General features: G+C 46.6%; 3 protein-coding genes across 3 annotated transcripts; 1 reads left to right on the top strand and 2 right to left on the bottom strand.

Moving 5' to 3' along the window:
- Positions 1–11,193: 11,193 nt before the first annotated feature.
- midn (midnolin) lies at positions 11,194–39,739 on the bottom strand. Its single transcript, XM_012821876.3, has 8 exons — positions 37,538–39,739; positions 35,161–35,389; positions 33,574–33,661; positions 33,379–33,441; positions 24,920–25,468; positions 24,217–24,367; positions 23,544–23,849; positions 11,194–14,898 (listed from the first exon to the last, which is right to left on the bottom strand). The coding sequence occupies exons 1-8, from the start codon at positions 37,611–37,613 to the stop codon at positions 14,636–14,638; spliced, it is 1,725 nt and encodes a 574-aa protein (XP_012677330.1). The 5' UTR covers positions 37,614–39,739; the 3' UTR covers positions 11,194–14,635.
- Positions 39,740–46,557: 6,818 nt separating this feature from the next.
- On the bottom strand, positions 46,558–51,756 carry atp5f1d (ATP synthase F1 subunit delta). The gene is made up of 5 exons (XM_012821864.3): positions 51,516–51,756; positions 49,843–49,996; positions 49,102–49,190; positions 46,837–46,978; positions 46,558–46,707 (listed from the first exon to the last, which is right to left on the bottom strand). The coding sequence occupies exons 1-4, from the start codon at positions 51,633–51,635 to the stop codon at positions 46,856–46,858; spliced, it is 486 nt and encodes a 161-aa protein (XP_012677318.1). The 5' UTR covers positions 51,636–51,756; the 3' UTR covers positions 46,558–46,707; positions 46,837–46,855.
- Positions 51,757–52,287: 531 nt separating this feature from the next.
- Positions 52,288–64,783, top strand: cbarpb (CACN subunit beta associated regulatory protein b). Its single transcript, XM_042708997.1, has 10 exons — positions 52,288–53,979; positions 54,580–54,652; positions 55,871–56,016; positions 57,634–57,695; positions 57,978–58,140; positions 58,572–58,743; positions 59,048–59,200; positions 59,632–59,869; positions 60,888–61,079; positions 61,636–64,783. The coding sequence occupies exons 2-10, from the start codon at positions 54,605–54,607 to the stop codon at positions 63,180–63,182; spliced, it is 2,721 nt and encodes a 906-aa protein (XP_042564931.1). The 5' UTR covers positions 52,288–53,979; positions 54,580–54,604; the 3' UTR covers positions 63,183–64,783.
- The last annotated feature ends 6,748 nt before the right edge of the window (positions 64,784–71,531 follow it).

The following is a 71,531-nucleotide window of genomic DNA, read 5'->3' as shown; positions in this document are numbered from 1 at the left end:
ACCCAAAACACATGTGAAAAGATCAAGCAACGGGGAAACATGAGTCAAAGTACAGGTTTTTACAGTGAGTTTGTTTCCTGTCCCAGCCAGGTGGCCTGTGGCTCCCAGCTGGGGGAGGAAGTGGCGGGCAGGCCCAGGGAATCCCACCTCTGCAGGGACAGCAGCGTCGCCATTAAGATAAGCATGGAAATATTCCCAATGGCCTCTCCGAAGGGATCCCTCTGGCCCCAGGTCTTCTGTAACTCAGCATGTTTGTCTCGCCGCCGCGCCGAGGCCGGCCGGCCTGCCTGTCCTCAACCCAGAGCCCACGCCAGTGGGACTCGAAGAGGAGTCGTGTGTCTTTAGCATCTGGTTTATGGTTTGTGCACCAGGGTTGTTTTGACACAACGTTGGAGATGGTGTTCTCCTTTGGAATTTGGTATTCAAATGGCCGCGTGTGGAAGCGCGTGGCCTGATTTTGTCGGCTCATTGTAATGTAACCCTTGTGCCCATTTGAAAGCAGTGTCAACTGTCTGTCTGTGGCATTGTTCTGTGGCACTTCTCTTTTCAGTTCCTTCTTTGAGGTCCAAAGTCGGTAAAGCCCGTTTGATTTCAGAAGGTCCATACAGACCCGGCTATCTTTGGTGGCAATGTTTAACAGCAGCTTGATTTGGAGTCGCTGAATATTTAATGTTAATGTAATGGAAGAGAGTAATAAAACAACTCCAAATCTCAATTTATCCTGTCAGCGCTTAATTGATCCAACCTTTGGATTTATGGAGCCTTTCCTGTTGCTGGAGGCGACGATAAATGGCTGGACTGTAAATAGTGAATCTAATTCTCAATGAGAAAAATTCCCATTTTACATTTCAAAGGGTCTAACTATCTCATTTGAATTATTTACGTGCTTGCATGATGGAGAGCCTTGGGGGAAACTATTGATTGTGCAGATTTAGGACCTGCTGGCTGGCCAAATGGCATTCTGTGATACTCAAAATGTTAGTGTGGGAGGCCTGCCTATCTCCAACTCCATCATAAAAATGCATTAATCAATGAAACTGTAATAAGGTCAGTCCTTTCAGCTGCAAAACATGTTTTTCTCATTTAGCTGGTGACCAAACAAAAAAAATATCAAACAAATCTGCAAGATCCACTACTATTCCACTGTCATCTGTGCTTTTGATCGTAGCCTTATATGCCCAGAGTACGGGGGCTGTGGCCTCTCGTGATTAAGAGAATAGCACAATCAGGTCAGGGATTGCCCGGACTGACGGAGTCCAGCACGTCCAGATCAATACATAATATCCTACAAATTGAATTCGACCTAGATCGACTTGAAGGGGGTGTGAGGCGCTTGACGATTTGTGGACGGCTGTAGAGTAAATCCTAATGATTAGCATGGGGAGGGCTGAGAGGGGGCATTGTTTGCCCGGAGGCCGTGATGGAGGAGGGGGATGGGAGGAGGGGGATGGGAAGATGGCAGGCAGGCAGGCAGGCAGGCAGGGGTGCTGCAGTTCTAGTTTATCACGTCCAGTCAGGGCGATCACGCCGACTCCCCTATCATTACCTTCGAGAGGTTTCAGCCCCCCCCACGTTTATCTCGGCGGTGCCTCATTCCTTGGGAAATGAGCAGATAGTTCCCTGCTCTTCCTCAGCAAATGTGTCTACTCCTGTGGCTCTTATCTAGGAAGGGCAGTCGAGAGTCAATGCAATGAGAAAATAAGAATAGTCCTCACAGTGTGACATTTGGGTTGTTTGCGGGATATATTACATTTTACAAGTTCCTCACTGCTTCTTTTCCTCGCTTTGTATCTCATAGATATATCCCTGGTCAGTATGACATACTTAATCTAATTTACTAGAAAAAAAATGTTGTTAGTTATTCGTATTATGACTTATTCCAGTATTAAACATATAAAGCTTTGTTTGCGTACTGACTATGTTAAATTATTTATATATTTGAAATGTTTTTTGACTGAAGGGCCTGTACGTACATGTGACATTTGTTTTTAGGTCATCTTGGTCTGTCTTCCTTGTTGAGGCAGCGCTGTGTGTGCTGGAATGACAATACTCTTCTCAGCCCAGGGTTGTGTGTAATTCTGAACAAGGCTGCTTCCCCAGAAAATGATCTTAGAAACTCACGTGGTGGGTCAAACCTGCCTTAACGTGGAACCGAAGCTCACAGAACTGCAAGTCATGACTTTTTTTTCTCTAAGAAGGTACTTTTTCTGTTTTTCTGTTTTGTTTTTGTCAAATTTTTTTTTGCCCAGTCATCTGATAACTGAAGTGTGCCTACGTCTGAGAGACATTTTGCGGTCAGCAGAAAAAAAGAAAGAAAAAGACTCTACCTCAGGGAGGTTGTTGTTGTTTTCTCTGATAGGCAGCACTGGGCTGGTCCAGGAGCGAGCCTCGGCTCAGACTGCAGAGGTTAAGGGCACATTTATTTGAGCCTATCTAATTGATGCCCAGGATCGATTGAGCCGAAAGCTTTGCTGCAGAGCGCGCCAATACACACCGATTCCCCAGGGTCCCCATAGCACCGAGGCTGGCACCTCATCCGTCACTGGAATCATATATATCCATATCCAAAGGACCTGGTCCCTGTTTGTCACCTACCCTCTTCACAAAACCCCTATTGATTCTCACACCCACTTCCAAGGCTCTCTCCATCATTGTTACCAAGACAATGCTCCAGGATTCTTAATTAATTACAACAAAGCTAACTAAAAACAAAGCTGAACACATTTATACAACCTGCAATAAACATTTATGAGTTATGAGCACGAAACGTCTGCAGCCAAAGAACACAAAGCTGGAAGAGGTGTGTTTTACGGCCAGACCACACCGAGAAGACACTACGGAGGGAGCCCCTCGCATGCCATTTTGGGGGAGGGTTCACTCACAGAGCGTCTGGCGGGGTTTGTTTTTGGGGGGGGGGTTGCAGTGCTGGACAAGGGATCATGTCCTCAGGAGACTCTTGTGTCCCCTCAGCACCTGTCCACTGTCTTTCATGTGTGTGATCTCCAGAGGGGGACAGGGGAGGACAGGGAGGGTCGGGGCACTCATCTGGCCTTCTGTCTGCGGAAAAGCACATAAGCAGACATGGAGGTGGCCTGGAGGTGGAGAGGGCCAGTAACCTAAGACCTAAGCTGAGATACAGACAGTACACATGCACACACACGCACACACGCACACACACACACACACACACACACACACACACACACACACACTCTCTCTCTCTCTCTCACACACACACACACACCCACACACACACACTCTCTCTCTCACACACACACCCACACACACACACTCTCTCTCTCACACACACACCCACACACACACACTCTCACTCTCTCTCACACACACACACACACACACACACACACACACACACACACACACATGCACACACACTCTCTCTCTCTCTCTCTCACACACACACACACACACACACACACACACACACACACACACACACATGCACACACGCACACACACATGCACACACACACACATACACACACACTCTCTCACACACACAGTCACAGACACATTTTTAGAAGTAGCTCAGCTTGGCTGGTTTCAACATCAGGCTGGCCCTTTCTCTTGCTGCACCTCCCCCCACCATCATCACCTCCCGCACGTGCCCAGTTTGGCTGTTTAAACCCTCCTCTCCCACACCCCCTCACAGGCCCGCCCGCCCGCCCGCCCGCCTCAGTAGCTTTGTGTGAGAAGTGTTGAGTTGAGTCACCAGTGCACAGTGGTACAGATTAGCCGGCTAATAATTAACCGTCAACGACAACACTGGTTATTGACAATCTGCTGTCCAATATCAGCCGCAGCCAAAGCAAAGTGTGCTTGTCTGAAACTGTTGTTCCGAGTGTGTGCGAACTGGTAGTGTGTATCACAAAACACCACAAAGTGTAACACTCCTCTCTAATGGAAAAATACAAGATGTGTGGTTTTGTATCAACAATCATGACTAACAATATATTATTATTAGGAATCAGGAAATGTTAAAAAAAGGAAACAAAAAGCTAATGAAATTCTCTTGAAATAGCAATAACTATTCACTATGTTTTTAAAGCTTGTAAGTGGAATGCTTGTGCCTGCTTATATTGAGCCATCCCTGCTTCCTACTTCCTATTTCTGCCTGTTTTCTCCTCTGGTTCAAAATGAATTCCACTGGCATTTTGAACACCTATCACATTATTATATTATTATATCACACTATTCCAGGAGTATTAACTGCTTTTTCCAATCATTTCACACTTGTCTCAATACCATGTCCACTTTTTCAAAACTCTTCACACAGTGGGATTTGCAGACACACACCTCAGAAATGTAGGAAAAATCTGTAGCACATCTTATCCACCCCTAAAATTCCCCATATTCCACAAATATTTTTGAAGGCAAGCTGTTGTCATGACACCAAGAACAAATGTGATCTGTTGGTTTGTCAGTCACAATACTGTAGATACCATTTTTGAGTGTGTCAAATTGACCATGTGTGATCAGTGGTACAGTGGTTAGTATTTGATAGGTGAAAATTCACCCTAGTTACCTCAGGACTCCGGAGCTGCATATAAGTATATTTATTAGACAAACAACAATTGCAATCGGGCTCACTCCCAGCACAAGGCTGAAAGTGAAGCAATGATAAACACATCGCACAAGGTTTATATAGACAGAAGTTGAGCGTTCAGCAGGGATAATCACGTGGTGGATTTCTCACGTCCGAGGCAAGGATGGAAGTTTTGCAAGGTCGGAAGAAGCACAGTTCGACCCTTCTTATCACTTCTGGTCTAAACATGCTCTTGTACATATGCAGACTAAGTGGCACCTAATATTCTAAGTTACACACGCACACAGAAACACAGAAAAGCCATGTTTCTGTTTTCATAAGCACATGATTCATACAAGGAATTAATAATACAAGGCACTTGATTATTATATTCTTAAGTCATTAACAGTGTTTGGAAATTATCTCCATCAGTGTTGTTGAATAGCAAGTAGCTGACCTGGGTTTACAGTAATTCCTGAGCAATGTGAGATGGTATTATAAGTCACTTTGGAGAAATGTTGTAGTTGTTGTAGTTGCATTTTTGGGTCACTTTGTCTCATTGATAGCCCATATACAGCAGTAATAGTGGGAAAATGTCAGGCACATTTCAATGCAAATGCTGTACTGCACCACTTTTGTATAGTTGTATAGTATAGTTGGTAACAAGGCTGCAAACAAACAAAACAAAACCGAAAAGTTTCAGCAAAAATCATAATTAACTGTTATATTTCAAGTGTATAATTTCATTTGTCTGTCAAAATACAGCATCTTTCCATCTACAGTGATCTGAAAACTGAAAGTGAACTGTTTTGAACAGAGTATCTAAATGTCTGAAAATGTCCGGTGGTGAACATTGACTGAGACAGGTATCCATGGATTTCCGAAGAAGTGGTCATTGAATGCATTTTGTATCTTAGCAAAGAAAAAGTATCCACAGTTTAGTTCACAGTTTAGTTCACATATATATATGCTGAATGTGTGAAGTGTTTTGAAAAAGTGTACATGGCATTGAAACAAGTGTGAAAATGATTGGAAAAAAACCGTACAGTGCTAATATGCATAAGAGGAAGTCTACTATCTTCAATAAACTGCCTGTATATAGAAATATATATACAAGTAGTCCCAGTTCAGTTTCACTCAAGTGTACCAGTTCTTTTACACTGACAAGGAATTTCATATGCCAGCATGCAATATTGCTCAATGTTTGTTAGCATTTCAGAGGCAGCAGAAGTAAACACTGTGGCATTGAAATTTGATAGATGTGCTTTGCCAAGAAAAAGATTTTCTTAGAAGACTATGCCTCTGAAAACATTTGGCCACGCTCTTATATTTCTCAGCAAAGTATTTGAAAGTTCATCCTCCCCTTTGTTTATTTTTATGTGCTCAGCAGCTGCTCCTCCTCCCTCTCTATTTCTCTCTGTACTCGAAATGACGTCAAAAGAGAGAACCAGAGAGAGAGAGAGAGAGAGAGAGAGAGAGAGAGATAGACAGACAGAGAGAGAGAGAGAGATAGACAGACAGATAGAGAGAGTTGCACTGCCTAGACCAGGGCTTATGGTTTCAGTTTGTTACCATGGCAGCCGTCCCCACTTCCTGCCAGAGTAAGGCTTCCTGTGTTCATTCATTTTTGTGCGCTTCGGCGGGGGTTACAGAGATATGTTTACAATGCCATAAAAGGCTCCCGTGCTCAAAGAGCAGGAGGGTTTTCCCACTGCCAATAGACTCGCTGGTGTGTGTGTGTGTATGTGTGTGTGTGTGGTGTGTGTGTGTGTGTGTGCCAATAGACTCGCTTTGGGCTGGGACTCGAGTCTACGCATGCATGAACAGGCGTTCCTGAGAAAAGACCATGAGGTTACGCGGAACAGACATCCTTTCCCTGATACACTGTTTACTCATCTGGTTCCCTTCACACGCTATCTGTACTATTTGCATACAGGCGCTCTGACACATTTTGTTCAGAAATTACACAATTGCAGACGTGGCTATGTAGTTTTATAAAACTCAGAAACAGCAATGTTGTATGATCAAATGTCAGAGTGGTTTTCACTTCATCGTGCATAGGTGTATGTCTCTCTCTCTGTGTGTGTGTGTGTGTGTGTGTGTCTTGTGAATGCTCTTCTGGCCAAGGGATTCTGTCGTGGAGACAGGGATTGTGTCATTACATGGCTGCATGTGTATTTTTTGCTCTTGAGCTGCGGTTAGTGCAGAAAGATCACTGAGGCACCGAGCAGGCCGAGGGCTGGGTGTGCGTGGGCCCATCACATTTTCCATTGAGACAAACCCTTTGAGTGCTGCAGCCTTTGGGTAGCAGCTATCCTGTCACCACAACGTGCCTCGAGGGTGACACAGAGAACAGTGCGCACACACACTTCCACTAGCAGTTTGAGTTACTCCATTGCCTTGGAGTATAGAGGTATTTTATTATGATTAAAACCTTCTATGGAGAATATGTCTGCAATAAAGATGCAATGAAAATTGAAATTGAAATGAGTTATAGTGATATTAGTGGTGGGCCACTGTATTAGTATAGCACATTAGTTCTTCTTCTAAACTGTTTGGGCAAAGAGGAGCTAAATGGAAGAACTAAATAAATAGTTCTTAGGTCTTCCGTTTAGCTTTTCTTTCTCTGGACAGTTCATCGCATTTGTTGGAGATTGCTGCAGCCCTTCTTTAGTGTCAGATGGGATGGGATGGGAAGGGCACACACACGCACACGCACACACACACACACACACGCACACGTGCACACACACGTGCACACACACACACACACACACACACTCCCTAGTTCCCCATCTGTGCATGGGCACGCTGCCACCTCCTTCACATTTGGCCCCGTGCAGGAGTGTATCAGTGGCCCCAGCTGTCTCCCCCCACAGTAATGGCATGCCATGAGGTGTGGAGGCCCACGGGGCGAGGGAGAGGAGGTCTGGGACAGGAGCCGGCCTTTCATTCCTCCATCACCTGGTATGAGACACAGAGAGTTGAGTAATCCGCTGGCGTTCAGGCATCTTTATCATATATCATTTCTCTCAGAAACATGTTCGGAGCTGTGATACAAAATCAAGGCAACAAGCCAAAGTGGAGTTATTCAGTGTATGTGTGTGTATCTGAGTGCGTGTGTGTATATGAATCTTTAATGTGTGCGTGTGTGTGTGTGTGTGTGTGTGTGTATGTATGTGCGTGTGTGTGTGTGTGTGTGTGTGTGCGTGCGTGCGTGCGTGTGTGCGTGTGTGTGTGTGTGTGTGTGTGCGCATATGTCTGTATGCACACATGCATGTGGGTGTCCATGTCTCTGTGTGCACTCTATATAGTTTGTTGTCATGGCTGGTAAATGAGACGAGCCCGTCCCCCCACACACACACACTGCTGGTTATTAGTTTCTAGGCCAGTATGTGCAGGGCTTGCACATTTGTTGGTCTTGTGAGGTCCTTTAGCAACTGATGCTAAAAGCGTGGGGAGAGGGGGCAAGACCTAAGAGCGCTGAGCGCACATGTAAAAGGTCACTGGCGTGTGGTTAAGCAAATTCATGACAACTTTTTGGCTTTTACTAGACAGACCATGAGTCTGGGAAGAAACACCAGTTAGAGCATGAGTGACCACAATGTGTCACAACTGGCAGCCACAGGTGCCAATGGTGGGGGGCGGGGGGGCGGGGGGGGGGGGGTCACGAGCACGAGTGCAGGCTTCAGCAAACAGAATACACAATAGATAGCAGAAGAAATGCAGAACGTCCTGGTGTTTCACAGGCCGCCGTTGGCTTCGCCTCTAAGTGTCCCTTCCTCATTAGATAGTGGTGCCAGGCCCCATGACCGTCCTTTCTGTCTGCCCTTCTGCCTGTCTGCCTGTCTGCCTGCCTGCCATCCTGTCTTGCTGCTTGGTTCCTTGGCTGCTTCTGCAGGCATGGGGGTCACCCCTCCACTCGGTTCTCAGGGTCTTCCCAGAAGGTCAGTGTCGAGGGTCAGCGCGGAGCTGATGCACACAGACAGCTGCCCCAGCATGGGACACCTCTCTCTCGCACCAGCCTGTGCAGCCAGCGCGGGGCCTGGACGCCATTAGCAGCAGAGTGGAAGAAGGGCCCTGAAATGGCATCGAAGGCTCATTGGGCTCACAGCTGTATAAATAACTGGCCGTGTGATATTTTAAACAGATCGCCATTCTTCTCTTTCTACTGTGCAGGGGAAGAAACAAACAAAACAAAAACCTGGACAGGCAAAGGAACCACACACACACACACACACACACACACACACACACACACACAGACACACACACACACACACACACACACACGCACACACAGACACACGCACAGTCAGTGAATGCACAAAAGCGACAGTTAACAGCTTCCTAAAGCAGTTTCACCGCACAAACAAAGCAGTTTCATTTCTGTTCTTCACAACAGTTCGAAGAGCGCTGAAGAAGACTAAGAGTAAAATATGAATATAGCTAACCCCTTCCGCCACCCCTTACACAATTTCCCACTCTTGCACAAAACAGCATTATTGCTTCCAAAAGCACTTTGTGTGTGTCGTGACAATAAAGTCACTGCTGTGCAAACAGTGTTCTCACATGCAGTCATCTGACTAAGTGTAACGTCTAAGCAGAGTCGGTTGGTTTCGCGTGTGAAGACAGAAAGCCTAACAGAAGTGAGCTCGCCTCGCCTCCCACCAGACTCTCACTGTGTTTCGGAGTTCCGCGAGCCGGAGACCAGGCCTCAGCTCAGTTCCCGTCCTCTGGGTTTCACTTTTGATGCGCTTAATAGAGCAAAAGTGTCATATGCCGATTGTCACCTGCTCGCTGTGGAGGCCAGGCTAGGCCCCTGCATCAACCCCACAACAGGGCTGCCTACACCACTTCTGAGAAACTAATTTCACCGGAGTCGTAGTATTACTGGAAACGTGATCCGAGAAACTCAAAAGGTTAAGATGCTGGAGCCGGGCTGCGTAGAGAGAATGCATCAGTAGTGACAGATGTAGCAGTGTGGGGTGTGGGGTGTACACTACTGGACTTACTGTGCTGACTGTTCGAACGCCTCCGGTGTGATTTTTTTAGTATCAAACTGAGAAGCCTCCCCAATATAGTGTGGTCTTATCTGCTGTATTGCATCAGACTCTCCTGTCCAGCCTGAACAGTGGCTATGCAAAAATAAATGTTTCATTTGGAATAGATTCAGTCATTTTTTTTTACATAAGGACAGCAACATGTTTCTCTCTCTCTCTCCCTCTCTCTGCCAAGGGTGGACGAATCCTCCCTCAGCTAGAACAACATCGCTCACCAGCCTTCCCTCAAAATATCTCTTTCTTCTTCTCCTAGTGTCTTTTCAGACGCTTCTCTTCTCATGTCCCCGTTCACATTCGGCAGTCGGCAGCGGCGGTGGCAGTCTCAGAAGCGCAGTGTGCACACATCAGAAATCTCTCCTCCGAGGGTGTGCTTCAAACAGCATGTTCCCCCACACACACTACCACTTGCCTACCAACTAGTCCTCCCCTCTTTATCTGCGATCTGTCTGTCTTCTCCGCAGTGTTGTGTGTGTGTCTATGTGTGTGTGTGTGTGTGTGTGTGTGTGTGTGTGTGTGTGTGTGTGTGTGTGTGTGTGCCGAGCAGCTTTTGTGACAGATCCAATTCTCTGGTGGTATCTCTTTGCAGTTACATTTTTATAAACTGAAACAGGTATTGAGCCCTCCTTCCCCCTGATGAGGAGGAAAATAAAAATACAAACCTGTGCAATTTCAGATAAAAAAAATGCTTTGAGTTATACTCAGTATCCGTGTCGTTTCCTGATTTACATTTTTACTTTGGCATGTTGTTAGAACGGCATTTTGAAGGTATCCATCTTTGACCAAAATCGCAGCATGGCAGAGTACGGAATGGAAAATGTGCACTCCTAAAGGTCCATGCAGACTGTGTGCTAGTTTCCTAATAACATACCCCCCCCCCCCCCCCTCGCTGACTGGTGCCCACAAACATTTTCCCTCAGGTTCAGTCACTCTTTGGAATGTGTCACTTGTGCCACTTCCTCATATTACTGTGCCATAAATGTGCTCCTGAGCAAAAAAAAGACCTCCTTACAAAGACTGTCTGAAGTGACTAACTGAATGTTATTTCCAATCTGTCTGGCATTTCTCATTTTGGCCATCTTTATATCAGACAGGAACAGCGCCTGGCCACAAGGTACAAAAGGTGCTCGTGCCTGATCGCAGCCAAGGAAATGGCCACTGGCGTCTTTGCTCAGTAAGGTCCCCCATCTGTTGCACAGCATTATGGGAACAACCAGTCTTGCAGCAGACAGACATTGGGTTTGGGGCATGCTGTCATCATTCCAATTATCTGTCATCCCTCAAGTGACACGTGTGTTTGGTTATCACCCTGGAGATGGTTGTTTTCATTGTACCTCCATTCAGTGCCAGGAAGGAACATGTGCAATGATATACTCGTGTGTGTGTGGCTGAAGGAGACATCGTGTCATCGCATGTCTTAACCATCACTTACTACATAACACAATGATCTGCAAAGGAATGCATTAAGGAATGCATTGTTCATACTGCTAGGGAACATGGTGGTGGTGGTGGTAAAACAGTAGTCGTCTGGTAGGCATTTTCTCACACGGCTTTATACACACAAATCAAGACAACCTGAGGCTGGACTGTTTTGTTTTAAATTTATTACCTAAAAAAGAAAAATGTCCTATCACAAGTCACACTGAAATGTATTGCTTAAGAAAAAAATATATTTAGATATTTTCAATTTTCATTTTTAATTGATTATTTCCATTATATTTCACCAAAAACAAAACAAAACAAAAAATCGGACATTGCAATATTGCAATGCCCTCACCTTGTCCCACGGGAGAAAAAAATGCACAAAGAAATACAGGATTCACAGTTACCATTTTGGTTTTTATAAATTAATACACTCACACATGTGCTACACCGGCCTAGAGCTAAAACATTGTATTTTGTATTTTGACTCTTATTATTTTTCGTCGTTGGCTACAAGAAAGAACAGGCAACTCAAAGGATGTGATCAGAAATCCACCAATAAACTGTTTTGTAAATGCCCCCCCTCCCACCCACACCCCCATGCCCCGAGTCACCCCCTCCCCAAACCTCAAACCTTTTCTGTTTTTTTTTTTGTTTTTTTTAAACCTTTTTGTCATTTGCACACACGTGAGGCACACACAGAGTATATTTCATACATATATAAAAAATTAAATACAATTTTTGGGGAGAAATTGTCTGTTGAAATGTTTTCTGTTGTTATTGTTGTTGTTGTTTGTTTGTTTGTTTGTTGTCATCCAAGGAGCTGGGAAGTGCATGTAGTCTCATGTCCTCTGAGGACTTCTCCATTCAGAGTTAGGGCACTTTGTTGCTATAGCACTACAGCCATAACGCTTTTTTTTGTCAATTTGAAGCTTTCTCAGCTTGGTGTTGGTGGGACTGAGGGGTATAGAAACATAAGACATGAACACAACTGCGAAAGCCCTCAAGCCTCCGAGTCTGACACACAGATCTCACAATATCAGTATTTAAGTCCTTGTGTGAAACCATTTCCATGCGACCTGGTGGAAATACTTTGTTCAGACGTTTAGAATTTCCTTTCCTCTGTTTGTTTTCTGATCGACTGCGAGGGCAAGACTTTTAAGGCACAGAAGCCTTGACATAATATAGACTCCACCTCCTAGAAACATAAATAAGACGTGCCCACATCCTCTGTGAAAACATATTTGACAAACACAGAGAGAGAGAGAAAAGAGAAAGAGAGGATAGGACATCCCAAACATGTCCCCTCCATTCCATACCCCACCCCCAATAGGTCCCATGCGACTCATTTAGTGAAAGATAAGGCCACTTAAACAAAAGACGAGGTTCACCTTCGGGCAGCTAATCTCACACTGCAAACTCTGTTGAGTGCAATCTTGGTATCGTTTTTTTTTTCTCCATCAAATTATTTTTTTCTCATTTTGAATGCAGTTTTCGTAACAGCGTAAAAATAAATCTGGTCCAATATATTCTCTTATTCCCTGTTTGTCCACATGCACACCTTGCTGAAGAACGTTATCTCACAAGTGGAACTTGTTGACAAGAAAAGAAGTCTTCTTTGCCCATGTTCAAAAGAACTATCACCTGCTCCACGTCACAATCCAGGAATGATGCAAGTGAGAAACACACACAGGAGTCCAGTTTTCCAATTTGGTTTGTGATGGAATAAGCATGACGCAGATTCACATGGCATCACTAATCGATAAAATCCTACCCTACAAAAAAGCAGCTCAGCATTTTCTTCACAAATTCATGCATGTGTATCTTCTCTGCAGCACCACATTTTTTCCAGGTCTGTAAATTCTACAAAAGGTCCAAGATAATTCACTCGTTTGCATGCAACGAACCCCCCACCCCACCCCACCCCACCCCACCCCACCCCAACAAAAGTAGCAGCGTAATGTCTAGTCTGTGAAAGGCCTAATTTGATATGTTCTTGAATGGATGGGTGGAGGCACTAGAAATAGAAGCTGGAGAAACTGGAATTTTGTGTCCCTTGTTGTGTACTTTTTCTCCCAATTATATTGAGAGCATGTGAGTCTATAAGGCCTAAACATGGATTGGCAAACACTGTACATTTGGCTGCATCTTTGGGGATGCAATCCACACACGGCTCTTGGATACGCTTGCAATACACCCTTGACAAATGCACCGACTACTGTTTTATTTGGTAGTTCGGAGATCGTCTCCTCGAGAACGTGTGATGACTGCGGGAAAAAAGTGGCATAATGTTACAGTCCACATTTACCAAGTGAAGTGGTCATAAAAGAGTAGTGAGAGTGTGATTTTGGAGCCAGCCTAAATAATGAACTACAGTAAACTTGGGCCACACTTGAGTTCATTTACTCGGTCATCCACAAAAATGCATACACCCACATGCATGCAAACAAAACACAAACCACATCCACCCACTCTACTCAGCTGATTAAACTACTACCATGGTTTACAGAGGTTGTGACTTTACAGTGAGAAACAAGAGGACATACTTGAGGACATGATCTCTTGAATTAATGAATTAATGAATGAATGAATGGATAAACAAGTGACCTAGAGAAAACATAAATTACAGTACTGAAGTAATCCATTTTTTTCCAGGACTTGAGCCAAGCCATTTTGGGAAACTGTTTTCTTTGAAAACAGCAGATAAAAAAAGTGAAGAAAAAAAAATAGACGATTTTCTCTCTTTATATATATATGTATATATATATTCAAAGGCATTGATTTTACAACCCTCGGGCATGACATTTATTTCTTTATTCATTTTAATTATAAATGGTTTTTATTTATGACCTGTGTCTCTGGGGTTTCCTTTTGAGATTTTTAGATGGAAAACATGCATTTCCTTCTGTCTGTTCTTGTTGTCATCTCAAGTCGTGGCCAAAGAAGGCTACTTCCACTCATTCACACTTCCAACCAGCCACTGAGACGAAATCATAGATATGTGCAAATAAAATACCTTTCACCTGTATGAAAACCTGAATGCTTTGTGAACAATGCTACATATTTCCTTAGAAAAAATACGTTCTGAAACTGAAAAACAAAAAGAAAACCCTTTAAGAAATAACACGACTCTGGTTGGTGAACTGGAGACTGTAAATGCCCATTCTGAAGGGTGTATGACAGCAGGACTGAGAGCCTGTCTCTTAGTCTGTTCAGCACACTGACAGTCCAGTTTAGCAGTGTGAGTCTCAATCCAGAGTTCTCCGTGGAAAGCTAGAAAAACAAACCAACCAACAAACAAAAAAGAAAATACACCAAGTCCGCTATGCTCAGTTTTCTTCTTCTTCCTCCTCCTCTTAGGACGGCAGGAACGCAAGTGTCCTGTCTTTGTCCAAAACATTTGTCTTGTTTTGATTTTTCTGTCCCCACAAAAGTCAACAAAAGCAAAACATTCTTCTGAGTGCCCAACAAGTCTTTAGACACAAGGAGAGGTGAGGAAAAAAAGGCTTCCTCATTCTCCTCCTTCTCGTTTCCATGCCGATCGAGTCCACATCCTCTCAAAACAAACATCCCATCCGTATCCTTAGTCCTGCTCTTCCTCCTGCTTTTATGCCATGACGTACTCCGGCTTCATGTCCGCCTTGACGTCGGGCTTCCACACCGAGTCCTCGAAGTCCAGGTCCATGGAGCCCTCGCTGGACATGCTGCTGTTGCTGTTGCTCCGGCCCGCCTTGCGGTTGGGAAGCCAGTGGTAGGGTGCGCGCGAGTCACGCCGGGCCTTCCGGCGCAGACGCTTCTGCTGCATGAGCAGCTGCAGGCGCTCCACCTTGCAGCGCGTCGCCCGGTTCTCCGTCTGACGGATCCGCTCGCCTGCAGAACAGCAAAAGAATGAGGGAGGGAGGGAGGGAGGGAAGGAGGGGAGAGAGAGAGAGAGAGGTAAAAAAAAATACACGTTAGCGAGGGAACCAGACATATCATCATTCATAGCATCATCAATCTTTAGTGAGTAACCCCATTTTCAATGTAAGTGTTGTGCAACTGTGATTTTTGGGTTGTTTTGTTTAGGGGAGGGTGGTGGTGAGGGAAGAGAGGGTCAGGGCTAGGAGCAGAGCTACAGTGGAGCTACAGTGGAGCCTGGTCAGTGGAGCCTGTTCAGTGGAGCCTGGTCAGTGTTATCTAAGGCCAGACACGCAGGACAAATAAAAACACTGGAGATATGACACTGCTGCTCTTAAACAGAGACACCATGCCTGAGAATTCCCTGTGTTCGCAACACTCACTTACTCTGCTGAACTACACACACACACTGCCCTGAACATCAGAGTTTGTACCCTGACATTCCGTCACCAGGCTCGGTCAGATAAAAAGTGTTCAGGGGAGGACTGAGCCTTTCAGATACCACAGAGTTAAATCAGAAGCTCTTGCAGAAGCACAACCACACACACACACACACACACACACACACACACACACACACACACACACACACACACACACACACACACACACACACACACACACACACACAGAGCAGCATGCACCACTGCAGTGCAATCTGTGCTTTCCCTTTTGCAGACAATGAAGGCTCCCACTCACCCCAACAGGCCCCCAAAGCAATACTAAATGCATTTAGAGCCGTTGATGTGCCTATGGAACCCAACCCCTCTAGGGAGAGTCTCCCTTTATGCCACCCACTAAGATCTGGCCACTCTACCCCCACCCCTCCAACACAACCTTAATTTCATTTATAAATAAATTCAGCAGTTTCCAAGGAAGAAGGCAACCACAATCTATTAGCCAGCTCCATTAGAATCTATCCAGGAATTAAATAATTAAATATAGGGCTAGAATGTCAATAATCCAAAGCATGGACCATCCTTCACTCACACACACACACACACACACACACACACACACACACGATCGCACATAAACACACACATACACACGTCTGGGCACACAAACACACAAGCAGCAGCAGCAGTAGCTCTTAACATGGATCGATGGCAAATTAAAAAGACCTATTGATTAAACCTTAGCTCTAGTGCAGCCATCCATCTCCAGGCGAGGACACTGCTATTGGCTTTCAATAGAAAATGCAAGCGAATGGAAATTGTAAGCGAACAGAGCCTGTCCTTCCCCCTCCACCCCACCTCACTGCACCCAACCCTACACCCAACCCTACACCCCTTCTCCATCTCTCTCCCTCCCTCTCTGTCCCTCTTTCTCTCTCTCTTTATTGCTGCGGCTTCCTGCTCCACAACCATTGAACCCCCACCAGCCCTGCTCTACCCTTCAGCCCCCCCCCCAGCCCCCCTCTCCTGCGGAGCCCGGCAGCCCTCTGAGACAGGCAGGCGTGGAGCTGCGGGAGGGACCTGCTCTGGAATTTCACCCCCTGAGTTTAGGGGTGGAGGAGGGAGAGTTGAGGGCCCGGCGTGGAGTGGCCCAATCAATTTGACCCTTCCCCTTCCCATCAGGCTTGTGTTCTGTGGAGCTCGATTTGCCCTCCTTCTTCTAATTAGCCTCCTTTTTCTCTTCTCTTTTACGCTTTTTTTTTCTTTGTTTCTTTCTTTTTTTTTGTGCAGAGCATGAAAGCTCTACCACCGAAACCAGGCTAAAATTGACAGAGCGTGCTAAACGTCGATGCTGATGGTGTCAAAAACGGGGAGAGCAGGGAGGTCCGCTCTGGGTGCCAGGCAGTGGATGAGTCATATCGATGCTGCTCTCTACATGAAAATAAAATTCACGTCAGCCCTGTGTGTCAGCTGCGATCAGTGGGAGAGGCAGAACCAGGGGGAAGGCGTCTGGCTCCTCGAGCCTCACAGCACAAAACCACAGCCTCGAAGGGCTGCCAGCTCTCGCCACGCTTGCATCCTCGGAGGGGTCTTTGTTTGCTTTCAGCCTTTTCTCCCCTCCCAACCCAACCCTACTCCCCCTCCCAACCCACCCCTACTCCCCCTACCGCTATCAGCAGAGTAGCTACAAGGCCGGCCTGATAGCGCGAGGAGGAAGCAGCGCATGAAATGCCTCTCTCCGACACGATTTCCCCTCACGTGGGGATGGCTGCTGCTGCAGCTAATGTCGCTATCGCTGCTGCTGCTGCTGCTGCTGCTGCAGCTAATGTCGCTAACGCTGCTGCTGCTGCTGCTGCTGCTGCATACTGAGTCGTCTCCTTCAGCTGTCCTTTAAATTATCCTCACCACAGCCATGGCTGGGAATCTAGGCCAGCTACCCTCATCTCCCATCTCAGAAAGCATTCCGCTGGCTGGAGGGATTGAGCAATGAGAAAAGATAAAAAACACACTCATGGACACATAAACACACACACACACACACACACACACACACACACACACACACACACACACACACACACAAACACATGGAAGGGAGACTGGGCTCTGGGACAGGATTTTTAAGAAAAAAAGAGTAAGGGTAGCTCATTAGGACAGACAGAGCACAGCACCTCTGCTCATCCACTTTAAAAACTCAGCCATGGGCTCATGAGGAAAAACACTCAAGACGTTCCTGCCAGGATGCTGCCAGGTCTCTCCCTTGTTTGCCCTCTGTAAAGTGTTTGCGGTGGAGTGCGAGAGCTGGTTCAGGTGGCGTCACCCTCCCAAACGGCCTGGCACCGCCCGTGCCCACAGGAGAGCCCTCGACCCCATCCTGAGGGCTTGGCATGGCTTGCCAGGAGTGTGGGAATGTGCTGGGAGCAAAGCCTTACCAAAGCTAACCTTCCCCGCTGTTGTTTTGCGCACGCTAGCGGCACTACCGTCACAGCCTATCCAGGCCCTCGTGATGAATGCCGTGCCCTGAGGGGGACTCCGGCACTATGTTTATTGCACAGGGCTATTATTAGCTTGAGGCCGGAGCGAGCGGCTGTGCCGGGGGTTGGCCTGGCCTGGCCCCCTCGGCTTTCCTGCGGAGCTGCCGGGGCTGACGCAGACTGAGGGCAGGCTGCCTCAGGGACAGCGAGCTGGGCCACGCATGTGCTGGGTGGGGGGCTGGGGCAAGGACAGGAGGCGGAGGAGGTGGAGGAGGAGGAGAGGGGTTACCAGGAACAAAGGCAGACGCAAACGCACCACTTTCCACCCCGTTTATCGCACGTAGGTTCTCAAAACAAAAAGAGAATAAAAAAAACACCCATTTCTCGATCAGTGTCCTGATCGTGTTGAGCAAAACTGGGCAGAGGAGAAAAGAGAGGAGGCTCAGATCACTGAAGAGAAATCTGTTGGTAATACCTACTGTCAGAACTAAACATAGTGAAGCAGCTTTCAGCTGCTATGCTGCTCAGCTCTGGAAACAACATCCTTATGACATCAAAGGTGCTCCAAATGTAGCCGGTTTTAAATCTAGACTTAAGACCCAACTGTTCTCAGATGCTTTTTCTTATCGAGTGATGTTCTATTAGCCTTCTGTTTGATCTTTTATTTTTCTATGTTCTTTTAACTGCACTTCTACCCTTTTTAATCTCACATTGTTCTATGTTCTTTTATCTGCTCATATGTAAAGCACTTTGAATTACCAATGTGTATGAATTGTGCTATATAAATAAACTTGCCTTGCCTTGCCTTATGTAAGCTCAATGAATTAGCTTTAGGTCACGAACAAGGAAAACACCCGGAGTACACACAAGCAAGAAGCTCCACTCTCAGCAATCTAAAAAAAACTCTCTCCACCCTCCACCCCTCCGGTCGGCAGAGTCCCTATATCAACGCTGCACTGTCTGTCCGAGCAATGTGCTGCAGTGTCCTCAGCGCGCACACACACACACACACACACACACACACAGCTCTTTCAAATGCCCCAGCTAATGCATGAAGCAGCCGTAGGCAATGACAAGCTGCACAGGCTAGCATGAAAGGACAACACTATGCTAGCTCCTCCCCTGCAGTGCAGCTGTTGGATCAATGCAAAAGATATACACCTGGCACTGGGCTCCCTTCCTCCACCTCCCCTCACCCATCCTCTCTCTGAATAAAGTGCACTGACGGGGCTTCCAGAAGAGCCACGACAAAAAAAACCCACTAAAGACGCATTTCCACAAGGATATATCAAATGCGACTGTGACTGCACCGCAGAACTGTCGGCCGTGTCGTTGCATGTCGTCAACTATGCAGTTAGCCAAACACTTACAAAAGAAAAGGTTTGACTCACATTCAACCAGCCAATAAATATCATCTAACAAGGCACAGGGCCGTGATTCTCTAACGGCAATGACCCACTGACATTCTGGCACGTATAGGAAGACAATACACACTCCGCTATTAAAACATGAATCAGTCGATGTTCAAAATGAGTTGATGGTGCCCCTAAAAAAGGGTCAAACCACACAAGTCACAGTGCTTAGTGTGGGAGCAAAGAGGGAGAGGGGGGGGGGGGGGGGGAGAGATAAGCATCTCCACAGCAGGTACTACCAGGAATCCAAACAGCTAGTGAGTTTTCCACATGAGTCTTAAAAAAATCAACAGCAGGAAACAAAACAAAAAGCAGCTATCGAAAATAAGCGTGCATCTTCTGGATTAAGGTGGACCCAAGCAAAACTGCTGCCTTTAGCACACGGGTTGCCATGTGGTGCTAAGCCAGGGTAAAAGCAATGGCCGAGAGACAGCGAGGCTGATTTATGAATAAATCAATGTGGCGGTCATCTCGGCCTCCAGTAGCATGTCCGCCAGGCCGAGCCTGGGGGGGTGGGGGAGGGTGGGGTGGGTGTGGGTGAAAAACAGCCAGGCAGCAGATACCAGGGAGATTAAATGAGATTCCCTCCCCATTGATCCCTTAAAGATCCGCTTAATTAACAGTCGTCTCCGACCGGTTGTTTGTGTTGTTTGTTTGCCTTGAAGAGTCTGGCGATCAGACTGCGCTGTTTGTTTGGCATTAGGGGAGCGCTTCTGGAGGAACACAGGGGCTAGGGCCCGCGAGGGGCCACTAGATCCCAGATCAGTGGTTTTCTCTAAGCTCACCGTAAAGATTATTTTTTCCGCACCAAAGTCCACCGAGTTGTCAAACAACATTTCCCCCTCGAATGCTGGAGGGATGTTTCCAAGCAACAAGACTGGAGTCTATGCTTGCATGTACCCCATTAGAAGTATCCCGTGCTGCATTGTGGGAAGCGCATGAGAAAGACAGGTAGGGCCACAGCACTGGCTACCCAGCAGGAACGCATCACTCTCACAGATCTGGGAACAGAGCCAGTCAAGCCACAGGGTAAACACGAGCTAAGGGTGGGCACTGCGCACAGGGCAGCCATTGTGCTCGGCCATCTGGATCCTGTGTTCGTGGAGGCCAAGGGAGGAACCAGACAAGTAGTCAAATGCAACATCTCCATCTTGACACATAAGGAAAGGGCATCAATGGCCCTGCAGGGAGTGGAGGGTCTCCAAAAGCCCCAGATTTACATATTTGAAGCAGTAAAGGCCACCTGACGCGGTTCACCACAGCCTCTATCCCCCCTTTCAGAAGGGGAGAGGGATGTACTGAGGCTCAGCGGTGCACCGACGGCAGCCAGTGGCTCTCAACATGTGTGCCGACAGACGAGCTACACCGGGGGGATGAATTATTCACTTTGCCCCGGCTGGGCAGGTCAAGGTACCAGTGTGAGGGGCAGGAGACATGGGGCCTGCGGGCACATCGTGAGGAAGCCACAGACGGCGTAAGCTCCGAGCCAGCGGGGACGGACGGCTGCTTCGAGGAGGGGACAGGCGGAGGCATCTGTGAGCCGGACAAAAGAAACAGGGCTGGGCTGCTGGGCTGGAAGCAGAATGTACACAGCAGCGTTTGCTTTGGGGCGGATTAAGCAAGCAGCGAGAGGAATTTCAACATTCCCAGCCCCGTCTCGTCCTCTCCGTACCCTGCCTCCGAAACACCAGCCCCACCCGGTCAACCAGTCTCCAGCTAGAATAACCCCCCCACCCTGCCCCCCCGCTCCCCAAACCTAAACTAAACTAACCCAACCTGACAGATAGTGGAGAGGCGAGAGGAAGGAAGAGAATGAACTGCGCCCCTCCCTGTTCGTCCATCCATCCACCCGTCCATTCGTTCGTTTAGTGTTTTTTTGTTCCCGTTCCCCCCCTCTGTTGAAACAGGCAGCTGCATCGGGGAGAGGGCCTAAAAGCCCTCTCTAATCCCCCTGGCCTGGAGGCTCTCTCTCCCCTGACTCCACAATGGCCCAGCCTGCTAACCCTCATGGCTGCCTGTTCATATGGCGCTAACAAAGGACCTGGACTGAGCAGGAGGGCAGGGAGATCCCACAGAGCGCAGGAATTCAGCTAACAATTAGCCCCCCCCTAACCCCTTTACACCCCCGTCCCCAGCCTACCCACACCCACTGCACCCCTCCCCCTCTTGCCGGCCCCCAACCCAACCCCGGCCCCCCGCACAAAGGCCATTGCTTGTCATCGCCAAAGGTCTTGCCAAATCAGGGGGAATCATTGGCTTTCAAGTGTCCTGGGATTGAAGGCTCCTTTCTGCGCCACTCTTCTCCCCATTCAGGCGCAGGAGGGGCGCTGAAGGGTAAAGGCGCCTCGGAGGTAGAGCAGCCCGGTTGACATTTGCAAAAAAAAAAAGGAAGACAAAAATGTCTGAACGCGCTACAAAAAAACCCTGCAAAACATGAGCAGTTTGTGCAGCTCTTCAGGTTCAGTGGGTTGCTGCTGATAACAAAAAGCTTGTGGGTTTTCCCAACATTTAGTTAATTTAACTACAGAACTGAAGAAAGGCTCTGTGTGTCTGCGGCTGTAGCTGCTGACTGCTAACAAAGGAGAGGCCTTGCTTACTTTTTTTACTCCTAAACTAGCAAGCAGGACCCCGGCAGCCCGGTCCAGCTCCATGATGGCTCGCTAGCCTCTCCCCCCGCCGTGGAGGAAGCACTAATTAATCTGTGGGCAGTAGCTGGCCGGATACAAACAATGGCTTTTATGAATGGATGCTTGGTGTGTGAGTGTGTGTGTGTGTGTGTGTGTGTGTGTTTTCTCTCTCTCTCTCGCTGCGCTCTCTGTGCCTTCCCAGCACAATGTGCATTCTTCCAGCGCTCATGTTTTTTGTATAAATCTATCTATTTAAAGGCCAAAGGAAAACAAGCAGTCATTGAGTCACTGGACTGGGCTTGGAACGCCTCAATGGCTTTAGCAGACAGAGAGGGCCGTGGAGTTTTGGACGGCCTGAGTGGAAAGAGTGGGAAGGCCCACTGACTGGAAGAGAGGAGGGTGGGGGCGGGGGGGGGGGGGGGGGGGGGGGGTGGAAAGAAAGGCAGAGCTGGAGGGGTGGCCAAGGGGCGGGGGGGTTCTGGGTTAAGAAAACACACAGGCACCATTTCACATTCGGTTTTTCACATGATGCATGTGTTATTTCTTTCAGGACGGAACAGAAGAAGAAGAAAAAAAATCACATCAAAACAAAGCAAAAGGGATGAACAATCTGTGCGCGCTTCTTGTCAAAATAGTTGACTCATAAGCAACGCAGTCAGACCGAATGCCCAAAAATGGAAAGCACCACTGCACTGTTTGAACAAGCAGAAGAGAGAGCTTTGATAAATAATATCAAAAGGCCTTTTAATCATCCGTTTAACGTTCCACCGCAGCAGCAGCTCTCCAAACTATGATTCAATTTCCCACTAAACAGCGAAACAGCAGCCGCAGTGGCAGCAGACACGAGACTGTGAATGTTATCTTCACTATCAATCTGCTGCACCCTTTGCTGCCTCCACAGGCTCAGTAGCCCAGCAGCCCCGCCACCCCTAACCCCTCCACCCCCATCTGCCCTTTCAAAGGAAAACCTACACCCTCAGCTGCGCTCGAAGAGACAGACCTGGGCCTGTAACCTGCAGCGAGTGAGCGACTGAAGCCTGACAGAACAGGTCTAATAGGAAGGTGGAACCAGATTCTCCAAGGTGGGTCTCTCTCTCTCTCTCTCTCTCTCTCTCTTTTTCCCTGCTCCTCGCCTCTCTCTGGCCAACTCATTTGTATTTCTCCTCCGCCCTTCCTTCAAACTCCTTTGCCATCACTATAAATGTCTCTGGCGATCCATGTCCCTCACTCCTCATCAGTGGCCTTGCCCATCATCGCCTGACCGTGCCCTGGAAACCTAATTCAGGACAGCGCAGCACAGCCTATTTCCACATGACAAAACACCAATCAAATTGCCGTATGGTATTTTATAGCACCGTTTCTGATCACAAATCTCCAGTTCACCCAAAATTCACCATCAACTGATCAAAATGATTTCCTCGACTATGAACAGATGGGGTTGCCTTTTAATAATACAAGCTCTGCAGCCATCATGGCAGTAATGGATGGGGTTGACTATTTCTCCAGCTTTTAACTACGCAAGAAGTGTGCAACCGTAACCCCATAGCCAACAGAAGAGGAGCATCTCTGAGGAGGCAGTGTGCAACCGTACCCCATAGACAACAGAAGAGGAGCATCTCTGAGGAGGCAGTGTGCAACCGTACCCCATAGACAACAGAAGAGGCGCATCTCTGAGGAAGCAGTGTCGCGGTGGGAGGTTTTACTCACCGGTAGACTTGCACATGCGGACCTGGCTCTGGCACTGCACCAGAGGGTGGAGGCTCGCCCGGGTGCTGCTGGGCACCGAGGTAGTGGAGAGGCCCGGGGCGAGGGTGGCAGCCGGGGGCGAGGGCGGGGGTGAGGGCGACGGAGAGCTGGGCCCACACTGGGTCTGGTAGCGTAGCTGGGTGAGGGAGGGGGGCATCCCCTGGTAGTGCCGTGTGGCGCTGAGGAGGTCGTTCAGGATCTGCAGGATTGTGCCGATGTCCCGCCGGGGACGTCCAGTGCTGTCCTGACAGTTAGGATGCAAAGTGCCTGCAGGGGCGAGACGTGAGACGTGAGACGTGAGACGTGAGAGGTGAGAGGTGAGACGTGAGAGGTGAGAGATCTATAGGTTCTCTACCACACAAAAACAAACACCAAACTGAAACGATACACAGTGATCTCCCATAGGACTAAACAGCTTCAATTTTGGAAGTGTGTTTCAAATGTCTTGTCTTCAGCATTTATGCAATGTCAAATGTTAATGGTTCTACATATACAAATACAACTTAATTGAATTGAACATTGCTAACCCTGAGGAAGTAAGTAAATAACAATTCAGGTCAATGAGATGTTTTGCACAAAAAGCAGCCGATGGCTGCGATGACAAGGGACGCCAGCTTAACTACATTCTTTTTACCTGAAAAAGTCCCAGAAAAAACCCCGGGAGCATGGTTGACGAAACTTTCGATGATGGCCCCAGGCTTCCGTGAGCGTGATGAGGGTGTAGAGCTGCTGCTCGGGCTGGGGCTGCTGCTGCTGGGGCTGGGGCTCTTAGCTGTGCAGTTGGCCTAGGAGAGAGAGAGAGAGAGAGAGCAGAGAGCAAGAGGTCAGTCATCACTACCTCATGATCACTGGTTTAAATCCATATAGCCAATAACTACTGATTACTGATATAGAACACCTGAACCTTCGATCACAGACAAAGTGAGGTCGACTACCATGGTTGGGTCAAACCTAGGGCTGATAGTGGGCTGGAAGAAGCCCCAGGCAAGAGTATCCATGGCTAAAGGGGCGCCGATAAATGTGTCATTTAGGCTGCTATGGCCGGAGGGCCCCTGTTGAGGAAGCCTTAGGCAATAACCTTTTCTGCCTATGAGAACTGTTTGCAAAGGTTTAGCATGTAAGTGGCAAATTTCTACAAGTTTTTGTGTCTGGATTTGTGATGTGTGTTAGCTAATGGTAGCTAGTTTGTCAGCCACATGGAGGAAGTCGGTACAGACAAATGCAGAAGGCAATTAAATGTAATTACTCATGCATAAACACACTTGTGTGCCTAAATGACCAAGTAATAAAGAAAAGATTAAGAGCTGTAATGGTTGTAATGCTTGTCTGGGGCTCACCTCTGGGCAGGGGGCTGCAGGGCTGGGGAGGGTTGTACTGGGGGTCGGGCTGGGGGTGCTGGAGCAGGCAGTGGCAGCCTGGTGGGAGCGCAGGAGGCTGGGGGGCAGCGGAGAGGAGCGGGCCTGGGCCTGTGGACTACAGTGGCCCGTGGAGGCCGGGTGGGTGTGGGGGTACATGGAGGCCACCGGCGACTGCATGGACGTGGAGGGGGTGAAGGCCGGCGGGCTTGGGGGCGCTGGGTGAGAGTGGAGGAGGGGAGAGTGGGCATGGGCATGGGGGTGGGCATGGGGATGTGGATGAGGGTGGGGGTGGTGAGAGGTCCGGGGGATTCCGCTGCTGCTGCTGTTGCTGCTGCTGCTGCTAGTCCCTGATGCCCCCAGTGACGGTCCCGCGGTGGCGTCGGGCCCGTTGCGGGAGATCAGGTGGCGGTGCTGCAACTGCTGCCCGGCGGAGTGCTGCGCCGCCAGCTGCAGCTGGACAAACATCATGTGGTCGCCCACGCGCAGGGCCAGGGTCAGGGGAGAGCGGCCAGACAGGAAGTCACTGACCTGCACAGAAGAAGCGGAGGAGATAGGATTTAACATCACAGCCCCATTATCAGCGATTCTTTCAGTTCACAACATCAACAAAAAACGTGCATTTTCAATTTTACAAATGAATGCAGAAAAACAAGAAGGGTGAGTGTGTGTGTGTGCTTTGCTGACACACACACACACACACACACACACACACACAGAGGACACACACTCGCCCACACCCCGGAGTCGCCTCCTTTCCTACCCACACCCCGGAGTCGCCTCCTAAAGCCGCCAGGCCTGAGTCTGAACTTGGCTATTCAGCACTCGCACAAAGGACAAACTTCTGTCTGGCCCCGGGCCTGTGAAACCAGGCAGACGCACAGGATGCGGGCCCACTCACTCCGCGCTCACATAATACCCGATTGTTCTGCTGGCTGCCTGTGGCGGATCAGGAAAGGTTGCCCATTTTAGGAGTGCCCCGAATGGAAACGGGAGCCAATCACAGGAGACTCTGACCCCTCTCGAATGCAGGACGAGAGGCCGCAAAAGAGGACTTGCCTCAACATGGTTTCAGTGGGGGTGGAGGGAGGAAGACGTGCAAGAACAGTTTCCCTCTTGTCCTGTCTCTCAGCCCAGCCCCCGGACCCGCTTTGTTGGCGTTGCCACTTGTCGGGGGTGGCGAGGAAGGGGGAATGCATTCACGAGTCAGAAAAGCTGGATAAAAACGCTGCAAAAAGGCACTCAAGTAATTGCAAATCATTTCCGCCCAAAAAAAAAAAACACACACACACACACACACACACGAGCACCGGGTGAGCACTAAGGGTCTGAAGCACTGCGACTACACACACACACACACACACACACGAGCGCCAGGAGAACACTAAGGGTCTGAAGCACTGCAACTACACACACACACACACACACACACACACACACACACACATGAGCGCCGGGTGAGCACTAAGGGTCTGAAGCACTGCGACTACACACACACACACACACACACGAACGCCAGGAGAACACTAAGGGTCTGAAGCACTGCGACTACACACACACACACACACACACACACACACACACATGAGCGCCGGGTGAGCACTAAGGGTCTGAAGCACTGCGACTACACATGGAGGCAATTTTGTGCAGCGGATGGGGGTCACACACAAACAACATTGAGTGAACCGGAGACAGCCAGGGGCATTTCCTTCCTATCCATGAGTCTTTGAAGTGCGCCTGTGCCTGTTGACCTGATAGTAACCCCCTGAATCATCATGAGTTGCCCTCCATCCCTTTCAACCCCCCCCCCCCCCCCCCCCATCACCACCACCTCATCTCTTTTTTTCCATTGACCTCCGGCTCTCCAAAACTCTCGTGACCTTTGCGTGTTCGCCGTCTAATAGCTAATTGACAGAACGCACATGACTGTTTGCCAAAACACCTAAAAACCGCACTTGCCCTGAAAACCCACTCTTCTTCACTCTGCGATCATAAATACGAATATAAAAGTATATGAAAAATGACTAAAAGGGTGACTGACGAGCCCATTTGTTTTGAGTGAAACCCTCGCAATATCAGCGATGAGACAGGGGCCATGAGTATGCAGGGAAACTCCATGTGTAAAAGGTCACCCCTGAGTAGTGGGCAGGTGTTCATGCTGGGGACTGACTGACAGCTGTCACGCTGCTCAACATGGCTGCTTGACAGTTGAAGGCAAACAGTGCATGGTATCAACATGAAGCTTGAAGCGGTGTTGTGCTTGATTTGCTTTGCTTGGCTTTGCTTTGCTTTGCTTTGCTTTGCTTCTCTTTCCTCCTCCCCAATCCACTAACCACAGAAACACCCTTGGCGGTCCTAAACTTGGCTAGCGCTTGCTGAATGAAACAGCAGCATGGTCATGTGTGCATGTATGTGTTTCTATTGTGTGTGTGTGTGTGTGTGTGTGTGTGTGTGTGTGTGTGTGTGTGTGTGTGTGTGTGTTTGTTTGTTGGGGGTGTGATGAACAATCCCCCCCTCCCCTGATTGGGTGGTGTGGACTCATGGCCACAGAAGGGATATTCATCCAAGCATGCTGAACCTCCCCACCCCCACCCCCACCCAGTGTCAGACCCCACATTAGACTCACTGATGAGCTTCTTCTTCACAGCCCCCCCCCCCCACACCTTCTCACCCTTCCCAACCCCCTCAAATGGAGTTGTCAAGTCTGGCCAAAGCGTCTCAGTGAGTCACCCAGAGAGCCCAGGCACCCAGCCCACATAATGAAAAGGCCAGCTTCAGCTCCAGCCTCAGAGAGTGAGGAGCGAGTGAGCAGCGAGCGAGAGTGAGTGAGCGAGAGCGTCTCACAAGGCTGAGCGACTGTGAGGCAGAGTCTGGGGAGTCTGTGGAGACTTTACCCATCGCTTCCATCTGTCTGAGTCACAAAGGATCCATCAACACTCCACCCACCACAGCTTCTCTTTATGTAAAATACAGAGGAGAAACATGAGAAGACGAAAGAAAAAAGAAAAGGATGGGAAAAAGAGAGTGCCCACCCGCCCATAAAATTAAACAGACAAAAGAATCCCTTTTTGGACTCGTCTTCATTGCCCATCATCGTCATCATCATAATAAAAGTTCACCATTCCTCGGGAATGAAAGAGTCGGGACTTAGTGCTGTTTTTGACACACACAACACATCTCGTCTGACCTCAGCCATCACATGTGACACACACACACACACACGCACACACAAACACACAGAGGGAACATTCTGTCTGGAACACCTGAAGTGGGTCAGACGCTCCTCCTCGAGGATGGGGGAAGTGGGTGCTTGTGCTTGTGCTTGTGCTTGTGCTTGTGCTTGCGCTTGTGCTTGTGCTTGCGCTTGCTCATCCCTGTTCAAACATGCCTCTTTGTTCTCTTCAAACCGTGTCTCCGCCGGCCATGTCAGTGCAGACAGCTTGCACTCAACAAAGAAACCTCTGAAACTTCGGCTACAAGAACGAGAAAACACTCCCAAAACTTCCATGAGGGCCTCACTGACACCTCCCCTCCCCTCCCCTCACACACATTCCAAGGGCAAACACAAGGTATACAACAGTCCATCACACACGCAAACAGCTAAACATGAAGGTAGGCTAGCAACAGCCGGCCACAGATTCATTTTTTAACCCTGCATCCACTGCTGGGTGGCGCTAACGCTAACGCTACCATCCATTTTGTTTTGTTGTAAGGAGCCGGGGTGGCATTTTGTGCGGTAGCAGGCTGCAGTTGCTATGCAGTGAGGAGAGAATATGATAAGGGGAGACAAGGGAGGAGGGGCGGTGGTGATGGTGGGGGGAGATGCTCTGTGAGTGGGGGTGGGGTGTCGGGGAAGGGATGGTGGTGGGTGATAGTGATGAAATATTCAGTGAGAGTACGCCTCTGGCTTCTCTCGTTTTTTTTTTCCTTCTTCCCCTCACTCTCTCTCTCTCACTCTCCTCTCTGAACTCCGTGGCTTGACAGTTTTATTTATTGGGGTCCCTGTGGTTCAAGGAACTCATTTGCAGGCATTCTTCCTTAGCACACTAAGCTCAAGCAGGGAGCAGAGCAGAGCGGCGTGCGGGGCTGGGCTGGGCTGGGCTGGGCTGACATTCATGAACAGTTGAGCTGCTTGATTTCGAGATAAGAGCTGGGAGGGTCACAGAGGAGTGCCAGCGAAAAAAAAAAAAAAACTTCTGCCCACATTTTAAAGGCCATTTGAGGAGGTGGGGTGGGGTGGGGTGAGGTGGGGTGGGAATGGGGGTGGGTATTAAGGCTCAAGACTGTTATTACCCCCGATATGAGCAGAGTTTGATCTCACTAGGGTGCTATCAATACGGTGTACATGTACGCTCACAGTAGGCGGCGCTGCAAAGACAATTCCTGACCCCTTTTGGAAGGGGGGGGGGGGGGGAGAAATCAATGGCTTGCATCTTCCTACAAAGATGTCATTTGTTGTTGGGCCTATCAGTCACAAGCCTCACAACATGGTTGGAAGAGTCGGCTTGTGATCGCTGAATCTGATCAGCTGAGCGGAAAGGAAAGGAGAAGGAAGGCGAAGAAAGAAGAAAAAAAAAGAAAACATGCTGTGTCAATCAGCTTTAAGGTGAAGCCTGAATGAACCTCCTCCCCCACCCCCTTCCACCTCTATATTACCTCTGGTTCCTGTAGAGCGTGTGGCTCTTTGAAGGTGCTTGGGTTTACAAAGAGCCAATCCACTTCAATAATGCTCACAGGAAGACAGCACCTGCTGTTTCCTTCCCCGCACTCATGCCCTCAGCCCTGTGTGATCATCAAAGGTGCGCAATGCGAAAGGACAACACCTTTGATTCGGAGTAATGAACACGTTTTAAATGGATGGCGGAGAGGGAAGTGAAAAGAGAGAAGACTTGTGACGGCTGGCCTGGTCACACACAATGCTTCAAGGGAGAACGCATTGTTACGTGGGTACAGAACAGCCAAGCAATACAGCAATTACATTTCTTTCCCCGTTTTGTTCCAAAAGTTGTTCATGTAATCTTACAAATTCCACATTTCCGGAGAAAGCTCTAAAATATATGCTTCCAGCTGCCGTGGGAGGGAGAGGACACACAATGACGACTGGGGCGACTCGGTAATGGTGGATTTGCACTCATCGTGACCCATGCAACCCATTTTCACACACACACACACACACACACACACACAACCCATTGCCTTTGGGTTAACACCCCATCATTACGTCCACACCTGCTGAAAAGCTTCATTACAACTGCCTTTGTCAAACATCGGGGTCATTCAGATGTACTTTTCACACACACACAGAGACAAACACACACACACACACACACACACACACACACACACCCCAACCCCCTCTCCGCCTCACTTCAGTCCAGTCACGATGCCTACCACTTGAATCACAAAAGGAAGCGTGAGGATGAACAACAACACCAGTCACGACACAGAGGGGCTTGGCTGTGTAAACTCAACGAAGCAGGGCTGTGTACAAAAAAGAAACACACAACCTGGTACACAAGCCTCTTACCGACTAATCAATAATCAGCACAATTACATCTCCACCTTAAACCTCCTCGAGCGCCTCAGCATCATGGCTACGGCAGCCTTGTAACAGCATCTCATTAAAAACAGCAAAGACCAAAAGCAATCAACGGGTTCTAATCACGAGCGAGGTCACACTTCTGATGGGTCCTCTAATCACAGGATTCAAATGCGGAACAACAGGATCTACAAGAGCGCCATCAGGCAACAGAGACGTCTACAAAGGGCTTGTAATGACAAACAATCTCAAATAAAAAAAATCCAAAATCGAATCTAAAGTGATCTAACTATCTTCATTACAACATGACCCGAGCTGGGATCTAATTCACAGCTGCTCTTTAGACGAGGTCTTCACAGTGCTGTGATTCCACCTAGCAATTACAATCATCCTCAGCTCACATCACAGGGTGAAGAGAACGACCTTCACTGACCAAAGAGAGAGACAGAGATCTATATAGTATGTGTGTCTTTGGCTGTTCTCCAGGCCACCACGGCGCACAAAGGATGAGTCCACCAGTACAGACACAGTGCAGAATAAGACTGGGATTCACCAGAGCCCCTCCATGCCTGTGCCTGGCTAAGCCTGCCCAGCAGGGCTGCTTCCCCTCCCCCCTAGTCTACCTCTCTCTTTGGGGGAGGGGAGTGGGCGGTTGAGCTGGGGAGGAGGAGGAGGAGGAGGAGGGACACCGGCAGAGAGAGAAAGAGAGAGGTGACCTGCCTATATTGTTGATATTCTGCTATCCGCATCTGTCCCATGTTCAGACACAATGGCAGTGAACAGGCTTGTTCCAAGGCAGATCTGAAGTAGTATGTATGTCTATGTGTGTGTGTGTGTGTGTGTGTGTGTGTGTGTGTGTGTGTGTGTGTGTGTGTTTGTGTGTGTGTGGAAGAGAGTGCATGATAGTCTTAGAGCACCACAGATACTCAACAACACTAGAATGATGGCTTAATCTTACTCCGAAGAGTAAAAGCAAAATGTCTTTGTGGAGAGCCTTTCATCCAATTAGCTTCGTGGTTCAGGAGAACTAGACACTAGTCATTATTTCTGTTTGAGGAACAGTAAAAGCTCAAGATAATTTTCCTTTTCAGCAAAAACCGAGAATATTTTTTTTTTTCCCATGCTGAGGGTGCGAGGCCTCTGGTGCTGCACATACATGCCGCTTGAACCCGTGTTTGAAGATGATGAAAAAAAAAAGAGAAAGAAATGTCGAGTTAAATGAAAGCAGTGATTAAAATCTTCATAAACTCGCTTCTACTGTATAAGAATATGATGTTACGGGCAAAATACAGTCTGCGTTGAAACATGGAAACCACAGCAGCTTCAAATTATGGGCCAGAGAGGGCCGTTAGGCTGAGGTAACAAGGGAAAAACACCACGCCAATGATTGCCAGGCTACGCAGACGTCTGAAATAGACTCCATCTTGGAGCCCTGCTCCACCGCTGCGCTGGTCCAAGGGACCCTGTTATGGCTTGGAAGGTGTAGTTTATGACATGTACTTCCAGGCACCGAGCCTGCACTGGTCCTTCTCTGAAGACATACAACCACACAAAACGAGAAGAGCCCGTCGGGGGTCAGGCACTTTATAGATCTAATATTGATTATTGACTGATTGATCGATTCATTACCACAAAGCTGATATACTGTACGATTGATATCACCACGCCACTTCACAAGCTGTCTACTAAGTCTTGTGACTTTGGTTGAAAAAAAAAAACAAGGTCTGGACAGGAATGTCAGTCAACTATATTATTCTCAATGTTGCATTTCAAAATAAATCTTTATGCAACACTGGAAAATAGAAAAAGCAAAAGGGTCTGACTGTCAGCTTTTCCCCCCGCACTGTGCACAACATTCCTTCCAAGCGTCTCAATGAGTCACCAGGAAACTAATAACACAGGCCCTCAGACCTTGCAGTGCATCCTTGAGAAACATCAAGCAGTCCTCCAGGAGAAGTAGCATCTAATTGGCGTGGCTCTTTCCTCGTACACCCTATCCAGAAAACAAGTCAATCTCGAACCGAGAGGGGAGCGTCTGTTTAGCAGTGCGGGCGGGCAGGCGGGTATTCTTGCTCTTTCTCCTGGAAATAACACTGACTGCAGCTGCCTGGAGAAGGCGTACCACATGATGGAAGAGGCGTGCTTTCTGCCAACCCTTCCCCCACGCACAAGATCTGCCTCATCTGTCCTTGCTGCTGCTACAGACCTCTTAGCTTAAACCCCACACACACACCCTTACACAAGAAGAATCCCGCTTAGAGAAATAACTAAGGCAGGGCGGCCACACAAACAGGATCATCAATAAACAAATGGCTCCAGTGATCATGAGAATTAATTTGCAAAATGTATTTGCAAACATCATATCATTCACTAAAAAACACAGAAATGTTTTGATGATTCTGAATTGTAGCCCAATGACAATAAAAATACTAATGAATGTAGTTATTGCACATTACCAACATCAATATTGATGATAGTAATGAATATTTGCTACCAGCCAACTCCCAATGATTTTGATCAATGTTTTCCAAACCTGAAGATGCTCAGATCAGGATAAATCAATACACACAAGAGCAGACGAAGATGCCTTGGGGGTGGGGATCTAAAGGACAGACCGCTGACTGAGGGCTTGCCAAGACTTGCTTCGAAACACAGACTATGATGCCAAGAGACCCCAGGGCCCTTTTTTAATATACACACAGAGTGATTACTGACTCCTATGGGCAGCTGTTAAAGGGGAGATCACCATTCACTGTGTCCCCTCAGAAAACATTCAAAACAAAAACAAGGCCTCGCCATGCAGGTGTCTCTCCACCAAGCTCAGCAGATTTTAGGACAGTTTAGTCATTCATCACAACCTTCAGTGAGTTGAGGTACAGTGTAGCACATAATGATATCTTACCTGAGTTTCTGTTAAACTCTCCAAAGCTTGCATAACTGACTGCTCGGGTCTGGATGCTTGAGACTTCAGGGGAAAAAGCAGAAGGTAGGTTAGGGTACAAGAAAGAGGTAACAAATGCCTTCAACGGTCATGAACTGCCTTCAAAATCAGTGGAATACAGGCAGTGATATAGCTGAAATGTATTGATAGTATTACCATTAAGCCTGCTTCAACTGTAGGGACAAGTGTTAACTTGCTCCCATCAGTGATGCCCAGGTCTTGGAGTTTTCCTGTACTCAGGCGCCTATGAGGGAAACAGTGATACGTTGATTAAAAACATGAACGACTAAAGCATTATAATGCATATTCTGCCAGTTCAGCAGTTGAATGGTCTCACTCTTGGGTGAAGCATTTATCATACAGTCAACTACTGAGTTTACAGATTGAACTTTGAATTTTGATTTAATCTGAATCACAGTTTAACCAAAACATCTGATAACACACATTAAACGAATCAGCTAACAGGGATAAAACAAAACAAATCTGTCTGACAGCTTCAAAAGAGTTGAACATTTCCTGAGCAAATAGCTTATCAGTTTTGAATCGACTGCTGGTGAACCACTTAAGGTATGCACTTTCATTAAATGTCATCCCCAACTGAACAAAGGGATTCAATTCCTTGCCTGAAGGCAGCTATTTAGAGGAGAGAGGATTAAACAGTGTTCTAGGTTTTAGAGGATGATGTCATTTAGAGGTAATTAGATGAGCAAGGTTTGAGAGGCCCCCCATTTAAAACAAAAACAATGAGACTGCTGGGGTCATTTGCAAGTGACAAAAGAATCTTTCACTATACAGCCCATCTCTCACGCATTGCTGCTAGTTAATGTGAAAAGGTTCGGCGAAACTAAACACGTTTTCCAATTCTTTTTAAACAATTTGAAGAGGAAGTACCCAGTGTGTTTATAGCCTTTGGTGGTTCCAGCATTTGCACAGCGCCCCACCGGCTTTAAATAACAACTGGAAACAACGCGGTACATTACATCTGGCCTGCATTTATTTTTGAAACTGTCACTGAGCAAATTCCTAGTAATGGCAGAGTATTGAGGAAGTGACCTGCCTCTGTGATTTCTAACACAACCATGAAGGAACACTTTGTAGCCTGTTTAGAACAGCGCGAGTAGCCTACTACAGCATAATATGGTAACAGTTACAATATGACCAGAAGAACCCCATGCTTCCGTGTGCAGTATGCTTTCGTATCCATAGTGCGGCCTAGCCAACATATTCGAATGAAGGGGTCTGTGCTTTTGTCTGGGCTGCAAGTCATATCCTTTTACTAAAGGCAGATGTTTTGACTGCTTATCTTGGTGTGCATACGTCTCATAATTCGACTCATCAATATTTTCACAAAGTGCTAAAAGTTACCAGTTATAACTTATAACCAAGACTAGTACACTTAACCCTACCAATCTGAATCCGTAAATTGTGACAAAATGCAGTCGTGTATCTTGGACTACTGAAGCGCAACTGAAACGAAAGCGTGCGCATAGCCTATGTGCACAACGCACATCTATCGCACAACCGAGACATTTAAATTGACGTATAAGTCATTCAAGTTACTATGTTTACGGTCGTACACAAGCCCGATGCAATAAAGCGACAGAAACGCCTAAAATGCATGGACAGGGATCCCGCATCATTAATTCTTATAGTACAGGTTAGAGTATTGTCGGCTTAAAGGACGCCGCCAAGGAACTGCTCATGTGAATTAAAACGCCAGCGTTTGGTCAGACTGATACTCACGTTTCTTTGTGCAGCAGTGCGAGTCTTTCTTTAGGAACTTTAAGTCTTTGGGACAGTCTTCTCTTCAACCCCTCAACCGTCTCCTCCAGTGGAAGGGAGAGCTCGAAGCGAGTGCCGGTAGTAGAATGGATGTACAAATTCATGGAGGGCTCACTAGGGACGGCCTCGCAAGATGGAGCTCCGCGGCTGCTGCAGCTCCGGGCGCTTGGATGCTGGTCCATTCGATAGCCTGTATTCAAGAATAGAGACGTCGAGACTGATGGCTTGGTGGAATGGAAGTGTCTGGACTAACGCTCTTCTTAAATCTCACAGCGAGAAACCGTTATGTTTCAGAGGACACATTTAAAACCACCCGTCCTCCGATGACACGGTTTACAATCAAAATGTATTCCCAGGATAAAGATATGGGTGGAATCTGTAGCCTAATGTTATTCCGCTAGGTGCAGCTTGATCAAGCGTCGTCCCAGGTTCTGAAAGCGTTACGCTGTAACAATTCCAACAGTTTTCAAGTAGGCCGATGAAATAGCTACAATGAAACTAGTCTTCAAAAAAACAGCAGCGCAAACTACATTCCTTCTTTCTTGATTAGATGTTGCATTATATGCGTTCTTTTGTTTCTATTGTTCATCAATATATGAGCTGAAAGCATCAGGCAGAACTGGAAGGTGCAGAAGCCAGAAAAGATTAATTCAGCCCTGTAGCGTATACACGCTCAAAGTAGCTCCAGTGAAACCGACAATGAATGCTGATGCAAGGTATCTTACTTCCACAGAGCTAAGATTACGCCTACAGTACAGCTTTCTATCACTCAGAGGAGGGGTATCAGTAGACGTTATCACTCCTGACCAATAGGAGGAATAGCATCACACCCACGTGGAGGACAAGGTCCACCTTTCCACCCCCACATACCATATTTGGCCATCAAGAACCAATCCAATTTAAGTGGGCGAGGCTGACAACACCAAGAAACACGATAGCTCCAACCCACTCAGGCAACTCCAAACCATTCATAATATATTACAATCACAATAGACGTCCATACCAAATGGAGACCGTCCTCTATTTTTATGCAGATAATGTATGCAGCCTAATGCTGCAGGCTGTCGAGTCTATCTATTGTGTATGCTGTTAAATGATAGGCAAGTCTCATAGGTTGACTGTGGTTCTTTCGGTTATTGAAGTATACAAGGGAGCATGGTACACATTTTTAACATCAATAATGTATGACTGGCTGATCATTCCTATGTCTCTTAACAGAACCATTCAGTAGGCCTAAGCATTGGCAGGAAAACAGAGTCTCTATAAGGTATACATATAGTTGAAGGTATGTGAAGCCCGATTTGTAGGCTATAAAGGAACTGTGTCACTTATTTTCATTGTCCATTATGCTGAAACATTGTTTGAACGTAATAGCCTGGGCTACTTCTTCACGTCTTGAAGTCTATAAAAGGAGATAGTAGGCCTTTTAGCACATCCTATATAGCTATGGTGCATATCCCATGCGATTTTAAGGTTAGCTGATTATAAACAGAACAAACCCTGTGCATTTACAGAACAAATGGATGTGATTTCCACCTGTCAGTTCTATTTAGGCACAAAACACAGCGATACAAAGACAGAGGCTACTGAAAATGATGATTCCTGAGACACTATGAAAGAGCAATGGAGGTGGGCAACAGAGTACTCGGAACCACGACCCCTAAACTAACTCAGGTGCTTTACCGCCGTCCAGTGGTTACAGGGCGCACATTGCATTTGACAGGTGAGATCTGTCACCCACTAGCTAACTTTGTTCGAATAGACCTATGCTACCTTTTTCCGAAGGAATCACGGCTCATTTCCATTCCAGATTGCTTATATAGGACACCAAATCCCGTCATTATCACGATGATGACCCATGGGCTATAAAAGCTATTCATGGAACTCTGTAGCACCTAGGTAGGCAGTTATGCAGTCGATAGTTTTTCAGAGAACCTAGAACATCATCATCAGTCTGGCCGAGGATAAGGTTCCCTAGATTTGTTTGCCATTCAGCTCCATTCAGTAAAGTATGACGTTAAATATAGTGACCTATATAAAATAGGTTACAGCTAGATGTAGGCGTAGGCTATTCTGCTTGTGAGGTTAAGTGTGCTACATCTTTTTGTGCTCTGAAAGGTGGTCTAACTATAGGCTTACCAACGCCTACGCAGTTTAACGCAGACACATTTAGGCTACAAGTCTCATTCTGCTATGAGAAAGAATGGAGCTGTCGGAGTTTCTGTAGTCTGATTTGAGTTTGAGAGCAGTGTTATTAGCACACGCGTATGAATAGTCTAAACTTAATTACAGACAATATACCAATAATCCCTACAAGATGAGGATGAATGACACTTACCAATAATTGTTGCGAAAACCTCAAAGCCTCGCGGCAAAGTTTCTGATTTTTCCCCAGGTCCAGCCAGTTTAGGCATATAAGTAAAACTGTTAACGAAATGTATCCAAATGTATCAGTATATCCACAAATGTGTGCAGGGCTGGTTTCTCACTGTGTCTTTTTCAGTGCTTCGGTAACACTCAGGCGCAACTGCTCTCTGTCACCGGGAAGGCTCCAAATCAGTCAAAATATTTCAACTTGACGCGAGCGTCAGGGTCTATGACGCACACTAATCGCAAAGCCGTAGGTGAGACTACTCTTAACTAAGCTCTCTTCATAGTAGGCGGAGAATAGATTTCTTGCGCGGTCAGCATCTGATTTAAGGTGGCAAATCACATACAGTTGCCTAGGTTACACGGCACTCTACTTCTGTGGCTCAGTCAAGATTGAGCAAAAAGAGACTGTAGAACACACGTCCCCCCCAAATGTGGCTATGTTGCAGTTTATCCGTCAAGATTCGCGAAACAATAATAAGACTAGTAAGGAAAAGACTAAATGTGGGACGTGGGCAAACGACCTTAACGCTCAGTAAACGACTGTTGGGTTGGAAGGGGTGTGGACTCCAATGACGCCATGTGAACAAAAAACAAATCCAAATCACCGGGCAACCAGTACAATACACTGCTTGGATACAAGCGCATAAATAATAACAACAATTTAGCTACTGAGCGCTAAGCTATAGCCTATATATTATTGTTACATTAGATGAATAAAAGCAATGCAAAAAGCACAAATCGAGCCAGTTTATGATGCCATTGCATAGGTTACATGACAAAGGGTGATTGCTCATAAAATGAACCAGGCATAGCCTGCTTCTCTCATCTTTTTAGTGTGAGATTTTCTGTAGCATTTACAAAACGGCACATCGCATAACATGTTCCATCTTCTCTGAGCATCGGACATATTGGGACAAATCCTGGTGAGCAGCCACATCTGTGGACCAATTGACCATTTAAACCAAATCTATATTAAGTTTTTACCAGCCCTGTCTGTCTCTTTCTCTCTCTCCGGACGGTGCTAACGGAGAAGTCCAGCGTCGATTTTCTTTGCCAGTCTGAGGCTGAGATTGTGGCGTGGGAGCGGCGTGGGTGGGTTGTAAACAACCGGCTTCGAACGTGTGTGGGACGTGCGGAGGAGTCTGTGTGGGTGAACCACATTCCAATCCGTCAAAGTCATGATAACAGCACACAGCACGCACGTTTAAAAAATGTTGTCAACCATAAACAAGGGGCTTTGTTGGTGTTTTCCAAAGTGATGATTTCCTCTTGAATCACAAAAGAGACAGGGGTGAGACACACCTGCAGATGATCTCTGTCAACGGCTCCCACAAGGAAACCAGGCACAGAGCAGGTGAACAAGCTTCCTGAGTGAATCATTACTCATGTGGCTTTGGCACCAGTGCAGTAAAAGGGCGGATATTGATTAACCACAGTTGCACTCGTGCTCAGTCAGACTCTTGTGCCATACAGAGTTCTTTGAGGACAAAACAATTGTTTGTTGGAGCTTTGAGTTTAAGTTGAATCTGTTTAAAGTGGCTGTCCAATCATTGTGATCAAAGGTACACCATGGACAATCAATACTGGAATACAATACAATGCTTAAGAGCTCATTATCATTATACTAACTGAAGTTATTTGAAGTAAACATTTCCTAGCAATGGGAACAAAGCAATTCACCATATGGTGTGACCTGATATAGCTTTTAAAAAAAAAGAAAAGAAAAAAGCATGCTGACACCTGCGAGTGCGGTTGCCTGGATGGGAACTTTGATCATGACAGCTGAGTTTGGGCTTGTGTTCTTTTATGGGCTGCGTTCATGGGAAAGGCATAAACATGCCCGGTATCACCTTGGGACCAACCCCAGAGGATAGGGCTGTGCACTGAACAGACAGATGATCCGTGCCCCCACTTGCAAACACTCAGTTTCTGAGAGCCCTCCTGCCAATTATTAACAAGCTAGTTTTCACACCTACGTACTCACATGCTGCTCTACAAACATCAAGGACTTTTAGGAAAAATGGCACTATTATGTGGATTGTGGAAAGAGCTTTGATTGAATGTTGAAAACAGACAACATTTTGAGACAATTTCCTAAAAGAAAACATTGTTGGGTTCTTGAGCACTCACACACACTTTCTTTCTCTTTCTCTCTTATATACAGACACACACACACACACACACACACACACACACATAACCTCTTTCTCTCTCTCTCTTACACACACACACTCAAAATCTCAGTCTTCAGTCGCTCTGGAATCCAGCTCTGTGTATTCCTGCGTTGCCTGGGATTAGGAGCACCCCACGTTTGGCTAATTTAATCCCAGCTGGGGCCATTGGTAACGTTAGCGTGGGGGCAGCTGAGTTGCCGCAGCCCGCTGACATTTCACCTGTATCCGCTCCTCTGCCGACTGCAGTAATCTAATCATTATCAGTCGCATGGGCCAAGGCCAGCAGAGAGGCTGATTTCATCTATGACGTCAGGAAAGCAGAGAGCGCAGCACCCCGGCTCCCTATCAGGTGCTTAAAATAGCTCTCCATCCTCGATGGCTACGTCACAGGACTAATTCTTGTCTCCCTCTAGCTCGTCCTCCTCCTCATCCACCCCCTGACTTTTCCTCCCGTAAGCTACAAGCACCTCTCTCTCTCTCTCTCTCTCTCTCTCTCTTTCTCTTTTGCTCTCCCTCGGCGAGCTTGCTTCCTGATGCCACACTCGCCGAACAGGAGCAGGTTGAGTCTGTCCACTCCAACCAGTCAGACACAACATTTTGTTTCTTCCTTGCTCGATTCACAGGAGGGTAGCCCCTGCTGTCACAGGCTCTCACAAACGAGGTATCCTTTTTTTATCAATGCAAATTAGATCTTTACCACCTTTAGTTTTGAAACCATCCCTGTCAAAGCCAGACAAGGGGTGTAATAATGATAATACTAGAAGTAATAACAATAATAATAATAATAATAATGATAATAATAATAATAATGCAGAGGTATCTAAAGGAAATAAGAGATTATCAACACGGGAACCAGTCTTACCATCTGTGGGATAGCAAGTATCGTTAGACCTTAACTTAGGCCCCTGGCAATGATTTTATTCCAGGTCATACTTAATGCAGAGCTAATAAGTCATGCTCCCAAGAATTGCAGTTCACTTTAAGTCTATGTTTAGATAAGGCGATGTAGGAACTCCGTTTCTGTTATTTGATATGGACCGAAGATCAGCTGTCGCTTCACAGGTACTCAGAGTTAAGTATTTTTACCCTCCAGTTGACATATTGGGTGTTAACTTCATAAAGACGTGTTCATACACCAATGCTAATATTAGTTCTGTGGTTATTAAAAGAGCTTACAGTCTCCACAGTTTAGCAATAGTCTAAAGAGGTCATCCTGATGGGCACATCATCACACTTAAATTACATGATAACCAGCAAAAATCTAACAATATGCCCACTATGAATTCTCTTTAAAATATTCAGAATAAACAACATGGCATCCATGTAATAATACTCTAATTAAAATGACAGTTGTGCAACACACCAATAATAACAGCTTTTAAATCCATTTAGAGAACTGGAATTACATATACGAATCAGCATCTTTTTTTCATGCCTCGGAAAATCGTGTGCTTCTATTTGGAGCTGGCAGTACTGGCATGAACTCTATCTTTTTCCGAAGTGTGCATTGTGTACCTCCTCAGCGTCCACATTCTGGAGATGTCTTTCCAGAGCTCATTCTGCCAGGGAGACAGAAACAGATCCTTGGATGATGTGTTTTTTTTGCACTTATAACCTTTAGATCCGATTGGCCCAAGCCAAGTCACTATGCACATTTGGTCAGATATGTAAGATCTATACAGGGTCAGAGGGAATCACCCTCACATCCTAGCAGTGAGTGCGGAAAGGTGGTGGGCGAGGGGGCACCAGTGGTGACGCATGTAGTAGTAAACAAGAGGGGCTACGGGGAGCGGGGCTGGATTTCACCGGAAAGCCTTACGAGCGTTCGCTCTCCTCAGGGCATGTCAGGGGCATAACTGGCAGGGGAGGGCTGATCGAGGGGTTGCATAGGCCAGGCTGGCGACTGGTGGCACCACAAGACTGCTGCGTCACCCACAACAAATCGGCCTGTGCGATTAATTCAAAAGTTGCAAACCTGTCAGCAAGTTTGTTTTTGTCACTGAACACCCCAACCTCCGCACCCTACCTTTCCCATCAGACTTGTTGACCAACAAGAGAGGAGGATCTCAACGAAATAAAGGTTAAACGCATTCCGGTGATCCTGCTCATTCTGATACCCGCCACATGATAGAGTTTGATTGATGGCACAGGCTACAGCTGTGACCTCTGCCAGCTCCGTAGCCCCATGAGTGGGAGGGTGTTGGGTAATTGTGGGCAGGCGTGCACAGCGGGGCTGGAATCTGGCCCCTGCCAGTATGGGTGTAAGCGTGTAAAGTGAGCTATGTGTGCCTCAGTTGTTCTCGATGGAAACTAGCCTGATGGCATATTTTCCAAGTGCTTCAGCGTGGAGACATGCGATTAGGAAACTGCTGAGATGCGCACACACACACTAACACACACACACACACACTGCATGGTTTATCATCGGCAGCAATGCAAGAGAGTGAGAGTTAGACTATTCTATCCTTGGTCGAGTTAAAATAAGACTGTGTTACGTGTAGACTCTTTCCAACATGTTCCACTAGGTCAAAATATCTCAACCATACTCAACTAGGTCATACAATTTTTAATCCTCTCAAACATACACTAATGTGCTCAATGTGCAAATCTCTGCAACTATAATACTAACCTAGACCAAAATAAAATGGCAATTGCCTGTTCTCTGTTGCCTTCATTGGCCTCTTAACTCATCCAACATTCATCCTACGTCACTTTTAGAAATAGGTTTCTATTCACAGATACTATCAGTGCTGTTCTTGCCTGAACTTGAAGAGCTACTTGGACGGCCCAAGTGTCTGCGCTAACACGTGTATTTCTGAGTGCTCCTAGGTGGTTTAAGGCATGAAAACCATGTCCTTCTATCAAGAGGTATGGCAGATCTTAAATGCTGTGCAATTAAGTCTCCCTGGGAGTGGGTGTTTTTAACATAGTAAAAGTACATGGTGTTTAAGTGTTGTGTGCTTTTTGTGATGTCCTAAAGAAGACATGCTCAAAGAACCTAAGATACTCTGAGCAGACTAATGCATAGCTCTTTGTAAAAGCGTGGTGATGTTCAGATTATTTTCAAGCTTTCAGTTTCACCATGAGTAATGCCAACACTCTGAATGTTACAAAGTGGTCACATAGTGTTCTAGCTAATTCCAGACAATTGCCTTCTTTCAGGAATTTTTAGATTTTTAAAAAAAAAAACATACAGGAATGTGGAGGGTGTTTCTTTTTTTTCTTTTTTCTTCTTCTTTCTTAATCAGCATCACAAAGACGGCACAGACGGCACAGACAGCAATCAGCGTGTCATTCCAGTGGCTCACTGCCGGTTGCGGACACCACAGGCCACAGAGCGAGAGAAAGAGGGAGAGAGAGGGATAGAGAGAAAGGGAGAGAGGGAGAGAGAGAGCTGTTGTACGGCTGTGTCATGGCATGGGGTTAACTTGGCTGAGTAACCCCCACCCCCCTCGCCACCCCTGGCCGCCCACGCCCTCACCCACGCCCTCACCCTGGTACTCCTGTTCCCTGCAGGGCCCCTTCCCAACTCTTCACCCGCCCGGAATGTGACACTTCTCTGAGTTCTCTCTCTGGAATGTGAAGACGGACCACAAACATCATTGTTAAATGCCTACAAATGAGTCGAGCAGGATATTTTACATTCTGGGTTCGGCCAGAAAGGCAGCCCAGACCGGGGCGGCAACAGTGGCCATTTGTACATGGCTTGTTTATGTGGGTGGCTCAACATTACCAACATGTAAGGTGGGACAGGAATACTGTTACATAAGTTGATGATAGGAACAGAATGTGTTTAAAGCATAGATTAGAAGTATCACAACAGAAAGTAATATGGTCAGTCCCTGGCTTTCAGGGAAGCAGGACTGCCACAGTGAAGAATGCCATTTGAAACCCAGCAGGGGTGCCCGCAAGACCACACTTGTGATTACCTGAAGAGCAATTCAGTGTAATTTACTCGGAGAGCAAAGCTGATTATCCTCCCCTTCTGCCAAGAGGAGAGGGAGTGTGTGTCTCTGTGTGTGTGTGTGTTTTTGCACACGGATTTGCCATTTTCTCAGAAAATCTCCCACACGTCTATTTGTGGAGTCGTACCTGGCTGGCTGGCTGGCTGGCTGGCGTGTGTGTGTGTGTGTGTGTGCGGTGCGGAGCCGTTTGCAAGCAGGATGACACAAACGGGGGTTGGAGGCGGCGTAGGCTGCGGTGTCAAGGCCTGACTCCCACTCTCAGCCTGGATGCAGTATCTAACAGCTGACTGAGAATCTGCAGGCTCCCTCTTTACACGCAGGAACCAAAAGGTCAGCACTTCAATCAGCTGGCCCCGTGCCGCCCTCCACACCAGTGGCTCATCTACTTCATGCTACACTTTCGTGCCGCACTTGGCCAGCCTTGGCAGGAGGATGGGGGGGTGGGCGCTGGTCTCACTTGCACGTTTGTATATGTGGAGATTTTGGTGGGTACTGCCTGTTTGACAGTGTACAAATTATGTGGCTTTTTTCCTGAAATTCACCGCTCAACGGCCAACTCCTTGTTCCTGGGCTGTCTAGTAGATCAGTCCAGATTGTGATAAAGGAGCTAGTTGATTGCATATCCACTAGAATGACACAAGAGATAGCAGGTGAAATATAGCATTCATGCAAAACCTAAATACAAACGTGCGTCATCATCAGCTACTTGAAGCGCACGTCGCGTCGAGCTGCCCACAGCTCCTCGCAGCTCACCCACCTGACTGGTTGAGTGAACGCCGATGCTGTTCGGTTCACGTAAAAGGTTTTTATGAGGCGTATCTCGCCGCGCTCCCGTTTGAAGACTCGCCTCCCCCGCGCTTATGCCATGTCCCTGCATATGTAACACATCTTCGCAGTACAGTGAAATGGACTTAGAACCATAGAGCCAATGGCTTTGTGTATCCACAGTGTCTGATAACACTCTGAGGTCTTCATTGCCGACGCTTCGACCGCTTCTAAATGACGTCACCATGGCACACGGTCTCGCCAGTTCTGAATACACACATTTAGGGCCTTGAGTCATCTCCAGCTCTCCCCCTGTAACACTTGAGCTATTAAAAAACTACAGCTGCTCACCTGCATACAGTAATAGACTGCATATCTAACGGAGATACACTTACACGTAGAGTAAGCTGCATATCTAAAAGAGATACACTTACACATGGACGTTTTTGTGTTATATGTCTAGTGTGTTATATATCTCTAGTGGCACGGTGGCTCAGTTGCTTGCACTGCTTGCACTGCAGCCTCACAGCAAGAAGGTCATGGGTTCGATTCCCGCATGGGGCGCTGTTGGCTCTGGGGGGCAGGTCCTCCCCAGAGTGCACAGTGCTCAAGTGGGCTAACTCCCGGGCCTTTCTGTGTGGAATTTGCATGTTCTCCCCGTGTTCACAAGGGGTTTCCTCTGCTAATAACCCCAACAGAAAAACATGCAAAAAGAACAGAACAATCCTGTCCGTCCCTGACCGAGACGGACGGTTCACTTGGTCCCTGGGCGCTGAGAAGCTGCTCCTGGAGGATCCTGGAGGAGGGACGATCCGGGATGGGTTAAAGGCAGAGCAAAAATTCATGGCGACCTCAGGCGTGTGTGTAGTGTGTCCTGGTCGCCTCCATATATATAACACGTGTGTGTTGCTGTGAGTTGTTTCGTGCAATAAAAAACTGACTGCAGACAGCCTTGATACCTAGTGCGTTACATAAGACTAAAATGAAATGCATAGCCTGGTGGCTAGACGCTGTTGAATGTGACGGGTTTAAGACTCTACTCCTTCTAGTGAGGAGAACAGGTCGGAGCACGCTCCAGAGAGCAAGGCTGGCGGCTCTCATGAAGGCGTCTGCGGTTTCCGCAAACAAGCAGCCAAGTCAGTGCATGATCATGGCTATTGAACAGAGCCTGCCCCTGCAGGTGATAACCACCTCTGTTTACCAGGCTGAGGCCTTTGGCCCACACACAACCATGGTCTTTGAAGGGCCGGTTTTCCTGGCAAGGTCTCGTCAGCGTGAACTCATCGGGATGAGTCACAGTATAAACAAGCTCACACCTAACGACCGAAGCCTCCTCTCCAGCTCCTCCAGAAATTCTGACCCAAACCAGTCAAGAGGTCACAGAACAAAGTCCGGTATCACATCAAGGACAGTGGTTATTTAAGGACTATGTTACATCATAAAAACCACACTATGAAAGTGAAAATACATCTGAGGAGAAATTACAGTCTTGACACAGGCAGGAGTGGATGTATATTTAAATAGGAATCTACTGCCCCCCTTTGGAAGAAAACTGCATTGCAACAGACATGGTCCTAATTTAAGTGTCTCAAATTCTCACTTGTTCATGACGTCTTATAGACTATATGCGTCAGAAATGACAAGTGGAGTAAAACACAAGGCAATGATTGGATTTAAAGCAGCAGCAAGGGCTTTTGGTGGAAAACTAGATATTTAACTACTGAAAAGGCATACAAAAACCATACAAACACCAACTATAGCAGAGTTGGCACTGATAAAAAGCTAGCGTGACAACCCATGTCTTTGGTGATGGCGAGGTACATTTTTGTGGGGTCAGCCCTGGACCACAGAACAGCATAGTGCATAGCCTAGTATAGTAATAGTATTTATCGGTCCTTCACATGACAACATACCAGGAAAATGTATCTGAAGGTGATACCAGTACTAGTTGCTAATTAAAATATGCTTCTGAAAGTGACAAACTGTTGCATACTGTCTTTTAAGTGAGCCGTAACAATATGAGAACTCACGCAGGAACTGTATTTGTGTTACTGTGTGCAGGTTAAAACATTACAATTTAGTGAATAATTCCAAATACATTTATTGGTAAGTTCATTGACTGTACAAAACAGGCCTGGTGGCTTGTCGTTGCGGACTGGACAGGATAGGACTTGGGAAAACAAGAGTAAAGCAGGTGATTTTCTTTTTAACCACAACACCAACACAACATCCTGGAAAGAGAAAAACAACACAAAACAAGAAGACAACCTTATTACTATGAACATACACACTGTCAAATAAAACCAACCAATAGATAACAATGAGACCTACAGGAATCGGGAAACTGTTGGAATCCTTACCACTGGTTGAATACGTGCATCACTCCAGGGCCTTGACGATAGCATCGTTGGCATCTATGGAGATCTGGATCTCTGCACGGGCAGCCTCATCTGACACTCCGAGTAGGTCAGACTGGGCCTTCTCCAAGTTAGCCTTAGCAGCCTGCGAGAAGAGGTAAGAAAGATGGAAAGGTATTAATGACAGATGTGGTATTATTCAGCCAAGCAAATTAAATGGCCAAACCCACTGTTTATCAATTACTGGAAACAGAAGTTTTGCATTTCTTTAGAGATATAACCAATATAACTCTACACCAATAAACCTGAGTCATGCTAAATACTTCACATCAATGTTAAACTACATTTCTGATCAACCACAGTTGGCCAAAATACTGTCCATTTCACTATATAAATCACATAAGAGCAATGACTATTTAAATGTTTCCAACTACACGTTTCCTTTCAGCAAACAAATGAAAATTATAACCCTGCTGGATCTGTTTTCATTAGGCTGGATTTCAGATTTATTCTTGTCATGTGTACAGAGTTAACATGAAACAAGCTGCAGCCGTTGAGGTCTTATGTGAGATTATTGTAGAGAAATAGGCAGGACCACTTTCATTTTTCCACCATGGCATGTGACTATAGATAGAGTATTCCCTGGAGTTCCTCTCTTGAGCACACTTCTGAAATACCAAATCTAATCAGCGGCTTATATTAGAACATTGATTTGAAAGAATAACGAAGTGGAGCCTCTCCAAGACCTAAACAAATGAATATGGCCTTTCTCCTTCGAAAAGACACTTGTTACAGTGGCGATGGCAGAGTATAAATGCCAAACATTACTGAGAGGTAAAGGTCTCTCAGTGGGGAGACGACACATCTGTTCCAATTCAGCGGCGACTGACCTTTCCTTCCCCATTAACAGTACGCGCCCAAGAGCACTGTTATCAGCGCGAGGGAAAAGTCATCCACCTTTCGAGAGGCCGACCTGGCTGCACCGCACAAATAACCATCTCAGAAATGAGTTTATCAGTCAGAGTTACTAATGTTTTGCCCTCCTACCACAAAGTTTCTTTTGGGCTTTAAAAAGTGGATGCCGTCATCCGGATGAGCCTTAATCAACTATAGCAAGAGCATGTGCATATTTTCTACCAGACACAGAAATTGTGGCCTATTGAGGGCTACTGGATGGAGCCACTATCAAATGTAATTGGTTAGCCATTTTAAACTTAGTTAGGTAAACTAAGAATAAACTTAACCCAAACAGCTGCCATACACTCAACAGGCACATGTTTATCATTTTTATTATCAACTTGACATTTGACTATTTGTTGAGCCATATGCCCACATTGCCTCTAATGGAAATGCGATTTCATATATATAAAAAAAAAAAAAAAACACAGACAAATCTTGGGTTTTGAGGAATTTCTGTTCTTAAAAATGTCATGTGGATTATCCTGTCAAAGCGTCAACAATCCTAAATTTTTCTGTGACTACATTGCCCTGTGAGATTTCCTTAAATAAGTTTGTCATCTCTGCGCTTCGCTCAGAAAACCTGCTCTTTCAAAGTGCTAAATTAGCCCACAAACACAGAGTTCGAGAGTTCTTTCAAATGTGTTCATGAAAAATTCTCAAAAACATTCAGATTAGTTTCTAAATAAAACATGGCAGTATCTCATTAAGCTTGTTCCATCCAATTTGCAACGGTCTTGGGCTGTCTGACTATCTGAAGGGCTACATTCTGCCTCTACTTTCTTTGTGCACAAGAATTCCATCACTTGCTGAAGAAACACTCAGGACCAAATTGGCTAGAAAGCTTTGGTAGTTCTCTGGAATAGTACTTCACACCATCAACCATCACAAGACAAAAAAAAAAATCTCTCAATGCTCCATTCATGCAGTTTATTCCACCTATAGCTTGATTATGAGAGCCATGTCACTGGAAAGCAGTGTTTTTGTATCCTTTATTTTTAACAGGACATGTGATCTGTGGTGGCTTTTTTTCCTCTCAAATTATCTTCACATTCTGTCTGTTCCCCTCACCTGTCTGATCACCTATATATTAAATTGGACATTCCTCCTCCCCCCCCCCCCCCCCCACACACACTACAAAATAAACTGAAGGCAAACACCTTCATTTGTAACTCATGCCAATGTGACCTTCACTACTGTTGCCATGAAAATGGCATCTACAAGCAAATTGATCTGAAAATGAATTATTTCTATCCTACTGCACCAAAAATGACCGGAAATGTAGTGGTTAGGCATGACAAATGTACTTACAGAGACATCCAGGTTCTCCAGAGTCACAGCCTCTTCAGCAAGGAGTTGCACTGAGGAGTCGGCATTCACCGTGATTGAGCCACTGCTCACTAGAAATGGAACAGGCAAAAGAAACAAAACACGTAAACCACTCAACTTGTAGTCAATCATGAGCTAAGTGCAATACTGATGGAAGAGTTTGTCTTTTGTACAAAGATATGGAGAGCACAAATAATCAAACCAATTCCATCTGAATAAAAATGAACACTCCTCACTAGAAGTGGTGGAGAAATACTGATCCAACTACCCAGCGTGATATTCTGGGCCTATTAACTACTCACATAACCAGTCTCTTGGGGTACCGGCTGCTTCAGTATACAACATCTGTTGCTACACAAACCAGACAGTATTCTGTAAAATTCCGTCACCAATTCTAAGCGAAGAAGACAAGCTGGATGAATGTCTTCATGAGCAGCATATCAATGCATAACTGCAAATCCGAGGCGGTTGGTCTGGGAATGTTGCCATTACAGACAAGACAGAAGGTTCATACTGACCCTTGCAAACATCACTTCTTTTCAACAGTGACCCCTACAGGATAATGTATAGACTTTCAGGGTCCGGTTGGTAATAACATGGTTTTTATACTCTACAAATGAGGTTGTTGCTTGACTAGATGGTATACACCATTCAACCACAGTTTAAACATCAGGCTAAAACTGAAGTTTCTGGAATCAACACACTGTGTGAGGGATATCTCACCGAAGTACTTTGCCGAAGAGCCGTCATCATTGAAGACAGTGACGACCCCAGGTCGCAAAACCTGCAGAGTTGGAACATGAGCTGGAAGGACGCCGAAAGCACCTGTCAGTGTTGGTACGTCAACCTGCCTCACGCTGGCGTTTTGGAAGAACACCTAGAATTGAACACAGTCAAATTTACGACAAATATTTGTATACAGTGCACTGTAACTTCTGCCGATGCATGCGTTTGAAATTGGAAATGGGTGCACATATAGAGGGCTATATTGTTTGATTAAAGACATGCAACGTGACGTCAACGGGAGGTATTTTTGGCGGCCATGTCCCTTCCTAGGGGAAAACAAAGTGGCAGAGGTGACTGGCAGCTAATGGGAAACAGAGGTGGTCACTATGCCGTGTCTTCCATGATAAAAACACACATATATTTGTTTCCTCTTCATATCGAAAAAGGGAAGGGACATCAAATAAAGAGATGTGCGGCTTTCTAGACTTATCAGAAAGAAGACCCCAATGGAAACCTTTATAAGCTATGGCAAACGTATGGTTGGTAGCTTTACTCGCCTACGTCTAATGTACAATTTATAATTACAATAATTGGCAATGGTAATTCAATTTAGGCTACCAAAATGTTCAATGTCATTGCTCTGACCTGGCATTTAAAATCTGCCAGTGCAGTTTTTTTTTAAATTTTCATTCATTCACATGTCGAACACCTGCGAATACCATTGCCTACTGTCACTTAAATTGAGAGTTTTGTACTACCCAAAAAGGGGCGGCAACCACCCGGCAAGGACAAGGTTCCCGGATGATTGCTCTGGTATTCTGTGTGGATTATTTAGAATTATTCTCAGTTGTTCCTTACTTTAATTTACAAGTGTAAAAGTCGATAAAATCTTAACACGATGAAGTCACGGCAGTGTTTTTCTAGAGCAACACCGACTAGTGATTCCCTTAGCATTACCAACTCGTGCCAAGCAGCTCAAGGTGAAAGGCTTTCAATTAGAGATCATGCATAGTTAGCAAGTCGGCTAACGGTAGCTAGTGAGCCAGCTACATAACCTGGTAGTTGACTGTTTGCTCTTGTGTCGAGCTAGAATATCGAGTAGGAATTTGATAGATTAACTGACAATAGTATTATACGTATACTAAATGAGCCTGACGTTAGCACTGTTAACTATCGATAGCTAACAGAGCTAACGTTAGGTTCATTTAGTTGGGGACACTCCAACTAAATTAACCTGACGTTAGCACTGTTAACTATCGATAGCTAACAGAGCTAACGTTAGGTTAATTTAGTATACGCATAATACTATTGTCAGTTAATCTATAAAATTCCTACTCGATATTCTAGCTCGACACAAGAGCAAACATTATGCTAACTAATTTCGGCTAGCCAACTGCCTAACGTTACTGTCTCTGATTGACATTAGCTTCCATAAGGCTAGCTTTAGCATAGATAGGAACATGTCGTTCTGTACCTAGCATAAGCTTGTCTTAAAAACTGAATGAGTTATACAATTAACACACACGTTAGTTGCATATGCTTTACTGCTCCTATGATTTGTTTCGTCTGACTACATTATTTTGCAATCTTCTACGGCTAACGTTGATACTACATGGAAGGCCAAAGCCCCAGCAACTACCAGTCTCCTAGCCAACATGGGCTAACTTTACCTGGGTTGGTGAGGCAAATGTGAAGGACATCTGCGGTCCGCCACCGGGTGCATCAGCATAGCACCGCACTTGTCTCAAAGTAGGGATTGCGCGACGGACCAAAAACCTTGCTGCCATCATTTTACTTAGATTTTTGGTAGATCTGATATAAACTCAATCAAGACCGAGGCCAATGTTCCCCGCAAATGCAAGCGTGATCCCAGTCAGAGTATGCGCGTCATAGGACAAGGGCACTGTACGGTTACCCATAAAGCCATACCAAGTACAACAGCATGATGGGAAATGTAGTTAACTCAACTAATCATCACAGTATTCCTCCATGAATAATCACACCCAAAATAGTAAATTCAACTTTCTCAAGAAAATATAAGCAGGCTTCACATTAAAAGCAGAAAGTTTAATGAACATTTTTACTGTAATGAATTAGACAACAAAATAATGACATTCAAAATGCGTACTTTCTGCCAGGAGATGGCGCCTTAACAATTCGAAAACCGTTCTGATAAATGGATATGACTAATTAATTCAGTGAATGACATCACTTTACTTCTCATGTAGACTACTTAACATTTAAATGTATGCTTCAGTTTCAGAGACTGGTTTTGGAAATGGTTCCAATTTTATGACAGCTCTGGTTTGCTTTGAGCAATGTTTGATCAAAGCTATGACGAACATCGTCACAGGCCTTTCAACACTATGAACGACCTGAATCTAAATCAGTTCGGGGTATACCCCACAGTTTAATAGTAAGACCATACAGAGACATGGGGACCAATCCTTTCGTGCATCCTCTTGCAGGGTACCTCCTCGTCTTCCAGCTTACGTCACGTAGACATATTCTGACTGGGTGTTGAGAAGATGGGTGTGTCTAAAACCTTAAGGTTTCATTCATAAATAGTTTTAGCTTTTAAATCAAAATTAAGGTGTTCGGCGAAGACATTACATCTGCATGAATTATATTTAGGTGAGTTATACTTCCTCAGTTGTTCCAAACTGTGAATTACGTGTGTGGCAATATGTATAATAACGTTACGATTTTATTGAGAGTTGCATGTACAGTCCGAGGAATTCCATGTACCTTTCTGTGCTTGGTAGTCATGTCTAAGAGGAAAGGCTATTGAGTAGATGTTGCATGCAAACCGACAACAGCTGTAAAAAGCCATCGCTTTTAGACCGGGGAGTCATCGAATCCAAGGGAGATAGTCTACGCGAAGAGCTGCTTATCTCTGTGTTATCTAATTTTGTCTTTAGACTAATATTAACAATTCCTTTTCAGCGTCGACAATCAACTATAAAATGTGGCACTTTCGCCCCCCCTCTCATTTCACGTGCATAAAGTGGGCGATGCATTATGTATTTTTTTCACATTTTATTTTATAAATGTCTTCTTCGTTACAGAGCCACACACGAGGTGATTTCACACATAGCCTACACTGAGTTATCAGTTCATTAAATATTCATCGTGACGATGTATGCAAACATCATATAGAGGGCGTGTAATCGATCAAGATGAGAAATAAGTAACAGATATGGGGGGGTAATGTGGTCCAAGCATCGGGACTCCCAGAGAAGAAACAAGATGCTGTTCATTAGGCAATGTACAGTAGGTTAGGTTTCCATACAGTAGCCTACGGTAATCCTAGAGCAAAATAGGGGGTTTCCTTTTGCGTCAGGCCGCTGTTAATAATGCAATTATATCAACAAAGATGGCCTGACAGTGATATTTCAGAGGCATTTGCAAACCATGATTGTATGAACTATACAATATAATCATTTAAAATCAGTGATTTCATAACTGCTTAGTATACATTTGACAGTGATCACATAACTTAATTAACTGTATTTAGGGAGTGATGTAACAACATGGACATAACACAATCTAATCGTCACAGTCTCCATTATCATCACCATCATTATTATCATTCAAACTCATTCCATCCTGATGTCTTCCTGTCATTTGGTTGTTGTTGTATTGATCATATCTATAGAAAGGATTTATTTTTTTAATTTTATAGGGCTGTGTGAAAAAGATGTTTAGGCTCTGATTGTCATTATATATGAAGCAATGTCTTGATAGCTGTGAACTTGCTGTGTGACACAAGATTTGGCACTGCAGACACTGCAGCCATTAGGAAGCAGGAGAAGCAGGTGGGTGGGCAAAGGCAAGCTTAGAATGCAGAAAGAGCTGAGCTGAAAAGGCTTCGCAGGAAAACACACCGAACACTGCTCATATTCCACCGAGAAATAGAGAGAGAGAGAGAGAGAGAGAGAGAGAGAGAGAGAGAAAGGAGTGAAAAGGCTAGGCAGGGAAACATACTGAAGACTGCTCATATTCCACCGAGAAATAGAAAGAGAGAGAGAGAGAGTGAGAGAGAGAGAAGTGACACTGGGTGAATAGGTACAACGGAGAGACCATTCTGCATGTTGCTTTTTTCCTGCCGTTTGATGGGGGAGCGCTGAGGAGGTGAGTGTTTGCACAGTGTGGGAAGAAGCTGCAGCATTAATGGCTATTATCTAGCAGGGGGACCACATACCGCTGGGCCTCAGCTGCTGGAAAGCAAGAGGCATCACTTGATAATGGAATCGCAGTGTGATATTCTGCACACAGGTGGAGACGGAAAGGGGGGAAGGAGAGAGAGAGAGTGAGAGTGAGCGAGAGAGAGTGAGAGTGAGAGTGAGCGAGAGAGAGAGAGAGAGTGAGTTCAGGGATTTGATGACTTGAGATATGTGATTTATGGCAGACAAGCGTGAATGTCTGGCACCTTCATATTCTAGAAGCACTATTCTCATCTGAGTGATGTTTGTCTTCCAATTCTACAACACTACTCTACAAAGCTAGTTTCGATAACACAGAATTGTCACTTTTCCTGTTCTCAGCTATAGTGAAAAAAAAAGTTTTTTATGCAAACATGAAACTGTCAGATCAGAGATATTTTTTGAAACCCCTAGTGCTTGAGAAAGAGATTGAGAGAGAGAGAGAGAGAGAGAGAGCCGGGTAGCTGGAATCAAAATTGCTGTAGTGCTATAATAACAGCTGCACGACTTCCTGTGATCATTTCCTCAGGGGGAGGACAACGCTCGCCTGGACCATGAGCAATGAGTCTACCGTCTGGAAAAACCTAACTGCAAACCCTACTGTAAGTACACAGACCTCTCATCCTTCCTGTGCAGCTAGCGGATCTAACTTTATTCAAAGGCGACCTGCTAATAGAGGACATCCTGCTCTGTGTTTCCAGTAATTAAATCCGTGACTTTATCCGAAGCTCATGTACCTTTGAGGAAACTTAGTTGCAGACATTATCAGTTGAAGATACGGAAATAGAGGCATGATTGCTCATGAATTGTGATTATGGTCATGTTCAAAACTCAAAGGTCCTGTTTTTAGTGTCTTTGCCAGTCTGCACTTCCGATGTCACCATGTGGTCCTTTGTGCAACTGGGAAATGTGCTGCAATTTTGTATGAGATCAGTCTTTTTGTGAAAGTCAAATGTATGCAGGAACTAAATAGCATAGCAATGTAGAATGTACAGCAATCAACGAGGAGTCTACTCTAATGCATAGCCATATAGCTAACGCAGGAAATGTCGGGAAATTTCTCAGTACAGTCATTTCAAGTTTATTTGACATAAATATGTCCTTAGGTTTGTCTGTTTTGTTTTACTGAACAAGCATACATTTTATACATGAGGTGCAGAGCGAACATTTAACCAGGTGGTAGAGCCTGGAGAGGCTCCCCTCAGCCTTTGATGTCTTTTAGGGAGGAACCTTTTCTCCTCCCCCCCCACCCCCAAGGAGCTCACATCCCTGCCCCAAGCTCTGCACCTCTTTGGATCTTTGAACACACCACTTAACGTCTCAACTCTAGAACAAAGAGCGCACCTGCGCGCACCCCCCCCCCCCCCCCCCCCTTTCTCCCATCCTCCCCTCCTCCCCAAGGCCTTTCAGCCTGCACCGCCTACAGACACAAGGGACTCCCATGAACAAAATCAGTTGGGCGGCACACAAATGTCTTGGCAACACTGTATTCAAACGATGATCCTTAAACCTGGTCCTCAAATGTGTAGGCGGACATGTTTTCTTGTGATTTCTGATTTTTGTTTTGCCCCTCATTATGCCTGGCTTTCATGTGAGGAGAACTTGACCGTATTGTACCTTGATCTCTGATTATCATTTCCTTTTCCATGATAATCAGGGAGATGAGGGTAAATGGCATACACAGCAGCAGGGTTTGGCATGGAACTGGCCCTAATCTGACCTAATACCTCTCCAGAGTCAGGATACATCTGAGTAGTTGCTACAAAGTGTTGAAGCCTTTATATTCACCACTGAGACTGGTCTCTGACCTGTTTGTGCAGGACTTCCCATTAGAGACCGGGAAACAGGATGGCTACGTCCTCCTGTTGGTCCTTCTCTCCATCTTCCTTGGGGGGACGCTGGTCCTCTTGTCTGTGCTATTGATCGTCTGTCGCCACTGCTGTGATGAAGACCGGCGCTATGCACGGTGAGTTCAAACACACTCGTGTGGAGAAGTTGAACATACACACACCTCCGCCTGCAAGCCATTAGTGCCCACTGTGCCCTGTGAGAAATGATGCTGTTGTTTGTTTTGGGGGGAAAAAAACCTGTTGAATGTTACTAAGCTATGATTATACTCACTCTGGGCACACTTTTACAAAATCAATGATTGCTATTCTGGCCACATCCACAGAGTGAGCTGTTTCAGAGACCTGGAGGGTGTTTTTGCTTGGGGAACTCATGTAGATCTCACCCATTTTATGAAGTTGTCTCTCTCTCTCTGTCTCTGTCTCTCTGTCTCTCTTTATCTCTCTCCCTCTCTCTGTCTCTCTCTCTCTCTCCATGGCTTAATTTGGTGTACGCTGTAACATTAGTCTTCTCTCTCTGCCTGTGAGCGTTGGCCCAGGCTGGTTGATGTCTGGCTGGGGAAGAGGAGAGCAGACTGAGACAAATGATGAGAGTAATGAGATTTCATTGCAGCCATCAGTGTGGATTAATCTCCCCTTCCAGCAGAAGCATAAGCTCTGGCTGCACACAGTGAAGGAAGGCGGGGCGGAGCGGGGAGGGGGTGTTGAGCGAGGAGAGATGCAGCTCGGAAACTTCATCACAATCTGTTCCCCTCTCACCCAGAGACCTGGTCAGAGAGGAAGTGGAAGCTATCAAAGGAAGCAGCGACGTAGCCGTTAGCATTAGCGTTTATAGCTATTCTGTTTGAAATGAGATTGTTTCAGTTGCTTTTGGATACAGATACACATTGGGCCTCATGCAGCAACACTCTCTTATAAAGTTCTCTTATATTTTCTCTCAATTTTCTGTTCAGAGAAAAAAATAATAAATGTCAACTCCAGATGCACCAAACATTCTTAGCCATCCAAATCTACACTTATCCTAGTGTGCTGAATGTAGAATCCCACTCGATCATAAATTGGAGCACATTGTTTGCTCTGAGCATAGGCAACGCCCCTTAAACACTATATAAGGGCAGGTGTTGTGTGCTGTGTGCAAATATTCTGGCACACGCCCAGCAGCCATTCATCCATCTCATCTAATCTGTGCCATCTCGAAAAACCGCATCCTCTGCATAAGGCCTGAGTGGCAAAAGCATCTAAGAGCAGTATGTAAGCCATTCAGAAGCTTACATAAGGTTTTGTTATAGTCTCTTAATTGGGATCAATGGACCAATAGTATTTCTTTAGCCCACAAATTTAATAATCCAATTATTATAATTACTCAAAAACACATGATACCTAATTTAATTATATGATATGCATGTTTTCGTTTATGTTCCTCAAATTTGAAACGGATGTTTCCTTGCGTTGGAGAAAGAATTTGTGGACTGTGAAAGCAAGATGTTTTTCTTTATCTCTCAACCACTTTTCTCTTACTTAAGAGAAGAGAAAAATAATAAAGCATTGGTGAACCCCAGAAAACTATGGGTGACTAACAAAATAAGGACAAATCGTGGATATGAACAAAAATAAGAGGACATTTGTTTGTATATCGCTTACTGCATGAGGCCCATTGTATAATTTAGGCATTGTACTGCCATGCAGTTTTGACACTGGAGATTTTGACATGAGATTCACAGTGGTCTGTATGACAGGGCCAGTGAGGATCCAGAGAAGACTAAAACCTCCTACCTTGAGGAAGCTCAGCCAGTGCCTGGTAATGACAACACAACCTTAAATATCTACTTCATTCTGATATTCGGTCCTATGCATGTTTTCATTATCTTGGTGTTCACATGACATTAAATCTGTCTAGTATCTGAGAAAAGCTCCCCTAAAAGTGATCTGACAGATCTATGTAAGTTTGACCGCAGTTGAGTAAAGAGAAATGCCCCTACAGCCTTGCGTGTGTGTGTCTCTCTGCCAACAAGGATATCAAAATGCATTGCGGTGTATTACAATTTCATAAAAACCTCCCCCTTCCACACCACCCTGGCAGAGATCACAATCAGAGTGGATGAGTCAGACTGTCTGTCAGCCGCCAGCTGCCATGACATGGAGGCCGACCGCTTTCTCTCCACCGGCACCGCTGGCCGCCGGGTGTCCTTCAACGAGGCGGCACTCTTTGACCACGGCAAGAAGGCGCAGGAGAAGGGCCGCAGGTCAGACGCCCCCGCACACACATCCACACACACACCCCCCCTCCCACCACCCCCCACCCCCAAGTCCCTCGCTGCCCTGGGCCCTCATTAATTCACAGGCCTGCCCACACACGCTATACATTCTGACATTTTATATATATATATATATATATATATATATATATATAACTATTGGAAGAAGTTGCTATCAGAACTGAATGAGGTAATGAAGGAATGAAGAGGAAGTCTAATGTCACTGTATCTGGATTGCTTTGTGATTTACAAAGACTTGACTTGACTTGACTTCCTAATGACTAGCCCGCAGGGAACACTCTACTGATGCAATGGTCCATGTGAGGTCCAGGTCACCACAGCTCAGACTGGTGAATGTCTTTTTTATTGCGGTAGCCTCACTCACATGTCTGTGTGTGTGTGTGTGTGTGTGTACTCAGGTACACCCTTACAGAAGGTGACTTCCACCACCTGAAGAATGCCCGGCTCACACACCTCCACATCCCCCCACCTGCGCTCAAGATAGTCACCATCCACGAGTGTGAGTCATCGGAGAACAGCATTGCCATGACGACACGGCCCGCCTCCAAGTCCAGCCTCTCCATCTTCCAGGTGAGAGCAGAGGGCTCTGAGCGGAAAATAGAAAGGAGAGAGCTACTATAAAGTCGCTATGACGCCCAGCATTGGACAAAGCCCACTGAGAAATGAATCAAGGGAACGAGGCCAAGCACGTGCGCTACTCGACTCTTGACACTTTGATGTACTGAGGGTATTGATTGAGACGAACGGGAGGCTCACCCAGCCAGGCTCTTGATATCCGTTCTCCTCCTATCGTGATATTGACAATCTGTCACAAGCGTGCGCCTCTTACTCTACCTTAACTACCCCTCTCTCTCTGCTTGACCCCTCCACACAGCCCTCGGTGCGACCCCCGTTGCCCCAGACGGCGCTAACCAGCCTGAGTGTCAGCCCCAGCTCCACGCTCCCTGGGGACGCACTCAACTCCTCCGTGGACACAAGCTTCAGCATGAGCGCCCCCCCTGGACCCCCCAGCCAGAGGTCCGCCATGGTGAGTCACTGTGTTTATGCGCCATACAAGTGAATACAACAACACACAAGTGCTTGTGTGTGTGTGTTTGTGGAAAGGGGTTTGGAGAGGGAAAGACCCCCATGTGTGAGATTGATGATTGAAGGCTGGAGAGCGGAAAAATAGGAACGTGAGTCACAGTTGATGAGACTGCGCTCGAGTGTGCAATCACTCCAACGGCAGGGTCATGAACAGAAAATGAACTGAGAAGTGTGTGTGTGTGTGTGTGTGTGTGGATGTGTTGTGTTCAATGTAAGAAGGCCTTACGGGCACTTACAACATCTGCCATTCAACGCATAAGTGTAGCTGTTTTTGTAGCGGCAGAGGACAAAGTGTTCTCTTCCATTTTTAGCTGGCGTGCTACATAACACGTGCAACCTTTCTGTCCCTTCTTGGTTTTCCTTCTTGCTCAGATTGAGGTGATGGGGGGCAGCTCGCGGAACGGCGGTAGTCCCGGGCGTCGTCAGCTGGGTCCTGGTGCGGGGGCGTCAGCCACGGGTGCATCTTCGGCCACCTCTGTCCAGGGCCCCGTGCTGCAGTTCTTCACCAAGCTGCGACGGCACGCCAGCCTGGAGGGGGCCAGCCCCTACTTCAAGATCAAGAAGTGGAAGTTTGACAGCACCCAGCGGGCCTCCAGTTTGGACACCCGAGGTGAGGGACCGCTTGTCACAGCCTCCACTTCTCCACTTCTCGTCTCTGTGCTCCATGTTCTCAGTGCTATTTAATGGAGCAAAAAAAACAAACAATCAAAATCATTTAAGCGGTTAGATATAATTTTTCTTCTTGAAATAATTCATAATTTGAACGGAAGTCGATTGGATATGGACACTGTGCCTGAGTACTTGCCAAGAGGGAGTGGCTTATGTTCATCTGCCAAGACTTCCTAGTATGACAGATGGCTTGGTGACGCAAGGCTCTTCCTCTCCAAAGCTTTCCAGGATTGACTGCTGCCTCCTGGCAGCTCCCTGTGGACCACGGTCTCTCTCTCTCTCACACACACACACACACACACACACACACACACACACACACACACACACACACACACACAAAACACTGACTCAGAGAGCTTGCTGGGCACACAACAACAATCACCTAAAGGCTTCCATAGAGGCCTTACGTTGCCGGGAACCATTCACAGCATTTCTATGGCGAAGGCTGCTGCTGTGGTCTCTTTAGAAGAAGAGCGGTGGCCTAGAGGGAGAGTGGTTAGCAGTGTCCTTGGAACTGTCAATAGGGACGCGATGGGGGGAAAAACACAATGATGAGAGATTCCTAAACCGCTAAACCTTTTCTGCTGCCCGCTTATAGCATACAGATGTGACATAAGAGGTCAAACCGATTGGTAAAAAGGCCGCTCTTTCAAGTTGGCGAAATTGGCAACAGTGGAAATGCATGTAGAGGAAATGCATGTAGCCGTTGCTAGGATGAATCTTCATAGCAACAATGGTAGCCACTAGATCTGTAAATTATATTTAATTCCTTTGAGCCATAGATGAGGCACACAGGACTGGCCATATCACAATCATGACACAAATCACATCCAGTATAGGACTCTGTGGATTATCATGCACGTGACTCGATGCATTCATTAGGACCTGCTATGTCACAATTCTTTGGTTATGGTTATGTTGGTTATCGCTCCTGATGATCCGTGTTGTGTGCGCAGGCTCCCCTAAGAGGAGGCAGTTTCAGCGTCAGCGAGCCGCCAGCGAGAGCATGGACCAGGAGGAGCACGACGCTCACCACATTGACCTCATCCAGTACATCGCCCGCACCAAGGACACAGTGTACCACCACCACCCCGCGCCCCCTCGCCTCCGCTCGCCCCCCTCCACACCACCACCACCACCTTCCCTCGGCAGGTATCTTTAATTCCCTCGCCATCCATTCCCCCTGCGTATGCTGCATGGCCTTCAGGCATCCGCTGCGCTGCACCTCGTCATAAGGGATCCATTTCATCAGAAGGGCCCAGAGGTTGACATGACTACACTGTCTGTTTCACAGAGGGGTTTCTTCAGGAAGGAGTATGGAGTCTTCATTAAATGTTTAGAGTGGTCTCAGGGGGGGAAGCGCTCTCACGGAGCACACTTCCTCTAGCTCATCCATGTGTAGCCTGTCAGTCACAAGCCATTAGGGATCAGCATATTAACTGACTCATCTCCCAGAACATCTTTAACATGAACTCATTGACCTCCATCGCCACTGCTGCTTGTCTTGTGTCTCTCTAAAAGCTATAGTGCAAGTCATGCTCCTCGCCGCTGTGGCTTTTGATCACCGCCAGTGCTTTGCCATAGCGACATTTTGGTGACGCGAGCCATTAGCTCCAAGTGTGTGATGAGGTGCATAATGCTAAGCATAATCATAATGAAGTAGCCGCGGTCATGGTGTGCCATGTTGATGTAGCCCTAATTGAGATGAGATGCGTGTTCTAATTCGGGGCCCCCTTTCCTGCAGGCTAGAGGTGGAGGTGGTGGTGGAGCCCAGGTGTAGTTCGGGGGGCGGCCTGATCGGGGCGTCCTCCGAGCTGCCGGACGAGCCGGCGGGGCTGGGCTGCAGTCGGGAGAGTTCGGACCACCAGGCGCAGTACCGTGATATCTGGACCCTGCGGGCCTCCCTGGAAAAGCACGTCTCCTCTGACCGGAGCAGCAGCAACGACAGGGACTCGGTCAGGAGCGATGCCGACAGCATGTGCTCACTAGGGGGGAAGGCCGAGAAAGGGGTGCTGGGGAGCAATCCCTCGCAAGACATCGGGGACGAGATCGAGGGAGACATGGACACGTTGCCTGCGGACCAAGTCGAGCCCAGGGCGAAGCAAGACAGCCTAGACTCGGAGAAAGGGAGCGACGGAGAGTCGGGCAACCGGAAGCTGCTGCAGATGGACAGCGGCTACGCCTCTATCGAAGCGCCGTCCCGCGCTCCCGAGGAGCTGCGGCGGTTCGGCAGCGCCGGCGGCAGCACGGACGGCTCGGTCCTGGAGCGCCGGCGCTTCTTCACCAGCTCGAGGCACAGGGGCACCGTTTGCGAGAGCCTCGAGTCGCACCTTTTCGACGAGGAGCTGGAGGAGGAGCAGGGGGCCAGCGGCGGCGTCAGCGCCGGTCTGCGCTTGGCAGAGAAGGAGGGCGCGGTGGCGTGGGCACCGTATGGTCAGATGTTCACTCCGCACAACACACAGCAGCAGCAGCAGGCGCCGTACGGCCAGATGTTCACGCCGCACAACACACAACAACAGCAGCAGCAGCAGCAGCAGCCATCCCGTCCTTTCCTGCAGCGTCGCGACTACAGCATCGACGAGAAAACCGACGCCCTTTTCCACGAGTTCCTGAGGCACGATCCACAGTTCGACCAGCCGGAGTCGCCACTGCGCTCGAAGCACCGCTTGCGGAAGCAGTGGCAGCGTTCCAAGCAGTACAGCGACCCCGGGCAGCGCCTCGCGTCCTCCTTCGACCGCCACCGCACACCCCCCTTGCGGCGGGGGGAGAGCGTCAACTACCCGCTGGAGACCAGCTACCACAGCACGCTCCCGCGCATTGTAAGCGCGCCGGACGAGGAGGCCGGCGAGGGGGCGCCCAGCACCCCGGACGCCCCCAAGCTGGACGTGGAGCAGGTGGAAGTGGGGAACGACCAGAGGAAAGTCAGCCCCAGCAGCATCTTGGGGACGGTGAGGGACAAGGAGGAGGAAAGGTTGTCAGGTTCAGCACTGGCGTCAGAGTGTGCGATCGAGCAGACGGACGTGGGAGAGGAATGCAGGCAGGCAGGCCCGCCACCCGATCCCCTGCACGAACGTTCCCCTCCTCAGCTGCCGGAAACGGGCTATGGCCCGCAGACCATCACGGCTGAGCTGACCGACAAACTGGCAACCAATCTAGAAGAGCGTCTCTACACTAGTCTCCGCAGGACCAAGGACACCTCAGAGTGTGTGGTGGCCGTCACACACACCTCGCCCGACCACAGCCCAGTGTAGCACAGCTCCAGTCACAGCGCAGTCACACCATATCTGCTGTAACACACTCTTCACGACTTGTTCTCCACACCCTTGGTCTCCACCGAAGAGATAGAAAAGAGTAGAGCGGACATCATTTGACCACTTCCTGTATTGTTGAGGTGCGTGGTGACGCATGTTGCCGTGGAAACAATTCAAAATCAACACGCTAATCTTCTGTTCATAATTTATTTTATTTAAATGTCTTGGAATTATCAAATATTGAACAAAGCACGTCACAGACATCCCCCTGGTTTAATTGAATTCCTCCTCCGTGTTTGAAACGGAATAAAATGATGCCAGGAACTACTGTGTTCCCCGTTCTACTCTTTTCCTACCTCTGTTGTTTCAACCCAGATGTCCTTCCTTGAATCTGTCTGTAGTAGAGCCTGAGAGACACTCAGCCACAAAACCCATCCAACAAGCCTTTGCTTTGTTTGTTATGTTTCTTCCTGTGAATATCTCTCTCTCTCTCTCTCTCTCTCTCTCTCTCTCTCTCTGTCTATGGATGTGATTACTTCAGAACCCAGTATCTTCTCTGCACTAGTTAATCCACTGTGAAATTGGGTGCTAATAGATTATATCATGTAGACCAAGTTTACTGTATTTTAACCCTGACAGAGTTAGAGTGTGTAACTGTAGTTGAACACACTAGTAACCTGTAAACAATCACTGAAGTAGTTAATATTTCATTATCATTGTGCTACCTGTCACATACCAATGACATAATATTGCTAGTTAATATTTCTTTAACTTGTGAAGAGTTCAGTGAATTTTATTTGACTGACTGTGAATTTTGCTTCATGATCTAATGTGCATTTATATGTACAAAGCCAGGACATTCATTTCCTGTTCTATAAATGACGGAAAACAACAGCAACAACAACATATTCTTTATGTCACCAAAGGGGACTGATGTCTTACATGTGGCATTTAGTTGACCTTTTCTGAAAATCACCATGGCCATGTTTATAGTTTATGCAGTTTTACAAGTCATCCAATTCTGTCCCCACTTATTTAGAGATTTCAGGGTCCAAATTGTGGATCCAGGTTTTTAAACAGACTTTGTTTTTACGAGGGACACATATTTCAAGTCAAGTCAAGTCAAGATGTTTGCATCATATTTGCATCATTTCCATCTTTATTTTGAAAAAGATGAGTCTACATTCTCTCTACTTTTTCTTGTAAACAACATCCCAGAATGTGTGTGTGTCCTTCAATGAATGTGGCATTGTGTGCCGTCTCATTGGAAGGGAATCTAATTAGGCCATGAAGCTTCTCACTGGCATTTCCACACATATTTGGCATGTAGGTATTTAGTGGTAGCACAACGTGATTGATTCTTTTTTTTTGTTTTCTGTTTTTTTTTACCCTACATATCACTTTACACGAAGAGCAACTGAGTCAGCATGTATGTCTATGACCCACCACCAACAGCATGCCACCACCAATCAGTGGGTGTGATTTTTCTATGAAGTCTCCTTCATTTGCGGTATGTACAAGGAGTTAAGCTTGTACTTCTATTCAAATTGGATATGGACAAGAGATGGAAACACTGCCTGGTGTCATAGCCAGCTGTCGTCTGATGTCATCATGTGTAATGATAGAGAAACATTAAAAATGGCTACATATCTACCATCTAGTTGGCACATATCTAGTGCTGGCAAGTGGTTAGCCTGAGAACTGGTTCTAGACAGCGAGAAACTGAACAGTGTAACACAATAGGCAGAGAAATCAGTATGCTGTTCAACATGTTTGCCTTTTATTATCTTTACTGAAAAGTCAATTTATCAGACTACATATGATAGAAGTTACCTTAAGCGTGCTTTTCAGTAAGTTAAAAGCAGCCTGTACTAAATGTGGCTTGGTGGACTAACTGAGGTTTTTGTTGGACTCCCCTGTGACGCACTGAACCGCTAACTGCAGGGGATCATGATCTTTTTATGTGCCTAAAAGACAAGTCTTAGAAGGTCTGACCAAGGCATAGGCAGTCTTATTTGTGTTTATTAAATGTGTCTATTAGATGGGACAGGCTTGTCTTGCATGAGTTCCACAAAACAGACTACTGTATTTGTTTGCTGGCATTCTTTCTTTTTTCTTTTCCGGCGGTGGGGGGTGGGGTGGGGTGGGGTGGGGTAAGGGGCTACACAAGACAGAGCATAGCCCCAGAAAACCATGCCTTTTCCTTGCCCTTAAGAAGTCACAAAGATACTATTTTCAGGCAATTCTGCGTACCTACATAGCAGACATTTGCAACCAATGATGCCATTCAACTCAATTCCAATTATTGAATAAAACTGAGGTCACAATATGGTAGGCCTATTCTAAAATTACCTTGGAAGCAATTTTGCACTTAGCTACTGCAGTTCCAGGAATCTGTTCCTTTATCTGTAGCGTAGCTTTCTCTCTCTCTCTCTCTTTCTTTCTTTCTCTGTCTCTCTCTTTCTTTGCTTATCCAAGTCACTCACAAAATGATGTGATCTCTTTCTGTCAGTGAATTGATGCCTTTCTTACAAGCACATTTTCTCGTGTGAAATAACACAGAACTGCTGGATTATATTGCTGGAAAAAATTGTCAATTGTCTGTGCTGGTGTAAATTCTACCCACTTTTGTTGACCTGATCCTTAGGATCAAGACAAGCCATACAATTATGTTTGTAAATCTTTGGATTTGAAGAAAAAGGATTCCTAATTTTCTAGTCAATGTATAGATCTACATGTGTCTATATATCAATCAGGCTTTTTCGTCATATATGACATTGCCAGGGCAGGAATATGCTTCTAGCCATAGCTTGGAGACAAAATGGCACATTTTACATTTTGTCACAATGGCAGACAGGTGATTCTCTTGAGCAGGTTTCATCCTGTCTCTGCAAAGGCTGAAAACCTGAAAACCTACTACATCTATAGCTGTTGGTTTCATAGACAAGCACATTGGCTCTATGAACAGATTTCTTTTACAGAATTTTGGATTGGAGTGACTTGACATTACAAACAAAAAAAGAGAGTTGATATCTTATCTGGCATTTGTACAAACGACTTGCAGGAATCTGAAGTAGTTTAGAGTTGCTAACGTTGAACTGAACTGAAATGCTAAATTGCCTGCCATACTCCTGTGTCCCTTAGTCGTGTATACAAGCACAACTATACTTAGTTGCGAGAATTAGATCATCAGTTGTACTTCTGTTTTATACTTCTGTTTCTGTAAAAGGCGTATATGAGGATTCTTTGCTAAAAGATGTTTCTGAATACTTCCAGGTAGCCTGTCCAATGCTACCTGTGCATAGTTCTGCATGTTTATCAATGGTTTTAGTCAAGGTACAGTATTTGTTTGCTAAGACCATACAATACCAAAAACAGTGACTCACCTGTATTACTCTGTTTGGGAAAGCGGGTAGAAATAAAGTAATTGATATTTATAGTTTTTAATGCATACATTGGAATCCCTGTTTATTTTAGAAGTCAAGCCATGCTAAGTAAAGAGATTTTGCAAGGTATATTTCCATGGAGAAAAAAACAAAACAATATTTATGTATAAATGTATTGCATTAATTGCTTAAATTATTTTAAAAATGAACAAAAGACAGAAAGAGCTTTCTATAGAAAAAAACTAATTTGTTAGCTTGTATCTACTGAGCCTTGAGGGACCAAACAGTGTAAATGTTTATATTTTTGGGTTATGTTTTTTTCAGCTAGTAAATAAAAAGTGATGCATTATTTGTTGTGTCAGGTGTTGCATGAGCTCCGGGAGCTAGATAAAAACACGATTCGGAGAACACATGGAACGTAAAGTACATCTTTCTCCACACAGCACAGCCTTTCAGAGCCATTCTGCCCTCCTCCATAGCTCACCGCCATGGCTTCCCCTCAGGTGTTTGCACATCAAATATTCATAAAACCAAGCCAATAAAATAAACATGACACAGTAATTACACATTTAAATCAATAGAAACCTATGGGCACAGGAAGAGACCGCCATTTTTTTTTTTACAGCAGTATAACCATGACTCCCGTGGCCATAATAATAATGATCATAAATGACTTTTACGACAGCAAACTTTATACCGATACTGACTGATCTTGTTTTGTTTTGTCTTGTTTTGATCCCACGAGGCTGAGGTGATCAAACACAGGGCCTGTGTAAGCAGTGTAAGAAAAAAACCCACACGGTGCTTTGGCTGATTGTAGCATCTTGAAGCCGAGTCCTGCCAGATGGCCAAGTCAACGGTGTAATAATAACCGCGCATAAATACACCCCGCTCATCACACATGTAGCAGAGGCCGGCGGGAAGAGAGCTGTGAGGTGTGTGATTCTCACTCCCTCCCCCTACTCTTCAGGAGATGTGCCAGTGACTGCTGCCGCATTTGACGCCGGCTTTTAGCCTCTTTGCCAGATCGCCCTCCTCTCGAACACCACGCTGGAAGCTCGAGCTCAGAGCGAGCCTGTGGCTCTCACAGTGCAGGCTACACTGATCCATTTCACACGCTACAGGTGAACGTGCTCAGGAACTGAGGGCATAGGCCTAATGTCCATTGTATCTTTGCTGATTTGGCTAGTGCAGAGTTTGCAAAGTAAGTCATGGCCTCTTATTTCTCAAAGACAAAGGCATACAGCGCATACAGCTTGGTGGGAGAGTCGAGCATTCTCTGCAGAGGGTTCTTCTTTGGACTCTGCTTGCACATTGACTTTTCCATCATGGTGACAGCGTATATGTTTCCTTTAGAAGTTCACTTTAATGCAACGTTTCAGAGTGGTAAGCTCAAGTCACGCTTCAGGCATGCTGTGGCAAACCAGCTCTGTATTAAGACTTTTGTTAGCCATTCATATAGGCATTCTTGCACCATTTTTATTTAACCTACTCTTTTGGGTTGAGGTCTCCCTTCTCCTAACTCTGATACTGCACTGTGGCTAGCTCAGAGTTGGGGAGGGGGGGGGGCGGGTACTGATCTGTGTCATCATTCTGCACGTGGGTGGACAGCCTGCACCCCAAAGCAATATGAACCCAGAAAAAAACAGACCTGGAGAACTCATGCCGGAGGAGGTGTGTGTGACACACACACACACACACTTGCGCGCGCACACACACACTGGCATCCTGTTCAGTCCATTAGAGCTGTCCAGGCGATGACTCACTCCTGTCACAAGCTATAATAGGGGTTAGCCGCCCACCCCATCCGCTGCCGTCCGCCGTCCGCCGTCCGCCGCCCGCCACCCGCCACAGCCTCATTGTGAAAACCAGCCGTGTTCTCTCTCGCTCGTGATGCTGTGTGTAGGAGCTCTGTGCGTCCCCCCCCCCCTCCTCTCCACACACTCCAGCCCCCATCCCTCCACTGATACTCTTTTAACAGAGCCAATGCCAGGGACTGGAGAATGCGTGGGAGAGAGGCAAGTGACTCAGAGGATAGTGTGCACACTTTAACTGGGAGGTTATTCAATCTTTTCCACCGCATTATGGAGAGAGCCATTTTGACCAAAAAAATATAAAAATGGAAAATCAAACTGACGCTCAAAACGGATTGAACTGGAAACCCCTCCGCTCATAATAAATCTCTCACACATAATCATAATTACATGCCTCCACATTTTTCTGCATCCATAATCAAAGCAAACAGAAATGTACGCCATTTGTGACTTGTGACAGTGCTCTGTTGACACGACACGCTGAAATGGCACAGCAGCACAGAGGAGGCTGCTGCTCGCAAACACTGACCTTGGCATTTGAATCACCGCATTACACAACGGGGCCGGAGGACACAAGTGAAGCGCCTGCCCGCACCTTTCTCTCACGTTAACGCATAATGCATTGAGTCATGGGCGGAGAGAATGGCAACAGTTAAAGAAGTGGGAGTAGGCTAAATGCGAGGTGATCTTTGGGTTCCCTTCTGAACCAGGAATGTGGGAGCTGCTTGTTAAGCGGCGGGGATGGAGCTCATGAATGACTCACTCTCACTGGCACAGAAGAGCCCACATGAATGGGCAGGTGCCACTGGGAAAATAGAGATGGAGACAGAGAGAGATAGGCAGACAGAGAGAAAGAGGGAGAGAGGGAGAGAGAGAGACAGAGAGAGAGAGAGAGAGGCAGACAGAGAGAGAGGGGGAGAGAGAGACAGAGAGAGAGAGACAGACAGACAGACAGACAGAGATAGAGGGGGAGAGAGAGACAGAGAGAGAGAGAGAGACAGACAGACAGACAGACAGACAGACAGACAGACAGACAGACAGACAGACAGAGATAGAGGGGGAGAGAGAGACAGAGATAGAGGGGGGGAGAGAGACAAACAGAGAGAATGAGAGAGAAAGAGACAGACAGAGAGCAAGGGAGATAGACAGACATAGAGAGAGAGGAAGAGAGAGGGGGGGGGCAAACAGACTGAGAGAGAAGGAGAGAGAGAGACAGACAGACAGAGAGAATGAGAGAGAGACAGAGAGAATGAGAGAGAGGGAGACAGACAGAGAGGGATGGAGAGAGAGGAAAAGGGGGGGGCAAACAGACTGAGAGAGAACAGACAGAGTTCAGAGGGGAACAGAGACTATGCACTGAGGCATGGAGAGAAGGGATACAGAGATAGGAGACAGACAGACAGAAAGGGAGAGAGACAGAGATGGAGAGAGAGATAGGCAGGCCGAGAGAGAGAGAGATAGAGAGAGAGAGAGGTAGAAAGAAAGAAACAGACAAGACACTAGAAACAGGCAGACAGAGGGAGACAGGACAGACAGAGAGAGACAGAGAGATAAAAACTGGCATGGAGAAACGAGAGAGAGAGAGAGAGAGAGAGAGAGAGAGAGAGATAGAGAGAGAGAGAGAGAACAAACATAGGCACAGATAAAGAAGAATATGAAAGCTGGAACAACAAAAAGAGGAGAGGAGAGAGGAAGAGCAAGGGGGGAGGAAGAGCGAGAAACAGACGTCTATACGGAGAGAAAGAGACACACAGTGTGTGAGCTGAATGAGAGGACGGAGGAGCAGGGGTTAGTGTGTGTGTGGAGAGAAATGACTAGAAAACAGATTAAAACGCCGCTCTCTCGTTCCCACGCAGACGCCCACGCGTCCCTCCACTCACACTGCCCAGCTCCACCACATCCCCCCATCCCCACCACACCCCCCATCCCAACCTCCACACCCCCCCACCCACCACCACCACTCTCCACCAGCTGCGTCAGAGCAGCCTCCGCCTGCTAACTGTCATTCACACTATATGGTTTATAGGACAAAGTCACAGTTGTGGTGATGGCAAGAATGATGGAAAAAAAGACACATTCTGAAATAAAAACAAATGTCATCAGTAGTCAGAAGAAAGTTAGCCATCAAACAGGAAGGAATGACACATTCAAACATGCTGCACGTGAAGTGGAGCGCACAAATGAGCTTAGTAAGGCTCTGTGCCTCATTATCAGCCTGAAGACAATTTATTCTAAATAATTATAATTGCTTCCTTTACTTCGCATTAGACCTGGTTCATCTGAACAGGCACAGGGGAGAGAGAGAGAGAGAGAGAGAGAGAGAAAGAGAGAGAGGAGTTCTTGTTAATGAAGGCAACTACTCTGGCAGAGGAGCGGGCTTAAAGAGTAACATCACTGATTAGCAGTCTCCATAAATAAGTAATCAAAGCCCACGGAAAGACACTCCCCCCCCCCCCCCCACCCTCCTCCTGCTCCCCATCACTCCAGCAGCATCCCCCCTCCTCCACCCTCCTCCTCCCCATCACTGAGAGCCAGCCCTCTTTAATTGTTGGTGACCCTACCGACTCCATGGGGGGGTGATGATGCCAATCTTCATTGACGCCAGTGGTAAGGGATGGGAGGGGTACGCTGGGGGTGCAAGGTGGGGTAGATGGGGTGGGGGGGGGGGGGGGGGTTAAATCACAAGGAGGGCTGAGCCAAAGAAATACACTGTGACTAAACTGACTGCAGGATGACTCACAGTTGCCATGGCGACTTTCCCACTCGGTGCTCTCCAATCAGCTTTTTTTCAGCCACTTTTGTGGGGGAGACAGAGAGAGAGAGAGAGAGAGAGAGAGAGAGAAGAAGAAGAGAAAGAGAAAAACAGCACAAGGTGAAAACTTATTATGAGAACTATGAGGTGTTTCATAAAAAAATGTGGCTACACTTTCAAAGTCTTTGCACACTTTTCATGACCTTCACACATGTCTTTGAATGAATGCTTTTGTAACGTGTGCATGGACAGAAATCCACAATGAACCAGAGCCAGACAGAGCGCAGCGAACACAGGATTGCATCCAGCTATGATCTGGCATGGACCTGACATTGATTTGGCATTGATCTGGCCATGATGTGGCATGGATCTGAGCCCGATCTGGCATGGATCTGGC

This window comes from Clupea harengus, chromosome 10 (assembly GCF_900700415.2).
Source record: "Clupea harengus chromosome 10, Ch_v2.0.2, whole genome shotgun sequence".
Classification (NCBI taxonomy): Eukaryota; Metazoa; Chordata; class Actinopteri; order Clupeiformes; family Clupeidae; genus Clupea; species Clupea harengus.
Note: the sequence above shows the minus strand (reverse complement) of the source record. Positions and strands in the feature narration are given on the sequence as shown.

Coding starts and splice junctions, on each gene's coding strand:
- midn (XM_012821876.3), bottom strand. CDS start 37,613: ATGCCTAAACTGGCTGGACCTGGGGAAAAATCAGAAACTTTGCCGCGA. Junction 35,390..37,537: donor GGTTTTCGCAACAATTATTG/GTAAGTGTCATT, acceptor TCTTGAATACAG/GCTATCGAATGGACCAGCAT. Junction 25,469..33,378: donor AGAGTTTAACAGAAACTCAG/GTAAGATATCAT, acceptor TCTTCTGTGCAG/GTCAGTGACTTCCTGTCTGG.
- atp5f1d (XM_012821864.3), bottom strand. CDS start 51,635: ATGATGGCAGCAAGGTTTTTGGTCCGTCGCGCAATCCCTACTTTGAGA. Junction 49,997..51,515: donor CATTTGCCTCACCAACCCAG/GTAAAGTTAGCC, acceptor GTTCAATTCTAG/GTGTTCTTCCAAAACGCCAG. Junction 49,191..49,842: donor CTCTTCGGCAAAGTACTTCG/GTGAGATATCCC, acceptor TTCCATTTCTAG/TGAGCAGTGGCTCAATCACG.
- cbarpb (XM_042708997.1), top strand. CDS start 54,605: ATGAGCAATGAGTCTACCGTCTGGAAAAACCTAACTGCAAACCCTACT. Junction 59,201..59,631: donor CCAGCCAGAGGTCCGCCATG/GTGAGTCACTGT, acceptor CTTCTTGCTCAG/ATTGAGGTGATGGGGGGCAG. Junction 61,080..61,635: donor ACCACCACCACCTTCCCTCG/GCAGGTATCTTT, acceptor GCCCTAATTGAG/ATGAGATGCGTGTTCTAATT.